Raw genomic sequence first — 51,567 nt, 5'->3', positions numbered from 1 at the left:
CCAGAGGGCAAGCGCAAGGGAAAGGGTCTTATATACAGCGGCTACTACGGCATCAGGTAAGGACCTTCTTTTCCAGCCGGAAAACCATCTAATGCTTCTCTCTCTTGATTAGGCAGCCATAGCCCCTGAAGCATTCAACGAGAACCGATGGAAACAGCAACTTATTACAACAATATCTACATTACGCCTTCCCTTTACAACGATCGAACACCCTGAATTTCTGAAGCTTATCCGACTAGCTCAGCGAGCTCCCTCTCCTATCAATATGCCCTCTCGCGTAACATTACAACGTCAGATTCAAACAAAGGCAAAAGATCGTCGGAAAGAGATACTTCGGAAATTGCCAAAGCATGCAAAGCTTTCAATTAGTCTGGACTGTTGGACCTCGCCCTTTCAACAAGCCTTTATGGCAGTATCTGGCTATTTTATTGATTCAGAATGGGAATACCGAGAGGTTTTACTTGATTTTAAACCTCTTGAGGGTGAGCATACTGGGGTAAATCTCAGTCAAGAGGTTCTTGAACTACTTCGAGAGTATGAGATTAAGGAGCGAGTATTGGCTATTACTACTGATAATGCGTCCAATAACTTAACCCTTGTTTCTTCTCTCCAGGAAACTCATCTCTCTCAAGGCCTGAGCTCTGATACCATTATTATCAGAGTACCATGCCTTGCTCACGTCATTCAGTTGAGCCTTAAGCAGCTCCTTGGTCAAATAAAAGCAAACCCTGTCAATGAGAATGTTGAATCTATTTGGTCAGAAGAGCATATGCAGAAAGCACGTCAAATAGCAAAAGAGTACAGTATAGCCAGCACCCTTCGCAAGGTTTGATGATCTAATACCCTCACTATTCTCCGAATCTCTACTAATTCTATTATGGTTTACCTAGATTCGAAACCTTGCTGTATTTATTAATGCAAGCCCTCAGCGCCGTGCGAATTTTAGGAACCTTCAGCCTGAAGGCTCTCAACTGTTTCTAATTCAAGATGTACGAACACGCTGGAATTCAACATTTCTGATGCTCCGCCGGGCAAAGCGACTTCAGTCCTATCTTAATACCTACTGTGTGGCAGATCACCATACTGATCTTCAGCTGAGTAGAGATGAGTGGCAGCAGATTGATTATTTGATCTGCATTACGCAGCCATTCTATCAATACACCACCGCTCTCTCAAAAACCAAAGGCATTACAATTCACATGGTTTTCAGTATCTATAATCGTCTGTTTGAGCATCTTGAAAGCCGCCAGCGTCAGTTGTGCCACAAGAAGATCTTATGGAAACGTCAGATGCTTCAGGCACTGGAAAAAGCAAGAGATAAGCTCAAGGACTATTACTCAGCGACCGATACTCCAGGGCTTATCAACATATATACCAATGGAACTATCTTAGCGCCGCAGTATAAGCTTGAGTTCTTTCAGACCCCTGAGTGGCAAGATAAGGACTTTGCAGGTGAATATAAAGCAGCACTCGAGCAGCAAATTCTTGCCTATGAAGTTCAACTCCATGATACTTGCTCACAATCTGAAGGGCCTTCTTACCCACAGCCTGTTCAAGAGATTGAAATATTGCTTGATAGTTATAGAGCTCGACCCGCAGTACCACTCTCAGAGCTCCATCAGTATCTGAAGGGGGGTAAGTATTCTCCCAAAACACAGTTTCAATACATACCTCTCTAACTATTCATTCAATAGGTACTATACTCACTTCCCCACTTGATTTCTGGAGGGACCATGAGCAGCAGTTCCCAGTGCTTGCAGCAATTGCTCGAGACATGCTTTCTGTCCCAGCTACCGGTGTAGGTGTAGAACGCTTATTCAATTCTGCCCGCGATATCTGTCATTATCGCCGCGGCTCTCTCCATGCAACGACTATTCAGGATCTCATGCTGCTCATGTGTGCTAATCGATTTGATATTGAGGAGGAGCAACTTGCTTTTATACGAGAATATAAAACAGAGTACGAGATAGATATTCAACAGGAGGATACCACAAAGCATATTCTACAGGAGATCATAGAGATTAGTGAGGGGGAGGAGGAGGAGGAGGAGGAGAAGGAGAAGACTCCTCTACAGCATCATACAAAGCGAAAAAGAGATAATTATGAAGCTGAAGAGGATACATCAGATGAGGCAGGAGGCTCTGCGGAAGAAGAGCCTCTACTACCTAAGCAATCTAATACTCAGCGTGCTTCAGGGAGGGCCCGGATACCATCGATACGGCTACAGGGATATACTACTTAATATAATCTATAATTTCATTCACATCTCTGCTCTCACTGTATCTGATTCAATATAAAAATCACTATTGTATCACAGAATCACTTTATTATCGAAACCACAGCATTACAGCCAAGATCTCGCTTAATCTTCATATTTTATGCAACGCATGTTAGCCCTAGAAAAAGCCCTATCTTTGGGCCATTGGGCCGTTTTGGGCCGGCCCATTAATGGGCTATGGGCCGGGTTTTTGACCCAATGGCCCAAATGGGCCGGCCCATGGGCCATGTACAGGTCTATCCATAGGCAATTTGGAGTTTTTCAGTGCACCACTATGCCTGTTCAAGTCACGTTCTAGACATCGATTCCTGAAATATTACCAATCCTGCTCATCGGCGGATGTCAGGTCTTGTAGTCTAATATATTATGTGGTGAGAAATATAGAAAAATCTAGGTCCTGTAAGGCGACGGCCGTGGCATAGCGGCTCCACGATCTACCAGCAGATCTACAGCGGGGTCACTGCCTACGCTAGAGACAGCCCGCAGAGAATTAGCCCAATGTTGTGAAACATGTGGGCTAGATTGTAGCAAAGTAGTCACATGCCTTGAGTGAGGGGAACCCTTTGCCACGAAAAGGCCCCTGCAGATCTACAGCGGAGTCACTGCCTACGCTAGTGACAGCCCGCAGATAGCTAGCCCAATATTGTGGCACGGGCGGGCTAGATTGTAGGAAAGTAGTCACATGCATTGAGCGCTGGGAAACTTGACATAAACATACTCAATTTTCATGAGACGAGAACCAGATGTAGCGCACAGGCTGGTGTGAGATGAACCCATAAAGTCCCAGAGATCACGCAGACGACTCAACACAACAGGGCCTCATACAGTCCGAGACATCAATCGGCGAATCCAAGATCGTACGCAGCGAGAGAGGGACCAGACTATCTGCAAAGATTACCCTTTAAGGCCGATTTATGTGCATAATTAAGTCTTGGCAAGACCCACTCAGGCCAAGATTTGTCGATACTCAAATGGTACGCCCAATCAGGTCCATGGGTAGTTGTCTGAATTGTTATGCCCGTCTCCATACAAACTTGTATGGGTGTGAACATGACTAATCTCGGCTAGTCTATAAACAGCAAACTAATACACATCCTTACAATACTGAATCTCCACCGATACTGACAAGATTTCCCCAGAAAAGCTGGGCGGAAAGCGGAGGGCTCGCAGCTTGACGTTACATCTCAAGCTATGGTGTCAGCAGTGGACATGCCAATTGTGTTGCGACACTGCAGCCTCACCGCTCTTTTGGAAACCCAGGGTAGCACATGAACAAACCTACAAGATAACTAGTTAGCAGGCTTATGTAAGTGGCAGGGGTGACTAATACAATTCCGTATACGAGTATTTAAACCTCGTAAATGCCCGTCAATGAGGACATAGCGAAGACATTAACCCCTCCGGATCCGAGTCGTCATCAATCCGAAGTCCTCCTCTTGCTGGCCACAATGACTGTTACTGTTGTAAGTTCGTATGTCAACCATTTCCAGGCGCGGACTTCAGCCGGATTGTCAAGCTGGGCTACTGTAGTTGTGCCGTTGCAATGTTGTGCTGTTTGGTCGTTGCACTGCTGTGCAGGGGTGGGCTTTAGGGTGCCATAATCTGCTGCTTCGATTGCAAAAGACGCAACTTAGCAAGTGTAAACGGAGCGATTCGCGAGGTAGTTGCACAGTATGGCTAGTCACATCGTAACTGGCATGCGTATTTCAGATTGATATAATAAACACTATTAGCCTTCTGAATACCTTGTTTATCTACGTCACGACCTGACACTAAGTCTTTTTCTTTACGCGCATGAAATAGGGATGTGTCGGACTGCGTACCGCACTGGTGGCCCCGGATATCATTTTCGCACTTTGGCTATCATCGGCGATCTGTAAGGCTGGCAGTAAGTATCAAAATAGCTGCTGAGAATTAGGGCCACCCAACTCACCTCGACCTTCATCAACATCATCACCAGGACCTTCATCGTCTTTGCCCGAGCAAAATGCTGACCAATGCAAGTGTGTTTCCCATTTCCAAACCATATTCCACACCGCTCCATGGCCTTCAGCTTTTCCTCACTTGCTTCTAGCCATCGTTCAGGGCGGAAGCTCCCAGCATCGTCGCCATAAACGTTTTTGTCTAGGTGAATCACTCGCTGCTGACATCCGACTGTGATTCCTGCTGGGATATGGTGACCACATATTTCCATGCCTCCCTTTGGGACAACCCGATCCATGCTCAGCTGGAGTAGCATTCCATATCGAAGGCCCTCTTTGATGACGGCCTCTAGGTATGGGAGTTTCGATATGTCCTTAAGGGTCGGAGGGTAGGACAGTGTGCCCTCCGCAACAGCCTGGTCAATCTCTTCCTGCAGACGGCGGAGGGTGGCTGGATGTTTGAGCAAATAGTATACCGTCCACGCTAAATTAAAGGCTGTAGTGTCGGATCCGGTAAGGAGGGTTGTAAATGTCATTCCGATGACTCGCTCGTGGGAAAAAAGGTTAGGGTGCTGTTCTCGTGCCTTGATGTAAACATCCAGAAGATCTCTTTTTTTCGTCGGCGGCTTCTCCTCTTGCTCTATCTTTTCCATCCGAGAATTCACGCGATCCAAGCACAAGCTGACCAATTTTCCGCTGGGGCCTACGAAGTAGCTCACGGCCCATGCAAGCCACATGAAAACTGTGGGGAATGCAAATATATACATCCAGATTGAGGTCACCGCGCGAACCGTACGCAAGGTCCAGCCAACATCCGCGGCGTGCTGCATGAACCCAAGGTCGGAGGAAAAGGCAATGTTGTTCATACTGTCCATGGCCCAGTATGAAAGCCACTCGGTGATGTCAATCACCTCCCTTTGTTCGAGGTTGTGTATCAATTCCTCGGCGCTGTGGTCAATGTGGGATTCATAGTTCAAAACCGATCTCCATGAGAACGCCGGCGCAATTACTCTCTTGATATCTGTGTGTTCGGCTTCATCAACCACTCCCTCAAGCCCTGCAACATTCTTGCCTTTGAACCAACCAATAATGCCTTTGTACATATTTCCCTTGGAAGTACCGTGTTAGTCGTCATCGCCATTACCATCACATATGCTCAAGCATGATGAATAAAAAAGCTTACCTTATGCAAAAGAGGATTAATCTGGTAAACTCTAGGGACTTCATATGGGTCCCCAACACTAATATGACGAGGCCCCGTACGAATCATATTACCATTGCGCTGATGCCACCAGTAAAGAGCCTCGCCATAGTCTCCTTTCACCAAGTGGTATACTTTCCAATAGTCAGTAAAGCGGGCAATAAAGGGTCCCGGAATGGTAGAAAGTCTTCGTTCAACGCGGATAATCTGTAAAATAAGAAATATCACCAAACACGCCGCAGGAACCGAAAGTGAAATCATGATGGTGATAATTTCGTACTAGCGATGTTGCAAGTGAGTTGGGGGGGTTGGCGTCTTATTACGCATGTATGTATACCTGTACGGAGTACTGCATGGCGACAAATATGTGCGACAAACTTTTCGTTGATTGAATGTGTAGCGATCGGCACTGCACATAGCTGTTCATCACCTGACTGTAAATGCCAGTGTGACGTGGCGTATCACCCTCATTTTTAGGCTCGACTTGCCCCGCATTACTTGTTAGTCTGATCTTGGCCAGCGCATCTTCACCGCCACCTGACAATTTAGTCTGTGGTTTCGGGCAGAGCCGGGCCACAACACGAGGCTTGACACATAATAACTAGTATTACAGAGTACCCTTTGGCCCCATCGTGACTTGAAGCTAGCTGCGGCATATCTGAGAAAGCGATATGATTGGTGGATGTTGCAATGGTACCAGCTGACGCTGCCTACAAGTGTTTTTCAAATCCAACTATTTCTGCTCTTTACTTTCACGCCACCCAGGTTCATTCGCGCATCACTTATAAAATGTCGTCAGTTGCGAGTGTCGATGCTGCCAAACAACTGGCTCACGATATAGCTGGACAGCAGCTCCTTATTCCTAGCCTTTGGCACTGGCTTGCCGACTGGCCGGCAGCAGTGAACCAGAACTTGGAACGTCTCCGACCAGTAGTCGACACCATTATTGACAGGTTAGTCGATACCACTACACTCGCAGTACCTAGCTAAGATTGATAGCTCGATAATCGATGAAGAGAAACGGAACCACATCAAACGCCATGATTTTGCTCTTCTTGCCGCTCTGTACACCGCCCTGGTCAACCTGTGTTCCATATCTATTTGCCCAACTGAAAAAATTACAGAATGTATCCAAGAGCGGAATGGAGGGAGCTTCAGATCGTTGCAGCGTATAAGGTTTGGGTTTTCATATGGGACGACGAGATTGACCTCGGACAATCTGAGACTGCGTTAGATAAAGAGAAAACCGGCCAATACTGCAAAAAGTCGCTCGCCTATATACGCCATGTGTTACAGCTTGACACTGATAATGGCACTGATATCGGCCTTCATCATTCGCCGTACAAGTGTATGGCTGCATTTAAAGAAGTTTGTGATGGGTTGGTTGAGACGGCAGATGCAGGTCAGTTTCAGATTTTCCCTGATAACTAGCGCAAGGCTTTAATATTATTGTAACTGACCCACCTACAGACCAGAGAGAGCGAATCTTTCGTGAATTAGAGATATACATCTCTCAAGTCGTGATAGAGCAAGGTCGGCAGCAAGACGGGAAGCTACCAACCTTGGAGGAGTATGTTAGCATGCGAATGGGATCTGTGGGTGTAACTCCATATATTGCTTGCTTTGAGTAAGTGATCTTAAATGAGTTGTGTTGCATATTCTCCAGTAATGGTAATGGAAGATCCAGGGCCACGAACAGAATCCAGCTGCCTCGGTCCGTTATGGACTCGAAAGAGATGAGCATCATTTGGGAAGAAACCACAATGTTGAGCTTGGTGTAATCAGACATATAATCACCATACTGCTGTCAAGCTAAAATTTAATTTAGTATTAACGACATATACTCTTGCCAAAAGGAAATTGTGAGGAACCCATTATTCTATCTTGAATACGATAATACTAATGCGTTATATGGTAGGCATCAGGCTCGATTCAGAACTTAGTCCCGGTTATGTGGAATGAAACTAAGAATATGGGGCATGTCGTTGTTGATATAATTAGCATATTGAAAGAATCTGTGAAGAAGTTTGAACGGGCGTTCAAAATGCTAGAAGGGCAAACTAGCCTCGACAGTAAGTTGGATAACGACATGAAGGCCTTCGTGGATAACTGCCGTACATGGGTGACTGGTCTGCTGGAGTGGACTCTCACATCAGAACGATACAAAATGTACCAGTATTTGCACCAAGATGGCTCTGTCGTTGTGCCTCTTTAACCTAATTTGCTTTTACTACTCAATAATTCGGTCACGAAACGCGCACTGCTTTCAAGGGCGCCAAGCTAAAACTTGCATAGCACTGACCGTGACGCTAATAGTGCGTGAACTATCAGTATACACTGCAGTGCGCACTATTAACCTTAGTACTATTGCCAAAGCGCCGTGGCGGGACATGTTTCACTGGGTAGCAAATGAATCCACCCACAAGCAGTGTGCCATGCAGTGACATGTCAGTGTGCGGCGGCGTCCGACTCGGTCTTGCAGCCATGCATCCCTGAAGGGGTTAAAATCCATGACATCCCATGCGCTATGCATTCGGGACAACATTCTTCAAACACCAAATTTGCACAGGTTTCGAGCTCAACCTTCAAATGGTCACAGAGTGAATATGTTGGTGGGGCGCTGGCTTGGCCATACATTGTCGAGGAAAGAAACACGATATTGGGAAGTAGATAATCAAAGTAGTGCAAAGCCGATATATTACATCTTGAGCTGCCACCTCTTATGCGATTTGAGCTGTTTATATTGGGTTGCCTTACGAAGCACCTCTGGCTGCTTTATCGGAGCTTGTGTGGGGATTTGTAGAGGGGTAAGGACAACACCCGTACGCACAACTCAACTGGCCCATATATATATAGGACCCAATGCACTGCAGGGAATAGCGGCCTGCCCACACAAGTTTTCTGTCTTTGCTCCATCCAGAATCTTCGGATGTGTGCTTTAGTACCCTCATAATCCTGAAGCGTTGATAATTTAATATGCACTTCTCATAATGATCGCCAAGGCAACGAGGCAAATATGAGCCTGATATCATGCTGCAAGAGAGCTGTATTATAGTCCATCCATAATACTACAATTAAGATAAAACACGCAAAGACAATATCCCGCTAACGGTCGGCCGAGCTTAAACTCCAGTGGAGAACTCCATACAACGACCGAAAGCCTAGTCCAGTGAGGTTATTCCTAGTCATGACTATTGCTCACATCGGCATATCAGCTGGTAATCACACTCTTCGTCAGTCAGGAGACGCCACTTACATCCTAGAGCCGCCAGTTATATGAGCATGCCGCCAGCAATCACGCTCTTCATTAGTCGGGGGAAGTCACTTACAATCTAAAGCCGCCAGTTATATCAGTATACTGCCAGCATTTATACACTTTGTTAGTAAGGGGAATCCACATACTATCTAAATTCGCCAGCTATATTAGCATGTCGCCAGCAATCACACTCATTATCGGTCGGGGGAGGCCACTTACAGGCTAGAGCAGCCAGCTATATTAGCATGCCGCCAGCAATCACACTATTCATCAGTTGGGGGAAGTCACTTGCCATCTAGAGCCACCAGCAATATCAGCATGCCTCCAGAAATCACACTCATCCTTAGTTAGGGGAACCCGCTTACCATCTAGAGGCGCCAGCTATATTAGCATGCAGCCAGCAATCACCCTCGTCGGTTTGGGGGAAGCCACTTACCATCTAGAGGCGCCAGCGACATTAACATACCGCGAGCAATCATTTCCTTCGTCAGTCAGGGAAACCACATACTTTCTGCAGTCGCCAGCTATATTAGCTTACCAAAAGCAATCACAATCTTCGTCAGAAGCTACTACTTACACCCTAGAGCCGCCAGCTATATCAGCATGCCGCCAGCAACCACACTCTTTGTCAGTCGGGGGAAGCCACTTACAATCTAAAGTCGCCAGCTATATTAGCATGCAGCCAGCAATCACACTCATTATCGGTCGCGGGAAGCCACTTACATCCTAGAGCCGCCAGCTATATCAGCATGCCGCCAGCAACCACACTCTGCTTCAGTCAGGAAAGCCACATACATGCTGCAGTTGCCAGATACATCAGCATGCCGCCAGCAACCACACTCTTTGTCAGTCATGGGAAGCCACTTACAATCTAAAGTCGCCAGCTATATTAGCATGCAGCCAGCAATCACACTCATTATCAGTCGCGGGAAGCCACTTACATTCTAGAGCCGCCAGCTATATCAGCATGCCGCCAGCAATCATTTCCTTCGTCAGTCAGGGAAACCACATACCTTCTGCAGTCGCCAGCTATATTAGCTTACCAACAGCAATCACAATCTTCGTCAGAAGCTACTACTTACAGCCTAGAGCCGCCACTATATCAGCATACCGCCAGCAATCACACCCTTGATGAATCGGGGATACCACTTACTTGCTAAAGTTACCGGTCCCGCTAGTATACCGCAGCAGTCACACCCTTCATCAATCGGGGATATCACTTACTTGCTAAAGTCACCAGTCCCATCAGTATACCGCAGCAATTACAACCTCCCTCAATCGGGGAGACCACTTACATCCTAAAATTACCAATCCCATCAGTATACCGCAGCAGTCGCATCCTTCATCAATCGGGGACACCACTTACAAGCTAAAGTTACCAATTATATTAGCATAACGCTAGCAATCACAACCTATATCAATTGGGGAGGTTACTTACACTCTAAAATTACCAATTGCATTAGCATGACTCTAGTAATTAGCGGTTTACTCATCACGAGAAGCCAACTACTGGAGTGAATCGGCGTCAAAGAAGTTATGTTGTTAAAAAATAATTGTTAGGGCAATTTGCTGACCCCACTGACCAGGGGCTAATGAGAACGTCTAAATAACGCATTTACTTACTGCTTTTTTAACCTGTGGCTTGGGTGGCTCGATGGACTTGATGGCCTCAGGGGTCTCACCAGTAGACTCGCTGGCCTCAGTGTCCTTCTCGCGTCAGCTTTATTATTCCACAGCCCCGCGGTCACTGTGAAGCAGGTAGGGCAATACAACTAGAGCCGCAATGTATGGCGGGTGGTAACTCACGGTGGTCGACTTGCTGTAGTCGACGTCGCTATTATTGAATGTCAGCATGATGCGGATCGATGGCGGCGACAACGGTGTGAGACGTGCCCCTGAGATGCGCGTTAGTGAACAACTTTATAAAGCCAGTGAGGGGGTAAGTGATAATGTACGATAACGACCTCGTTGATGTCAGTTTTGTCTTCCTTACTGGAAGCTAGTCAGTATGGATGATGACTCTTGAGGCCCCGCGATAGTACGGAATGAGCTGGAGGCCTTGTTAGGATGGCCAAGATATACCCCATTTTGGCGGCTGTAGATGAAGTAGAGTTATGTTTGTCTTGATGCAGAGGAGTATCTGTCGATACCTGGTTAGCGGCTGCTTGCTTCTTCTTGATGATTGCTGAAGGCTAGACTGCGGCACTAACCGCAAAGACCGCGGTTAACCTAAAACCTAACCAAAACCGCAGCGGTTTTGGTCTTCATATCAAAACCGCAAAATTTTGCGGTTCGGTTTTGGTCTTCATCCCAAGACCGCAAAATTTTGCGGTTCGGTCTTGGTCTTCAAATGAAAACCGCTGCAGTTTTGCGGTTAACCGCGGTCTTGTAAACAATACAAACATGCTAAGCCTCGTGACCTGCTGGGCAGATAGATTTTTATGCAGTTTTTTTGGTAATTTTGTTGTTTCGGTCATGTATGAGAGCTCTGACTAATTGTCAGGCGAAAAATCATCTCCAGGATATACGGAATACAGAGACTACAGAACAAAGAAACTGGATAGAAGACCAAATCAAGAAATATAATCTGACAGTATTTAAGCTACAAAGGCGCCAGTTGGAACCCCTCTGGCATTTTAGGCTTCTTGCGAATCCGCGTCGCTCGCTGTGTGCCTTCGTGTTCCATTTGATCCTCCTGCGAGCTAGTACTTCCGGAACGCGCTCGTTTTTGTGTCTCTCCTGATGGCTCCTGTCTATCTTCCTCCTCCTCCTCCTCCTCCTTCTCTCCTTCCTCCTCTTCATTATCGCTAATTGGATCCAATGCTGGAAGAGGGGCTATTGATCCTCTGTCTTGTTCAATCATCGCTGCCTCACCCGCTAGTACAAGCTCTTTTGTAAAGTCAATCTCTCTCTGTTCAACCTCAAATTTTACAGCACACGATTGCAGCATCAACTCCTTGATAGTATCAGCGTTAAGGCAGCCCCGTCTGTAGTGACAAATATCTCGAGCACAGTTAAAAAGACGCTCAACACCTGCGCCACTCGCAGGAATTGAAAGAATATCCTGGGCTAGTGCAGCCAGCACTGGGAACTCTTTTTGATGCTCCCTCCAGAATAAACGGGGCTGTTGTGAAATAAGGCCTAGATAAAATTAGTATCTGAGATAGACAGATACGTAATTAGACTTACCTTTTGCAAGATATCGAGCCAGTTCATCATCCTCCTCCTCTGCTGGTACTTCTGCTGCATAAAATGAAGTCTGTGAGTCACATAGCATCTCAATCTCATTAATATCACTGGAGTTCTGCCGGACATCAGAGGATGATTCTTCAGCTTGATCCGAAAATCGCCGTTTGTATCGCCAGAACTCTTTTTCAAGACACCCACGATATCTTGCACCAAAATCAATATCCCCTTGCCAATCTCTTGAGGTAAAGAATCGAAGTTTCTTTGATGGGGCAAGAATGGTAGCAATACCATAAAGATCCCCATAAAACTCCTTATCAGTTGCTTGATAATACTCAGAAAGCTTTTCCCTTGCCGCCTGTAATGCCCTCAGCATTGATTTCTTCTATGGGAGTCTCTTTCGGCGAAGCTGGTTCTCGGAGTTCTCCAGGTGATTGAAAAGCTTATTGTAAACGCCAAAGATAAGATGGATTGTGGTGTCTTTTGTTTTCGAGAGAGCAGTTGTAAACTTAAAGAATGGCTCAGTGATACACAGTAAGTAGTCGATCTGACGCCATTCTTCTTTGTTAAGCTGAAAATGGAGATAGCCGTTTGCTGTACAGTATTCTTGAAAGCTCTTCTGTAGTCGTTTTGCTCGGCCGAGCATCAGAAATGTAGAATTCCATCGAGTCCGTACATCTTGAAGAGGAAGCAGTCGAGGCTCCTGGGACTGGATTACAAGAAATACAGCTCGGCGCTGAGGACTTGTATTAATAAAGATAGCAAGATTTCGGATCTACAGATAACTATTATTAGCTGTTATTCTCTCTCTCTTTCTGCTGAATCATCACATACCTTGTTCAAAGTCTGGATAATCTCTCTCTTTGATTGCTGGGAACGCGCCTGGCGCTCACGGTCATCTGGCCATCCATCCTCTGCCTCATTATTGGATGGCATTGCTTTTATTTTTCCGAGAAGTTGATTCAGACTCAGTTGGATCACATGGGCCAGGCATGGAACACGGAATATACCATTACCAAGCCTGTCACTTCCAATGCCCTGACTTTTAAGCTCATCCTGAATACTGAGCATCATTGTATTGTTATTGGTAGCATTATCAGTTGTTACTGACAGAACCCGATCGGCAATTTTATACTTTTCGAGAATACCAATAACTACTGAGCTTAGGTTACTCCCAGTATGTGAGCCTTGTAAGGGTTCAAAGCCAAGTAGAGCCTCTCGATACTCCCAATCGTTATCCAGAAAATAACCAGTAATAGCCATAAAGCCCTGCTGGAAAGGTGATGTCCAGCAATCAAGTGATAGAGATAGTCTACTATCCTCTGGGAGCATATCTATTATACTCTGTTGTCCTTGTTGGATATTCGAGTGTAGTTGTCGGCTAATCGTCCGGGGCGAGGGTAGTTTGACCCGTGAGGGAGCAACAGCAATTAGATCAGCTAATTCCTGGAATTCTGGACGATCAAGGATACGGAATGGGAGCCGTGCGACGAGGATAAGAGATAGGACTTTCTGGGCAAGCGCTTCTTCAGAGAAAGTAGTTAAAGTTGCTCTTGAAGTTTGTGACTACAAATTATAAGTTATTAGCTAAAAGCAGTATCTTAAAGATAGTATATATACTTACCTGCTTCGCAAGTAACTTGCTAATCCCATGCTTTGGATGACAGGTATTCCCTTTCAGATGTGTGTTTATTGGTGATGTTCCTCCACGCTGAATATTTGGATGAGTAAGTGTAGTAAGGCAACGCTTACACATAACTTTAGGCTCTCCTGTCCGTTTATGAGCTACTTGCTCAAAGTGATCCCAGACTGAAGCTCTCTTTTTGTGGTCCCAATGAATGGTGGTCTCGATGTCTTTTCTTGTGCCATACTCTGTTTGAAGCCATCACTCAGTGAAATCCTTCCGAGTTTGGCCTGTTGCGGGGTCCATTTCTACAAGGATCCAAAATCGCTGAAGATGTGGCCCAGTACGTGTAAGGAATAAGGGCGCTCGCGGTAATTGCAGTTGTTGAGAGCAAATGGATGGTGTAATTGACTCGGTGGCAGTACGACAATATGTACTGAGTGATGGCAGGTCATCTGGTAGGAGAAAGTCAGTATCAGAATGCTGATCGGTGAAGACTGATGAAGTATAGGCCATCTTTGGCTATGGTCTTGAGAGCCAATATGTGTAAATGAGAGACAAACAACTTACAAGATTCGACGAGAGGACCACAAACACCAGACGCGACCGAGGACATTGATGTGTTGCAAAAGCAATTATAGAGTGGAGTCAAAGATATACTCTAATTGGATATTAGAGCTACTAATACGGTTATCCTGCGGTTAACCGCAAAGACCCCTCACAATAACCGCACTAAGATTACCGAAAACCGCAAAAACCGCAAGATAACCGCAAGATAACCGCAAGATAACCGTAAAATACCCCTGAAAACCGCAAAAACCACAGGAAAACCACAAGGTAACCGCAGCACGACCGCAATATAACCATTTATCACTGCAACTTTGCACTTTTAGGACATATTTTTTTAACACTTTTATATTGTAATACTAGATTAAAAATTATTAGAGATATGTAAAAAACTAGCTCTTTTATAACATATGTTCAAAATTCAGAATACTTAAAAATTAGTCAAGTTAGGCTTTTCATGTTCTACTGACCTGAAGATGCAGCATAATCTCTCTAAGTCAAATATATATTTCTGCGATACCTATACTCGATTACAAAAACTAATCACAACACACAGTAAATCTCGCCAACAATATCCAAAATCCAACTTTGAACTTGAATCTTTTGTAGACTAATATTTTATCTTTTAGAATACCGCTCTATTTCAAATTATTTCGAACAAAAAGTAAGAAAAATAAATGATTACAGTAGTAATAACGAAACCATATGTAAGAATGCATTATTTGAGCTTAGTTATCAGGTGTATAAAAACGGTGGGGTGGCTTAGATAGGTAAGATCTTCATCTTTTATGCTAGTGCGGTTAACCGCAAGGTAACCGCATTGCGGTTTTGGTTAACCGTAAAATTTGCGGTTAGGTTTTGGTAAAGATCTAAGAACCGCAAACCGAATCGATTTGGGTTTGGTAAAGATATGAAAACCGCAGACCAAATCGATTTGGGTTTGGTTAGCATTTGAAGACCAAACCCAAAACCGTGCCGCAGTCTAGTTCCACTCTATCATGAGGGAGTGGAGGTCGCCCGCTTTATTGTGGAAGACCGCGCCAGATCCTGGTAGACATCGATTGTAAGACGTCTTTTGCTTCTTGGAGATGAACACGGGAGACAAGGACTCAGGGGTATTTAATCTGCAAGAAATGGAGGAATAGCCCGATTGCCCCAATATTTGTCCAGATGCCGCGTCGTCTACCTGCATAGGGCCAAAAAGCTCAGTACCTTTAGCATACCTAACAGGTAGCATTGGATCTCCTGCGTGAATAGGAGCGCTCCCCTTCCCACTTTTACCATCGCAGCTCAAAAGTAGGTCACCAAACTTCTCCCTAAACTGGTCGATGAAGCTACTATCTGGCTTGCGCATGATTTTACGATGTGATTGTGAACTAGTTGATGAGTTTTCGGAGAGGAGTAGCCAAACCTGTTATTGTTGAAAGAAGGAGCGGGAATGGAACTGGCTGCGACGGCAAGATGTAAATTGCAAGAATCTCCGGACTTGAAACAAATGGTGTCGATTGCGCCAGGAATATGGCATGACTCAGCTTAGCTCAGAAAATTCTGGAGACAAATTCTTATGCAGTACGGGATTACGTTCCATCCAATAGTAGTGAATTTAGCATGCGAGCTGATGACTAATAAAGTCATGTAATATCATCCTACTTCCATTGGTTATCGCTAAATCAAACCGCGACGCTTTCCTTTTGTGGCATCTGTGGTGTCCACACTCCACTAATTCGATAAAATTTAGAGTCCAATATGTACCGCCTCTTTGTTTCAAATGAGAAAAAGATCATCAATCATGGAGATAGTTTCTCCTGACACGTCCTTGGAGTATTGCCAATTCTGGGCGACAAGTGGCGCATTTCCCTCGGTTAGTACGTATGCACGGTGATTTTAGCTTGTGGTTCTGGCTAAAAGCTTCGAGCCATCGGAAGGCGCCTAAAATCTGTACATCGTTGCCGTTTTCTCTTAAACGAACGCGTACATGCGAGCTGCATACACGCTAATTGTGGAACTTGTGAGTCTTAGGAGTGTTTCACCCTGATCCCACGCGATCCGGGTCTTTTCTATCGAGATGATAGGGTGGCTGTGTTCGCTTGCGAGTTTTATTAGCTAACTATTTCGTTACCGCGCCAAAGATCCACCGCAAAAGTCTTGGCAAACGCCCCCCCAAATGACTGGAAACTTTTTCCCCAAATAGAGATGTCTCTTGCTATCGTTGCTTGCAGTCGTCGGTCAAGTGCCTGGACTAGGAGGCGGCCACCGCGGCCAAGTAAATTGAGGACTCAGCAACGACTTCTTAGCGACTCCTCCCTCGAAACTCTCTTCTCTATATGGTGCAGTTTGTTCAAAGTCGACTCCCAGACGAAGTCTTTGACAACGATGAGGTACGGAACTTTTTGCTCTCCCAACAGAAAACGACTGAGAACTGATATGGCTCAGATATTATCCAATACAACACTTGCAGAGTAGCGTGTTCGGGCTTGTCTGGTTAGTCTTCTATCTGTTACGGATCGTGCGACATGAGGGGCCGCAACCTATTGATGGGCGGCCAGAGCCAACCAATGTCCAAGAGTTATGTAATTTCCAGTCACGTGTGCAATCAGGGAAGTGGAAATGGTCTCCGACTTGTCGTTGCACGCTGTACATACCGCATTATACAATGTGACGACTAGCGCCACGCCAGGACTAGCTTCCTTTCTACCGTCACCCACACTACAGGAAGAAAGCTAGCTAGCCAGGATAAACATGTCCATTTCTTCAGATACGTACAGTAACTGAAATATGATGATCGTAATATTCCTCAGATCGGGTTCAACTTTTAGTAGGGCTTGGCGCCAGATTCATCGCAGTACCATCAGCGGAGAAAATTAATTGAAGGAGCCGTTGTATGAGCCGTTGGAGTACTGTAAGCCTAAATAATAAATTCTGGTGAGCTATTGAGCCATCAAATCTCTTCTATTCAAGCTTCAGAGGGTGTGCAGCCTTCGAGAGCTGACTGTATAGCTTCATGTATCTCCTCTGAAATGAAAACAACTCAATCAATCTCGCTGAACTCCAAAAGCAACCAGTATGGCCTGCTTTCTACCTGACATGATAGGCTTTGGTGAAAAATCTGGAAATAAGCGCAATTTCCGAGATACCACAACAGACCACCCAGACAATCCGTAAATTATCCACGAACGCCACACGAATATGATCTCAGATTCGGTTATTCTCGATCCACGATCAACCGATGAGATTGAGATGATCAGTATGGGAAAACGGGCGGCAAGTAGTCACGATTCGAGGTACCTTTGCGCTGGCCTTCCATCAACCACTATGGGACCCCTTTTCAATACGCTTGTGTCGTCGTGGAATGCAGATCCAGCCTGCTTTGAGTATTCGATGGGGTTCATTTGGATTTACGCGTTGATAGATCCAAAGAACCGCGAAATAGAGCTCGACACCTCTATCAATACGTCTTGTGATCCCGTCGATTACATGCTACAACAGATAAAAGACTGGTCTTGGGTAGTTCAGGCAAAGCTAGCAATGAAGCTTGAGGGGTCCAGCAGGGTGAAAGCCGCTATCTCGGTTCAAGTTTTAGGCGTTTCTCAAGTCCGCGTCACTTCTACTCATAAACCAATTACTTATCAGTAGGATCTGTTTCAGAGCGAGGTGCCATACTTTTCGCCTGGGCCATGCTATTTGTGTCAAAGTATCTCTTCAAATTCCATCATCGTTCATGTAAAATCAAACAATAATTGCGTCATTCGCGTGGCATTGCCGCCGTACCGGAAAGACTTACTGCTGTGATATGAGGCTGGTGCAGATCAGGAACCAAGCCGGACCCTCGGAATTAACCCCGAGATATCTATACGAAGAACCAAGTTGATTGGAAATCAACTCGTTCTTCTCGTTGTATATATATAGCCTGATGTTTCCCTCTGAACTAAATATAATTCATACTTCTGAACTACAACACTTACCGAAGGGACGAATTGGTATATAGACTCGGCCACTGAGCAAAACTGTACCTCCGTGCAATCCGTAATACCGACTGTCTCGGTGGGTAGGTAGATTCATGAAAATTTCATTTGCAATGCATTTGCTGTATTCGCAGGGACAAGTTTTATTGTATACCACCTCTAGAAAGCACAAGAAGAGGCCTGGTCCAAACATTCTACTATTGGTAATCATAAGAAATGCAAGTGTGCACAAAGCGCAAGAGAACCCACTTGACGAATGCTCGATGTACTTCAAACCGAACTTCCTCGAAGTTCCAGACCCCATCATATTTCATCACCGCTGCGACCGCAGGGTCCGCACCGTCTTCTGCTCCGGCCCATCTGGCGTATGAGTCAGGTCACTTTTGGTCCGCTCCTCTGCTTTCGCTTCGACACCCTCCAGCCGGCGGAGAAGATCTGCTAGATCCCGGCGGAAATCTTCGATGCACTTATTTTGGTCCGTCAATTTACAATCTAGGGATCTGGTCTTAGGTTAGCCCTTTGTTCATTGCTTGGAGGGAATGTAAAACTCACTTCACCCGCACGTCTAGTCTTGAAGTATCATCTGTTAGTAAACACCTTGCTTTCACGATGGGGGATGACTCGGACTAACTCTGCGAGGCATGTGAGGGTAAGCACGCTGCTATCTCTGGGCTGAGACAAGTGTCCGCCGAATTGAGAATTCGGTAGCACCCCGTGATCGTGGTTGCTGGGAGGATCGCCCTGTTGCGGCACAGCTTGGTCATTCTTGTTCGAGGGGGTCGATGGCTCTTCCTCGGTAGTGTCTCCAGACAGAGATCGGGATGGGCTTCGGCTGTATTCGGACTCCGAGGATGACAAGGACAGTGCGCGCTGCAATCGACGTCGGAAGTCTGGCATCTGCCGTGTGTGTGGAATTTTTCGAATGGCTCCCATAGTCGTGTATCGAATCAAGCGGGGTGCTGCCGACAAATAGATCTGTTTGAAAATTATGACGGGAGTGGTTCTTATATGATTCGTGACAGGTGTGAGACTCTTTATGTGTGAGAATAGATCCGGCGAGCAGATGTCCGCTGTGGAAGACGCCGTCTCCCTGGGCCTACGCCAGCCATATCTAGTCTCACATTGTGAAAATTCAAAAAAGCGGGGCGCAATAAGCGTTTGGCAACACTCCAACGGATTTTCAACGGGACAAACGTTGACTAACAAGCTATCTGCACGAATTGAACTTCCCAATCCGCGGCTCACAGAAAGTTGGCTTCGCGGTTGGAGTTGCAAGTCAGCGCACAGCGATCGGTGCAACGAAGCTGTCACTTTGCAACGTGCCCTGCTAGAAAAAGATTCATCTGCGTGCACATCGGGCTGGTTAAGCTCGGACCATTCTGGCAGGGGTCAATTGAGCTGATGATTTAATTGAGAATCCGTTCATTCAGTGCCTATATCAGATAAATGTAGTGAGGAAGGGTAGTTGCACGTCCAAATTGGGAGCACGCATCGATGGCAAAGTCTACAAACACAAGTTCGGGGGTATGGGCAGTCGATTTGCCAGAGCCAGCCCATTCTTTCGAACTTACCGGCCAAGTTGAAGTTGTTTCACCATTGTCAACAGCGTTGAGGCATTTTATTTGTCAGGCCTAGACCCAGGAGAGCCAAGGGTCCAGGTGGATCCAGCCACTCCACCCGCTCTCCACCCCGAACTCTTGAAATTTCTTATTTCAACGTTGATAAACCGCCTCAACACCCTGCGAAAATGCGGCCGCTCGGTACGAATTTCGAGTGGAAATCTCTGGGTCCGGCAAAATGTACGCAAGTGGTCGCTGCCGAAGGACGTATCCGAAATGACATAAAAGACGCTCTTTTCCCGTCGAAAAGAAAAGCAGGACTTTCCTCCTCACACTCCCGGGCAGTCGGGTTTTCTTCGCAGGATAAGATCTGCGATATCAAGTGTTCTTCGCAGGATAAGCTCTGCGTCACCAAGTGTGCTTCGCAGGATAAGCTCTGCGATATCAAGTGTTCTTCGCAGGATAAGCTCTGCGTCACCAAGTTCTCCCTCACAGCCCATGAGCCCTGCGTTGTAAACATGTGCTCCGCAGGGACGCCTGCGTTACCAAGAACCTCCGCAGGAGACCGCTGCGACACCAAGTTCTCCCTCACAGCCCTGAGCCCTGTGATTGTATAATCTTGAGCTTCCATGCAGCCTTGAGCCCTGCGTTATCAAATTTGCGCTCATTAGGCGACCCGTGGCGCCGCGGTCCTCGTCCTGATCCTCTGACGATTGCAGGCACCTCTTCGTGGTGTCAGAGACTAGTATTCGGGGGAGTCCTCGAAGAAGCCAAGACCTGCTCCAAAGAATCAAAAGACTCTAGAATCATCCAGTATACTTTGTGCCATGCCATTCAGCTGTTTGTAGACTTCAATATCCATGTTCCTTATTCACGTAAAGTTTTTTGTAGCCTTGAATCACGCCCTGTCTTTCGACAATGGGCATTTTCTTCAACATACTGCGAAGTAGAGCACTGAATCATCGGGCCAGTGGGGATCTCAGTGTATGATAGCTTGGTGGCCGATCTGGGCGACGCGTGCAATCCAAAGTAGCCTCCATTTGTGTGAATGCGTGTCTTTGCTGGCTACTAAGGGGGTAGAATTTGTCTCGACGTGGTGAATTGCGGGCTTTCGACAGTGAGTAGGTAGTGTTGGCGTGCTGATGAAGGCGTGTTGATGTTGAGGACACGTTGATGGTGAGGGCCGGCGATGAGGGACAGATGGGGGTTGGTGATGATCATGATCGATGGACCAGTGAGTCAACATGTTGATTTGCGGCGCGGCGTAACTGCCGAGCGGTGAAGTGGCTGCCAACGGTGACTACCCATCGCCGTTACAGTTGGATCTTCGTTGGCTCACCAATGATGTAATAGATGATAGACGGTGAAAAATGATGCAGCTAATTAACTAGAATCTGTCATTACAGCAGATCGCAATGTAGTTATCTGCGGATAGTCTTTTAAGAAAAACTCGACTATGGGCTTGGAGTTGCGTGATAGTGCAACCAACTTTGGTTTTCAATTCAAAAATATGTCAAAGGGTACACCATGTACATCTATTGACGATAGATTGTATCGTTATTTTCACTCCGGTCGCTCTTCTACGCGGCTCGAGCTTCGTCGTGTATTCTTTAGTGAAACACAGCTCTTGGGTAATGTCGATAAATGATCATCCATTATGTGCGTAATATATATCCCCGGACGCGCACGTACATTGTGGCAGTAGAATTGGAAAAAACCATCAGAATGTCAGCGATTAAAGCCCATTCTTCTGGCCCTCTTTTCGAATATCATTTTCCATTGGCATGGCCAAATGAGAGACTTGTGGAGCTCAAAGGGGTAATATAGCTGGATAATGGTCGAGACTAACGGTGGCTATGATATTCCAATAAGATAGTGGATATAGTGAGGCAATTTTCGCGCCACCAGCGCGTCTGCTCGCGTGGTCTGGTCGAAAACGCCACGCTTGCTTCTTAATAACGAACCGGGTTCGTTTCACGTAGGGTGCATTTGAATGACCATTCATCAGAAAGACGGTTCCCGTCTATGCATTTCATCGTTGTATTCACAACCCGCCTTTTTTCCGGCTTGTCTTGCATACGTTCTTATCTCCTGGGCCTCGTGATTATGGAACGTTTTCTGTAGTCATTTGAAAATACCAACCTAAGGCAGCACTCGGCGGTAGACTAGAGGCGACGAGGCCGTGCCTGACGCGTCGGGCACACGTGACATTCCCACTGACAGAAATATGACTGCTGTTTTCGAAGTTAACAATTACGTCTTATCCACGAGTTATCACACCGACCTGGCATATTTCGAGTAATGATTGAGCAGTCGTAACCGTTGCAGCGATCGACTGGCACTACTTTACGAGGCTGCTTCTGCTGATGAGTTCATGGTGTTTGGTGGTGATATCGAGGAGGGAGCATTCGATCTAGCACCGATTATCAGCAGCTGGCGCAAGGTGGTCGTTCGCACTCACCGTGCTCATTCCCCAGATGAGATCTCCACTGTTACCAGCCGCGAACAGCACCCTGGCCGGACTCGTGGGAAGGACCGAACCAGGGTTGTATTTCACTGCCATCCGAGGTCAGCCTGATTTCTGGTGGCTGAGGAGTGGTAGAAACTTGCCGTCCATATAGTCTGGCACCAGCATAGGCAAGCCAGAGACGAGCTAGCATGCGTCAGCTCGATCCCAAGTGCACGAGGGCCCGGGATCACTCTGTACCACGGGGAATTGATGTCGCCATACCTGCGAATGCACGACCCTGCGCAAATCTTCAACCGTGTCAGGGAAAATTACCACTGGACGAGAGATTCATGGTACTTTGCTTACGACAAACTTTGCCCCGACCTGAAAATGACTGCTCTCGCCGCGAGGGATCTAGGGTAGATCTAAGCCACTGCCTGTCTTATCGCTTGCGCAGCTGAAATCAGGGGTTGAAACATCTAGCTTTTAGACTATTGCCAGTAGCTCGTTTCAATCTGCTGATTGATGCTCCTCGGGGAAATAGTTGCCCTTTTCTGTGGCCGTCGATTCTCGGCTTCTCTTCATTGTCGCGGATGCTCCGATGGCTCGCTCGGTCAAAATGAGGCCGGATTATGGCAAGGCTTCGGATCGGATGTGGAGCAGGAGGTTCATAGCCATCAGAATATTGCGAGTTACTAATACATTGACTGTCAGCCTTTGCCTGGACAGGGTAATGCCGGAGTGACGAATGAATACACTTCGGAATTTTACCGTATGGCTAAGCAGAGGGCATCAAGGCTTTCTGCCTTGGCCCGCTAATAAGCCAGGTGAAGTGGCCATTTCAACCACGTTTTCAGAAACAACAAAGGCGCAAGCGTAGTAATATTCAGCGGCTTGGCCTATCGGGTTGTTGAAGCTGGTTTAGTCTCGAAGACGAGGGGGGAACATAGCTCTGTCAGGTCGATATTGACACGCGCCCTTTGAAGAAAAAGAATCATCAGCGATATTTCCTGAGAAACAGAAAGCCACGAACAGATAGCATTTTTAAGGAGATTGAAATGCAGTATCGGGTGTTGGAAATGGACAGGGGCAAAGCACCAGCGGGACTTACAAGATATTGAGCGACTCGCGATAGGAAGTTTTCCATCCTACAGAGAGGGTCGTCAGCACATGATATCTGCCTTGAAAATTGCTGCAGTCTTTAAATTTACGTTCTCAGATATTGCTGTCCGCGGCAGGGGACTGTTAAAGGATGACATCTATTTATCATAAATCATCAGTAGACAGTTCATTAAGGCAACTTGTAACTCACTGTGCTCGCAGCTTAAACCATTCCAGATCCTGATCCTGAAGGTTCGTTCAATGGCTTCTCAGAGGAATAGTGGCGGCGGGGCTGATATCGAGCGTTTTTCTCATGTTAGCATGATTCAAAATGACTGTGCAGCTACACTCACTTGCTGTTGTTCGAAGGCCTCTTGTGTCGAGAAAAGCCAGGCTGGTGGGACGCAACAAGTCAGTCAATTTCGTTGCACAATTGTAAAGTCAACATACCAAATAGTAGCCACGGAAACGAGAATTGATCGATATTCTTTTAACCGGAGTGACAAAAGAATGCTTGCGAACGACTATTCTGCTGGCGAGGGACCGGGTATTTATAGCAATCCAGCGAGGCATTCAGTCTGCGTCAATGAGATCATGATTGTGAATTGTGAGGGCTCAAACACAAAATTCTCTTCAATGATAACTGGCTCAACATTTCATCATTGGTTTAATGCAATTCTGAGAGAAATTGAATTTTTCGCCTGGTGATCCAGACAGAAAGTAGAAAATGTTTCTGGCTGTTGGCATTGTTTAAACAGTTATGAGGATACCGCAGATAAAAACCGATGACAGTTATCAACATTCACCACCGTCAGTCCGCCCTTTATTGCGACGGGCGAGGTGACGAGGTCATGTCATATCATTTCACTCACCGGCGATGAGCCCGTTAATCCACGCAACGCTAACTAACCAAAGGCAGGCAGACCGCAGGGTTCTTCATTGCCTACCTCGCATATCGGAGAAAATCCATCACACCTACACAATATCAAGTAGATACAAGCTATGGTACGGCGCGGGGCTGATTCGCACAGCCCGCCTCAACAGAGGTTCTTGTACGGTGAGCCAGTCATTAGTTCGATTACGTTTTTGTAGAACAAACCTCTGCAATCAGCCGCGTCTTTGCAAAGGCATTACCTACATCAATCTCCTGGGAACGAAGCGGATGCGGGTGGGTACTACTACTCGGAAATATAAGCCAATTAGTGCCACCAATGGCCCACATGCGCGCAAGTTTGCAATGAAATTATTGGTTGATAATCTGCCTTGGCTCCCAGGAGTCTGTGGGTCGTAAATATTGATGCGATCATTGGATACCACTAATAGAGCGGAGGAATAATGAGCCAATCGGTGCCATAAATGCTCCACAAGTGCCACAAAGCCTCAGTAGGAATGATTGGTCCAAATTTGGCGATGAGCTCCCAGGAGCCTGAGCCTGAGCCTACCATTACACCTACCATAATTAGATGGCCCGTCAGAAATACCCACATAGAATTCCCGGGAACTAAGTGGATATGTGAAACTGGGTACCACTGCAAAGAGATGCGAGCTAATCACAGCCATGAATGCCTACAGACGCACAAGGCCTAGGTGAAAAAATGGCTAATATTGAGGCTCACCCAGACTCCCGGGAGCCTGTGATCGTCGATATCAAAGCTATCGTTGGATAATATAGATACTAATTATATATGCCAAGAAACAATGGGCCAATCGGTGCCGTGAATGACTCGTCTGCCACGTGGAGAAGACTGCTCGGATGAGCAATTTGACTCAATAGAACAAATTGTCAGGATGAGGAATTGATGTACTGGCTAGTACTGAAGATGTCCAATAGAATCAGATCATTGATTGATTAAAGATGAGAGTGGTTAGGCACTCGTGAGAGTCTGTATCATCTAGTTTCGGTGTGTTACGACACCATACTCCGAGTCTACGCCGAATACCACACGAATACATGGGGAATTGGGCGGACGATGAACATCCCATCCCAAAAGGGTCTTAGTGGTATTTGACCACTCTTTCCGCTCGACACATGGTAATAAGCAATGCCAAGCAATGGGACGGTGAAATCGACTAGTAATGTTACGATTAGTCGCGATACCAGAAGATCGAGCTGCTGTTCATCATATCGATATCGACCCGGCTTTCGGGCCTGTAGGAATAGCCGATCGCGCGATTTGGTGATCCAGAGAAATGTCCAGTAGCGCGTCGATGTCGGCAGACTTGAATCCGAGCTGGTGAACGAGATGGACCATGTCGTAGATCGCACGCGGGTCCGCTTTCCACGAGTCGGTTTTGCCAACAGATCATTTCCGAGAATTACTGTCTATCATTGAATCACTTGAGACCGCATATACATAGAGGCATCAGCCGGCTGCTCAGTTAAGATATCAAAGAGTGCAGCAAACGAGATCCAGGTCATTCTTGGAGCGATATGAGATGTTTCACTGATCTTCCTTAGCTCCTCTCACTGGAACATGACAGCCAATAGCATAACTTAGAGAACACCGAAATAGTTGGCAGTTCATTAAAGTCAGGCTCAATACGGGGCTCTGAGACGTCTCCGCAGTGTTGGAGAGTGGTCGAGGGAAGAAAATTGATGGTCTTGCCTCTACCACTGAAGCCTTCGTGTGAGGTGTTGCAGCTACCTAGGAGTCTCTTGCTTAGTATGCATTCTGCCACCGCGGCGCTATTTAGGCAGGGCTCATCGTTATCCAACTCAGGCCACAGGTCCCCATTGACATATTTCGCATCTATCGCAATGGATTGCACAACTTCTTCGTTGAAGTGAACATGACGTCTTTCTTTTGAAGCTACCACTTCACGGGATAAAAATGTAGTGAGACTACCTCCGTCCGGGTATGTCAGTTCTTCTATCCGATGATCAAGTTGACCTAACCCTGCGTTGCACATTCGAGAGAGGGGTTGACCAAAGTCAGCCTCAGCCTCTGGGAGTAAAACCTGCTGGGACATTGACCGTTCAAAAATTAATTTCAAGGCTGACTTTCTTTTTAGAATAGACCTTTGGCCTTTAGAGAAGTTTGGAGCCTGTAGGCGACCCAGAGTGGCAGAGGTAATAGCGGTCGCCCGATTGTCAGGGATTTTCAACGATCCGTAGAGCCAGGTGGTATCATAATCCTTAACCCTATAATTATAATCAGTGAGCTGGGCGATATATCGGAAAACTGTTCAGGGAATAAGAAGACGAACTAGTCTATCTCTGGTGATATAGTCCTAAGGTTGCCCTTTATTTTGGCCTATGTTCTCTAAGATGCGTTCTCTAGTCTCACTCTGTTACTATATTTGTTCCTCTATCTGACCACATAGCGCCAGGATGGCCAGATATCATCCTCTCTCCACTCATGAGAGAGGTAGTCCACATGCCTGGACGGCTCGTCCTCAAGTGAAGTGTCATCTGCAGCTGGCGCTTGTAAGGTCCAGTGCACTAAGTGAGACTCCGTCGACGCGCCATTTTCATGTTCTTTCTCTCTCTGCGCACGGATCATGGGTGCAATATTATAGTAGGGCAAAACTAATTTGTTGTCTTTCAGGGGTAGATTAATCAGAGTGTCGGGAGCGGAAGAGACTTGCTTGATAGCAGAGGAACTACAGTGAGGGCACCGCAAGATTGGGCAGAGGGTTGATGCGACCAGCTTTGAGAGTGCCCTTTTTCGAACACCATCTTGCGAGCGTGAAATTTTCGGTATCGGGCAATCTCCCAAGTATCCTTCCGCCATCGGACCCTTCAGAGAATCTGGGTGGTAGGGAGAGGGGGATGTTGAATGCTTTTCGCGTGGTGGGGCAGGGAGAGATTTTACTAGCACACAACACTTCCAAGTTCTCACAGCCAGGCGACGTAGCGGGTACAAGTCTTCTCATTTTTCAGGAGCTAGTATAGGCTTATACCGATTGGGTTTGACTATTTTCATTCTTTGGCTTCCTAAAGAACGAGACATATTGACAGCGTATGGTTGCTAAGACTCTGAAACGCTCTGAATCCCGCGTCTTCCTTTTCTATTAAGCATCGGCAACCGACTTTAGTTGCTGGCACAACTACTCACGGACCACTGGTGACTATCCACCATCCACCCGCCGAGGCTCTTTTTGTCAGCCAAATCAGGGCCATCAAGGCTGTGTGCTCCAGAAGCGAAGCGAGCCACAGAAGGTTACGCAAGCACCTACGGTGTGGTTGTCGTTCGGATCAAGTAGGTACGTATTGGTAATAGTTAGATGTCAAAGCAGTGCACCAGAAGCTTTGTGAGGGATAACACCTAGACCGTGTCTCTCCCTAGAGTCGCAATTGCTGGTGGCAACGTCATGTCAAAAAGAACAGTTTCAGCCCCTGTCTGAATATACAGATATTGCCCTGATGACAGGCCGCCTAGTATTCTCGGAATCAAAAACCTGAGCATGATCCAAATGTTCATACCACAGCAGCTCAAGCCCATACCCAAGCCAGGACCTGGTTTTCCATGCTCGTTTTACTTCTTTTTCTGATGTCCGGGCTTCAGACGATGAACCCATCAGGTACTGCCCCACTGTTTCAGCATCCACGATCAAATCCTTACCACTTAAAGCAACTGTAACATTTCTACCCTCCTCTTGGTTCTTTTTGCCCCTTACTCCGAGATCCTCCTTCCAGATTATGTTGTCAATCCAGGAAAATCTCCTTGCCAACGTATGCGCAACTCCTACATCTTTACTTCCGAAATACCAAAGCTGGTATTCATTGGCCCGCGCTGGCCGGCGGGCTATGAAGTTGTATGCCACGTCAGGCAGATGGAGGAGGAATGAGATAGGATCAATGAAGACTGTAGGTCCGATGAGCTGAGTAAACCGGTCGGACTTTAGAAGGTGTGCAGCGATAATGGAGCCATAAGAGTGGGACACAAGCACGAATCTGCTCCACCCATGATACCGCATGATCTCCATGATTTCACATATCATCACATCTTTTTCTAGAGCTGGATGAGTTATCCGAGAGCTTACCGGCATGATCTCAAGAGCGATGATGCCAACTTCACTATCGTTGATAGCTCCTGTCTCTAGCTCCCTGTTGAGGTCTCGGAGGAAACTTGTGTAAGGGTACAGGCCAATTCCAATGCCATGTATGAATAGTACGGGTAGCCGTTTCTTCGATGTATGTCGTCGATGCCAGTATGTGAGGTGCCGCGCCGGAGATCGGTAGGCCGTGAGTATCGTGAGAGGGCGAAATGGAAAGATGGTACAGAATCGTGAGAGCGTGCTGCGATGGAAGTGGAATCCGTTGTATAACATCTTGCAGTACATTATTGTGTCAACCACAAAGACGCACTATGCGAACTTAAATGTCAGCTTGATACTGCTTCATCACATATAGACATAGAGAGAAGAGATATAACTGACATTATACCATAGAAGGCTACGGTGTAAACCGCCTGCTTCATTTAGAAGCTGTCCAAGGCCTTTCACATTCATCCTTCCTGGTGACAGTTTTCGGCCAATCAGCTTCTCAGTTTCTGTTGTATAGGTCTCGATTTCCTCCTCATTCTGTTGGTCCTGCTCCCGCGTATATCCTGGTCCGAAGAATGCCCATCTGATAAAGTCTTTCACGTTATCGCGCTTGATGCAATCTGCTTCAGAGACCATAAGCCACCGACTTAGATATTTCTCCACATTTGGCACATTTGCGTTGCAAGCTCTAAATAATCTCTCTCTGTATTCTGCGGGTATAGATCTGTTGCAGACAGGAGAACGGTGGAGAGCGTATTTGAGTGGTATGAAGACAGTGGCGAAAAAATACTGCCTCTGTAGTGAGCCAGACATGGATAGTGTAGGGTGTGTGTTCGAGACAAAAAGGCATGTAAAAAAATTTATTTGTAAGTAACAGAATGCTGTATAAAACACTGACTGGTACAATATTGTGAAGAAATAGGATGCAAATTCGAATGAAGAAATACTCAACAGTGGATGTTCCGATCATAATGACTTTGAAGAATCTAACAATAACATTCGCATAATTAGTAGATATGTACTGTTGAGAAGAAAAGCAGGTGGACGTGGACTAAGGTATTATGACATTGATATGTATAGGTTAGATTTTTGCATCAGATGTAGCCTCGGCATCTCTGCCCCTTCCACCTCCCTCCCAACAAATTCTTTGTGGTCCCGACACCCTTTTCTGTTGAGTCTAGGACACAAAACATACTGGCATGTGATTGTATCTATATGACGTAATATAAGTCTATGATTGCAAATCCAGTTGTCTTAGCCAATAAGTGACGCTATATTTATCTTTCCATGCTATCCCATTAACTGAACAGTATGTTGGAGATTCCAGCCACGTGTTACACATCGGTATCACGGCAAGTCGATGGTATGATAATTCTGAATGGGCCAGCCTGGTCTAGAACTCGAATTCAGCACAAGATTGCTAAAAGACGAAAGGAACTTTCAGTTTAATCCCAACGAGTATGAGAGGGAATTGAATATCCTGTAATCTCAAATCAACAAAGAAAATGGCAAGAACGGCCCCTGGTGAAGGGTAGGCTGGCTCTGGCTGTAGTAAGGAAATGTCTTCGTTGCTTTTGATGCTGTACGCGGCTGGCCTGCCGCAGGGTTGCTGCCCTTGGGTCGAGGATGGCACGAAAAATGTTGGGTTTGATGTCCCGCGCTTTGCCTCTATCGAAACCAAGTACGCGGTCTCGCCAACGTCATGACTATTGATAGATAACTCGAATTATGTCCCCAGTATATTTATCGCGATCAAAGCTTTCAATTTACCTTCGTATTGTCCCAATCACTTTTGATTGTTCGGGGGGTTGGATCCCAAGACTGAGTGTGAGAACTGATTTGCTTGGAATAGGAAAACATCGTAACAAATCCAGAATGGCAGGATTAACTTTGATACTAGAAACACCGTATGGGTGCTAGCAGAGAGGTCTGAAATCCAAGAAAGAGAAAAAAAGAATGACATACAAACTGTTACGCCAACCATACAATGAGTATAATAAATGCGGAGGGGGTGCCTATCCAACACCGGAGCCGCCTGTTGATACGTCACCTCGCTTGCCTGCTTGCATACGCACACAGACATCCTCTTAAAAGGAGGAGCTGGATCCTCGTAGGAGGACCAGCGATTAGTCTGAATATTATCCTACCCATATCAGGCATATCTCACATTCTTCACTCGTATTTCTATCGTATCAGGATGCTCTCAGGGCATTGTCCTAACACAAACAACTTCGATATATTTTGTTTCCCGTAGTCGGTCATGCAGTGCTGAAACCCCTAGTCTTCCACCGCACAGGAAAGTAGGGACGTAGGTGAGCCAGGTAACAATAGTCATCAATTCGCTAGTATGCTCCGAGCAATTTCACAGGGAGCAGGTTCCTCTCAACGAAAGCTAATATCCACCTACGGAACCCTTCGAAGTGCCAGTCAAGGAGTTAAAACTTCTTTGCTGAGATAATAATGAGGCTGGGATCACGTGCATACATATATACCTGTCTCTCAGCCTACTTGTATCTTAGACAACACATGCAACACACACAATCAACTCCCCTCAATAACATGAACATTGAAGCATCACTTAATAAACCAACAACCCGGACCCAGTTCTGGGTCGAGGACTCTGACCCAAAACCCAACCCACTCCGGGTTGATCCGGGTTAGGTTGGGTCATGCGGAAGTCTACTTATATCACAACAAGATTAATTTCAAAAGGCTATACAATCTCAAGTCTCATCTTTTGATACAGACACAGAATCGCCCGTATGTCTGTGATGTCTGTCAGAAGTGATTCGTCAGAAAGAATAATTGTAATCGACACAAGAGAATCCATATGGTCGTCGAAGATTGGATTTCTGGCGGCTGTCAGGTATTCTTTACTCGAGCGGATATGCTCAAAAATCACCATTGCACGCCTATGGGCCAAGCCCGTGTCGCTAAAATCCGAAGGGATGCGCAATTGAAGACGCGAGAAGAAATGAAGGCTCAAAAGGAGGCGCAGATAAGGGTGTAATCAGAAGAACAGGCAAATGGATATAGTGGGTTTTTATGTGGATTGCCGGGGCCTTCATCGTTCATGCGGTGAGCTTCTACGAATTAATGTTCATCAGTAGGCCCTGCAAATAACGCTAGTTTTTAAAAAATATATTTTCCAGCGATCAGCATGGTCGAGCCCATCGCATTGGAGGGAGAGCAAGTAGAAAACGATGGGCAGATGCGGCATTTTTGAGCGTCACGTTGAATAATTTCATGTCAGCCTCCTCTAAAATATCACAAATCTCGAAAGTACTGTACCACGCAGTGTATGGACGGTCATGTTGAGGTAGTTCAATTCGATGCAGCCCCCCAGGGCTTGATTCAATGTATTTCCTTAGGTAAGAGCCACAAAATACATACCTCAAATCGTCGATACAGCCCTCCTGGGTTATTACATCTAATATTGCCCATGCGTTTGCGTACTGTGGACCTTGGGCACAATCCTTAGTGAAAAGAAAGCATATCGAGCTTTCTTTTGTGCGAGCGCCCCTCCTCCGCCGTGCTAAGAATACATGAAGAACTATTTCCATATGATGCTGGGCATATTGCGCTATGAGAGAATCTAATGCAACCATTGGTATAATGTATATCAAAATAATTGGGTACGGATGCAATTGTATGTTCTGCATCTGCCCGAAGGTTATCAACGTGAACAGGAATCATGCTGAAGACTTCGAAGGATCCACTGAAGTCTCTGGTCCCTACAAATCGAAATTTCAAAGTATTTCAACTCTGAACATCAAAAGAAAACATTAGCAAGGAGCAAACCTCAGCTTCTCGCACCTGTGAGGTCACAGAATGCACATCATAGTCTCCATCGGCCCGTATGAGTGAAATATGCCCTCTTCATTCAATCCCAAATAGCATTGTTGCTTTCGAAATCTTCTTCAATTTTGCTAAACGAATATTGCCACCAGGAACAACGAGCAGAACTCCATCTCACTTTTCAAAACGCTGACCAATCCGTCGTCGCTGGCCTGATCGGAGACATGTTACCTATATGGCATATGTGCGTGAACTGCTCTTTAGACAAATAAAAATCCACCTTGTGGCCTTTTTCGATACTCTTCGACGATATTAGAAGCATGAAAAATGATATATTTTCCAGATGGAAAATATTTACCTAGATTCAACCTTTCGCTATTGGCAAGATCCGTTAGGGTTGATAGACCTGGATCGCATGGTAGGAAACGTATCGCTAGCTGCGATGCTTTCCTCTATAGGCTTTGCCATCTATCGATACTGGAATAATATTCCTCCGGAAAAGGGTGCCAGATCTCACATCTCTCCCGTCTCTTTGCGTAGGGGGTGTGATTCTGTGAGAAACGATGAGACTAGTATTCGAAAGACACCTTTACGTATTAGATAATTTGAGGAGCAGTCAAGCAAGAGAGGAATGTGGAAATACAGAGTAACAAGCAAGAGCCTTCGGCGTTGCCTATTATTACATGCATGGCGGCATATTCCAGAAATCGGATGGGAAAATCACTTGGCAAATGGGATTCAGTTTTCTTTCCCGGTTGGGCAGCTTTGCATGTGTTCTAGACTTCAAGCTCTAGCTTGCGCTCACGGCGAAAGACTAATGAAAGAACATGTGACGTCACATAAACCGGTTTTCTATCTTCGCTGATGACCCCTATTAGGCATAGTACAGAAAAGGTAGCCACTGACTGTATCTCTTGTCAGCAATGTAATGCCATGACACTATGATTGTACTCAAAGGCATCGACCAATCCTCGAAGGTGGGACATTATAGCTAGTACCACCATAATGTGAAAAATCTGGTGAGAGTTTATCCAGATATCGAAGAGGCCAGGAGATCGCTCTGGGATTTGGAGCTGAAGATTTGCATATCAGACTCTGGGTCGTAAGTGTTAGGACAATCCCCGGAGAGCGTCCTGATACGATAAGGATACGAGTGAAGAAAGTGAGATATGCCTGAAATGGGTAGGATAATATTCAGACTAATCGCTGGTCCTCCTAAGAAGAACCAGCTCCTCCTTTTGAGGAGATCCTCTGTGCGCATGCAAGCAGGTAAGCGAGGTGATGTATCAACAGGCAGCTCCGGTGTTGGATAGGCATCTCCTCCGCATTTCCTATACCTCACTGTACGGTTGGCGTAACAGTAAGATACGTTTCTTTACTCACGGCATATATGTAGGCTCCGACAATATAGAGCAAACCCTGCAGAACAACCCAGAAAAGTCCGATCTGCTTGTTCATCTGCCTAATGCCAAACTTCCTAACCCCATGAACGATGGGGAAGAGTGCTGATAGCCCAAGAGAGATGATCATCCCCGCCCAAAAAGGTCGCCAAGTGGGGTGCCCAAATTGAGGATTTGCTGAAATCGCAGCACAAAGCAGGCCAAGGGAGGTGATCTTGGCAAATATATGTAAGTTTTATCCATCTAGGCGAACGGGGAGAAAGGTTAGGACAAACATGGTTAAATAGACTCTCTGCAAATTGGGGTGGCAGTAAAACCCGTAGAATATACTCATAATAAAACTCCCCACAATTAGCAGTACAATTCCAATATAGTCCACTTGGTTTGCAATGCGTGCAATGTGCGAGGAATGATTTTGAACGGTGTGAAAAGTTGAAGGGCGATAGGTGGAAAACAATGGCGGGGAAGCGAAGAGAGACTCATACAGAGACAGGACTGCCCAACTGAGATCGCTAGGTCTAGGTCGCACAGCGGACAGGGTCCTTTTCGCAGGAAGGATACTGAGAGCTTGCTAAGAGTGATCCGCTTGTCGTAAGGGAAGATTTCACATGGTATCGATGCTAGCTGCTTACTCACCGCGATCAATCGATTGAAACAGCGAGTGGTGTCTCCGAGGACGTCCAGGTGGGGATCAGCGGCAAGTCATCCTGAGATAGAGGACTCGTCTCTGGCGGCGCACAGCCCAGAAGCGTGCTCTTCATCATCTGGGGAACTAATGATTAATGCCGGATCTTGAGCGTGACTTGATCAGCCAACAGTGGTTGGCCGGTTTTTCGATTTCCAATGAGGCCAATGAGTGGCCCAGGTAAGAGGTCGCTCGCGTCGGGCGTCAAGGGCGGCGAGAGTTTGTGATGCAAGGGAGGAAAGGCGATATGCATAATTTATGTTAGGTATATAGATACTTGATCCTCTCGTCCTTAAGTAATTGCAGTGAGAGCAACATTCATGTCATTACAAATAGTCATTTTGGACAACAATGATATGCACGAACCTTGATACTTGGATTATTTTGCTCTTTTAGATCATCAATTCAGACACACCAGCTATCTTCCACGGCAAATATAACTCGCATTTGTTCGATGAGGCAATAACGGAGTACACACTCTAAGGAGAGCGCCAGGCCAAGCTATGTTGTACTATATTATGGTTATTAATATGCCGTTGCTTAGACCTGAAATCAAACTCACATCTTACAATAGACCAATGGTAACATCTCCTTTGACTCTCGCATAGATTTCAACCTAATTATCACATCAATCCAATGGTCACATCGCCCTTAACTCGTGCATAGATCTCTACCTCGACTTCCAGATCCAGCTCAATTTTGATCTTCAAGCTGCTGTCCTTCTCGCCCACTTTCGCTGGTCGGTCCTTGATCCGCGAATCGCGAATCGGACCAATCCTTCTACCAGGAAGAGGAGCTGGGACTACATCATCCTGATAATCTTGTGCCGGGGGTGCCTTGCGTGCGAGTTTTGCGGGTTTGCGGCCGCCTGTAGGGTTGGGAGGGGGCTGAAGTTGTGTTCGCTCCTCGTCAAATTCCTCGCCGTTGACTTCTTGTTGATGTCTGTAGATATCATTAGTCTCACGAATGGATGGGAGTTCAAGAGATATTGAGACATACACTTGGGACATATTTGTGTATTGATGAGGATAAGACTGAGAATTGATACTGGAAATTTTATATTTACAACCAGGATGGTTGGGAAAATGTAGCACTTTTATGTATTGACAGAGAAGCGGGCTATAACTTGTAATGTGGCACCAGAGTACAGGCCCCTATGAAACACCATGAGGCACGCCTCCATAGCTCATAGACACTAGGCTAGATGGGGTTGAAACAACGCGTCATAATGTCAACCGTACCAAACCATGCGCGAGGCTACATGGGGTTGAAAATAACGCGTCATAATGTCAGCCGTGTCACACCATGCGGATGAAATAGATGAAATATATTAAGATTCTCCTCGGTGACGCGTTTCAAGAAAAATATACCAGCGAGCCTGAGCCCCCATTTCCCTTGATTATTTTCGAATAAGATGATTATGGGAGATAATTTCAACTCCAAACAACAACCAAGAAACCATGGTCCTAGGACTACTTACTGCTATAGCGGCTTGTCCTGCGATCGTTGGTACTACTGAAGCGGTCCGCCAAGGGCAAAGAACAAATGCAAAAGAAAAACACAGAGGTGTGAAATCGAATCTCATCATTTCCTGCGCCAGGACTTCAAACGCGGGCAGGTACATTGATGGATGTTCCATAGTGTTGCGCGACAATAAGGTACGTATTCTACGAAGAAAGCCAACCTAACAAACCTGTGCTGTTCGCTAATGCAGTTGATAACCAGCTAAACATTGCGTTGCCTACGGCTGAGGGTCGGACCGATATATCACAGCATCCATTCGCAGGATATTTTCTTCCCTATCCGGAGCGAAACTGGGGCCGCAAGGGAGAAGGCATGGTCTCTACGATCTGCGATGAGCCTCCACAACTAAATTGGATATACGTGGACGAAGAAACTTATGAAGTAAAATACGGCTTGCGAACAGACTCGGAAGACCATCTTGTTGGTCCGTGGGACTGCACTCCAATCGAGAAGAGAATTACTTTGGAGGGTTGGGAGGGTTTTATGGCTGTGGAAGTTGAGGGTTCATGGGCGCTCTATTTTGATCGGGACGACAATGGCTTGCAAGAAAAGATATTTGAAGGAAGGATTTTAGAAGTTGAACTGACAAGGAAAGAGAGAAGGAAGTATAAAGATGATGATTAAGTGGTCTTAACTGAATTATAGACAGAGGTAGAAGAGATATTGATGGAAGGTTCACTTTTTTACAGTCTTGTCTTCTTTCTTGAACTGTATATGTTGTCTTTCATTATTTTCTTTGGTCAGAAAGAGGTCCCGATCCGTCACTTTGGAATTCATGTTCCATACGGTCAAATTCATATTTTCCTATGAGGACTTTGAAAAATTAGAAAACTAGCTACATCAGAAGCCGCTTACTATGCCAAAGTTTTACACTATGACGCTGCCGAGCTAGTTTATCCGCGTGAGTCATCTTTTTCTCTTGGACCTCTGAAGTTCGTCTTGCTGACCCGATCATAGTTGTTCAGCGCCGGTAATACTTTATTGCTTATATCTACACGCCTATAGAGTACATTCGTGATCAAAGAGACTTGCACTTCACCTTTCGTGGGGAAGTATATTCTTGCCATGCCATTCAGTCCTACTTTCGTCATCTCAGCGAGGAGTAACATGCGTTACTCGAGAACGGAACTTACGTCAGGAAGTTCTGTAAGACAGTGTCCCACTGTTTGAGCTTGAGATGCCTAAAGGTTTCATTCAATGGGTTGAAGCATCATTTGCTCGGCTGGTTAATCGGTGAGTAGAATGAAATGGCATGACCAGTTGCCGCCTCACCTTTCGTAATAATGCACGGACCCATAGTGATGAATGTTGAAACGAGCCATCTATAATTTTCTGTCGCATCCCCAGGTCTGTTCAAACGGTGCCAACAGTGAGAAAAAGCTTTTCGTCTACTAGATCTCCGAGTAAAAAATCCAATGCCTCTTAGTCCTGCGTTGAATCAATGATGAAATGTTGAACCAGCTGCAGTTAGAGGATCATCTTTGTTTGTGCCCTCACAATTTACAATTGTCATTGTATCGTCACAAGCAGAATGACTGGCTGCGATGCTATACATACCGGATCTTTCGACAGTAGAACAGTCGTTCGCAAGCATTCATTTGTCACTCCGGGTCAAATAATTTCGAACGGTTTTCGTCTGCCGGCTACTCTTTGGTATGGACTGTCCCCAAATTGACATGTAATTGTGATTAACCTAGCCTGTTCTACCATACTAGCCTGTTCTTGTCGAACTGAAGACTTCGAACAGAAAGTGAGTGTAGCTGCTCAGTCATTTGGGATCATGCTAACATGGAAGATGCTTAGCATCAGTCCCGCCTCCGCCACTCCTCTAGGAAATCATTAGATGGACCTTAGCTGGCCTCGAAATGATCGAAGCTGCGAGCACAGTGAGTTATGAGATACCTTAATGAGCTACCTGCTGATGTTTAATGGTAGAACGAAGTTATCCCTTATGCAGCCACTTTGAGCTTGCCAGAAAGCAGTAGACAACAATAGCTAACAACGTGAGTTTATATCATTGCGGCAATTTGGAGAGTAATTATTCTACGCTGACAACTCACTGTATAGGAAGTCAAACATTCGATCACAAGCCGCTCAATGTCTTGTAAGATTGTCTCGGCTATATGGAGCATCATATCGGCTATTTTAAGCAGAGCGTTGCCAAAATTGAGCGCCATATTGGGCCTATCAGGCTGAATTTGAAAGAGCAACAGCAACACACGCAGGTTGATCAGTTTAGAGCCAGGCTCTAGATATTAACGATTGCCCAGCCAAGATCGAACATAATTTTGCTCTATGTCTCTCTCCAAAGTTATATTTCTGTTAGCATGAGTTCGATATAGGGTGCCCGGGGAATGCCTGCTGTACTCTGCAGCAAGCTCGGGGTCTCGGCCGATAGCTCCGATTAATACCAGCTATATCCACAAATCAAGAAATCATATGACTATGGCTCATCATTTAGTTACCCTCTACTATTATCTCCATGTTCAGATTGCAGAAAGAGATTTGTAGGGTTTATACGGCCACATTATAGAGACATGAGGGATGCTCGACTCTAGGGATGCATTGTTTAGATATTATGAATATATATGTACATATGTCCATCTCAAGACGAAAAATTCAGTTTGGAATGCATTATCTTGTAAGACGGAGTCTTATTCTCTCAAAGAGCATTCTGTCACACTATGAAGCTATGATTGCTCCTGATTTCTCATTACGATCCTCACTCACACTGCCTCTGACAATTTCCCTCATGCTAGTTTATATTGAGAATAAGAACCATATAAAATCAATCAAGCATCGCAGAGTAATCTCTGCGACCTAAAACCTTTGCCGTCACTCATACATATCTTTTGTTGGACGACGACCTCGCCGATATGGCAATTCCTGTCATTATAAAGGAGAACTGAAAACATTCAGCTGTGAATCTACCTCTAGAAAAATAGTAACATGCCTGAGCACCGTAGGTCAACAAACTTTGAGCTGGTGGAATGAATAGTATGATTGCCGTGAAACGGCACACACTGACCGAATTGGCTACCGTATATACCTTCTTCACCCAAACTATTTCCAAAACAATGGATATTGTTCCAAAGGCGAAGTTGCGCATATCGATGGTCCGGGATGAGGCTTGCAAATATGCACGTAAAAAAGAGTAGTTTCAAAAGGAGAGGCAGGAGGAAAAGCATGTCGGAAAATTCGTCAGAGAGTATATTCTGTGAGTGTGAAATCTTAGGCAGAACCTCCAATCCCATGGGGCCAATTGGCCCTCAAATATAGAAGCAGATCGAAAACCTACATACTACGATCTTCACCGTAAATAATATCAAAAGACCCTAGATCCTACTAAGTTTCTGTGGATTAACACTTAATTGCGCATATAAAGATGTATTGAGTGCAGTTTGTGGACCTAGCTATTATACTTTTTTATCAACAAACATGAAGTAATATCGATGCAAAAAGAGCTCTAGCAATGCTTCATGAGTGACGGTACCAATTATAGAAAAGCCTTTAATTACTTTATCAATTGAGGGCTTGGTGAAATGCTTCGCAAACCTCATTGTTTAGCCTAGCGCTGGAATCATCAGTTTCACTGTGGAGGCATAAATTTTGAAATGTCATTTATTGTTGAACTATCAACGCCGCACGAACCAACCGCCTTGAGTTTGATCCCTGATTTTCCAACCTATGTCTGATAAGCCTATAAAAGAGATATCTACAGAAAAGGTTCTCCAGATAATCAGCGAGATCTAATTCTCTTCATGGCCGACACAGATATCACAGAAGGCATTCAAATCGGACAAGACGCGGAGAAAAGTAAGCAGCCTGATTTTCCGCCGAATCACATGCCAGATTGTGGCAATCCTGCCAACCTGGACACAACCCCCAAGAAAGTACCCCCTGTGGTAAGTGACTATGGTTTCCCGATCGTGTTGACTATTCTGGCTGATGACCGTATGCCACACTCGCTGTTGATAACGGTCGAGCGAGTCACGTTAGTTAACGAGCCTTTTGAGCGTGTTCTGAGTCTCTTGGCAGACCTTGGGCGGGATGATCCAAGCTTAGCCTTCCAAGGAGCGCGACTCTTGGGTCTCTATCGAAGTCTGTGGAAGTCGTGCGTGTCCAAACACCTCGATGGCGAGAGCCTCGAAAAGAACAACGAAACATCGGGAGAGGCCAACATGGATCTCAAAAATGAAAGAGATGGACTTCAACTCCACTTTAAAGAGCAGCAGTCTCGATTGCTTCTTTTGGATCGAGAGCTGGAATTGTCTCGACAGCGATTGATCAGCATTCTCAATGACTGGAGCCAGTACTCTCGCGGCGAGCTGACGGGACTGGGGGGTCTGGGGTAAAATCCAGGAATTTCGGGGATTCTTCGTGAACAATCACTCAGTCGGGAATGGCGATGTTCATAAGGTACAGGTTGAACATAGTGCTGGCTCCGAGACGGTGAAGAATTGCTACCTCCGAAAAGTACTACAGCAGTAGTAGTAGTAGTAGAATTCATTTACGCCGACCTCTCGCCGAAGCGATATGCAGCATACGACAACTATATATCCGAGTGTGTACATTGAGAATGATCCACTTCCTGACAGGAACTTAGAGCCTCGTCACGGCCTATCCTGGCCCATTGCCGCTCCCATTGTTAGGCTGCCCTCCTGGCGCACGACTGCGGAACCGCTGTGACGCCTCGGCGAAGTCCAATACGGCCTGAACCGTCTTCGCCCTTGAGACGGTGTCTGGTTTACCTTTCTCACCTTCATTTGAGCCTCCCAGCAGACTCGACACGCTGCCCAACGCGTCCCCGACTTTTCTTCTCAGTTCACCCCGCGGCTCTTGCAGGTTTCGACAGTCCAACAATACGTGGGTGACCGTCTCCTGTGCGCCGCACTCGCACAGATCATCTTCACGAAAGCCGAATTTCTTCGCGTAAGTGGATAACCAGTTGTGGCCCGTGCGTAGTTGTGTTAGCAGATATGCACGATTTCTGGGCAAATTCCCGTAGAGCTTTCTCGTGTACCGTGCCGGTAGGTTCCCGTCAATTTTCCGTAGGTGCGCGCCTTTGGTGCTTTCCTTCCACTCCTGACCCCATTAGGCATGGATCTTGCCGCGGACAAACGCGTTCTCCCTCGACAGCAGCGGTCGGAAGGGGTGGGTTTTACCCGGCTTCGCGGCTTCCTTCGCGAGCCGATCTGCCGCATCGTTCCCGACGTCTTCACAATGTCCTGGAATCCACTGAAGACGGAGTCTGACCTTCGCTGTCTGAACCTCGGAGGCTGCCTGTATGATTACATGGACGATACGCTGGCCCGATTTGTTCCTCGGGTTTTGGATTGCCTGCAGAGCTGATCTGCTGTCACAGAGTATTGTTGCGGTTGTGTGCCTACTGTTTCCGTCTGTTAGGCGTTGGTGGGCTAACTTGAACACCATGTTCACCGCATAGAAGATGCCTATGAGTTCCGCTACGTGGACCGACCAGCGGTCTATTGGCCCCACCTGGGTCTGTTGAGACTCCGAGATCTCATCGTCACCGTTAAGTGCGACGATGGCCGATCCCAGGTGACCCTCGCGCCCGGAGGCGTCCGAGTAGACAACAATATCCGATGTGTCTCTCACCGACTCTGCTCTTTTCCTCGCGATCTCCCGGTCGGGCTCCAGTTCGATCTCCGCAAAGGCGTCGAGACGCCATGGGGCTAGCGGTCGGGGGTCGATCGTTTCGAGCTCGTTGAGCCTGTTGACCTCCATGGTTTTCAATGCCTCCGCTAGGGGAAAGCGTGCATAAGATCCAATATTGTTTCTGCGATTCTGGGCGCGTGACACTGCGCCCCAAATAGGATGGTCCCGCGGTAACGTGTATAGTCTCGCAATGGTGCGCTGTGCTCGATGGCGAAGGCGAAGGTGCGTGGGGAGTACGTGGGCTTCCACTTCGAGGGTTGTGGTTGCTACCGTTGGGAAAGCCGACAGAGTCCTGATCAGCACCGTTCTCTGGACTGTGTTCAAGTGACGCAGATGAGTCTTGTCTCGAAGCGGGTCATGCCAGACTGTTGATGCATAGTCCATAACAGGCGTGACACACGCTTGGTAGAGTTGTCGCATTTGCTCGGGCCGCAGGTGTCGTAGTCCGTTCAGAGCGATGGCCGTCTTTGTGGCGCGTTTGATGGCCTGCTGGACGTGCTCTTTCCAGCGAAGTCCCTGGTCGAACATCACTCCCAGCAGTTTGGCTGTGGGTGACGGCTTGACATCCGTTCCATCAAAGGTGATGTTTCCTCCCAGGTGCACTACTTTCTTTCTGGTCAGGTGGATCAGCTCGGTCTTCTCCGCCGCGAAGCAGGATCCGGTCTGTCGGGCCCACTCCTCGATGCGCGGGACATCCTCAGACTGTATCCTGTCTAGGTTTTCCTCGGTTGAGCTGCCGACTCGCCATCGGAAGTAGTCGTCAATGAATGCCGACGCGCCTCCGTGCGAGTCGACGGGTTGGTCCACCAAGTCCGCGTTGAAGAATGCAAACAGAATAGGGGAAAGTGGCGACCCTTGTGCTAGGCCTGCGTTGACCAGTGGTTCTGTGTCGGTACGGAAGTCGTCAAATCCAATATTGGCTTGTCGATCACTCATGAAGCTTGTAATCCACTTCCTTGCCGTTATTGGAATCCCTCTCCCCTGCAGAGAGGCGTCTAGGCTGATCTGGTTTACCCCGTTAAAGGCACCTTTGAGGTCGAATGAGATGAGCGTCACCACCTTGTGTTTGTACCACGCCTTGTCGATCGCACTGGACAGCACCAAGAGGGCGTGTTCAGTGGTTCTGTCCGGTCGGCCGCCGAACTGGCTGTTCGGTAGGAGGCCATGTTTCTCCGCGAGGTGAGATAGCCGGCGGGCTATCACTGCTTCAAGAAGCTTTCCCAGGGTGTTCAATAACGAGATTGGTCGGTAGGCGCCAGGAACGGAATAATCTGGCTTGCCTGGCTTCCGTAGCATAATGATCTTCGCGCTACGCCATTGCTTTGGGTGATGTGCTAATTCGACACACGCTTTGAAGACGCTGGTGATGATGGTTTTGAGGTGTGCCCAAAGTTTCTTCCAGACCAGCATCGGTAGGTTGTCCTCCCCTGGCGCGGTGATTCCTTTCGCCGCCTTCAGCGATCGCTCGATCTCGACTTCGGTGATCGGGTGCCACGGGAGTTCTGACTGTGGTAAGGGTGCTGGGCTAGGGTCAGGTGTGTTCATCGCGGGGAAGAATGCGTCAAGGAAGGCCTTCGCTTTGTCCTCGTTCTGAGCGAGCTCCTCAGAGCCGACTCGTAGTGTTGGGATGCAGCCCCATGCTTCTCGGGGTTTCATGTAGGTTGCCGCTTTCCAGAGCTTCCCTTCCCCTGCCTCGTCAAGGAACTGTTGCCAGTGCGAAGCTTTGGTCTTCTCAAGGGTCCGGGTCCACGCTCGCCGCTTCTGTTGCAGTCCGGAAGGCGGCTACACTGTTGGCGTGGTCTCGTCCGAGCTCCGCGCAGCGCGTTTGCCAGCTCCTGCGGAGTCGGTTCACTTCGACCTGTTGGGCTTTGAGTTCCGGTGTGAACCATCGCTTGGAGTACGGTGTTAGACGGGTGTTGGGCGTGAAGCGGTCCACCGCCTGCGCTGTCGCAGATGTGAGTTGCTGAACGACTCGATCGAGAGTCGGTCGGGTCCTAATATCTTTCCAAGGGCTCATCTGTTGGACGATCTCCTCGCCAATCCTGGTCCAGTCCGCGCGTTCATATGCCTTTCTCATCTTTGCCCCTGGTGTGCTTTGGGGTTGGAGGTTCCATTCTGAATAGGTGGCGTGGTGGTCAGATCCGTAGTTCTCGTGATACAGGTGGCATTTGACCAGCAGCTCCGGGTTATCTGTGACTGTCTGATCAATGGTTGAGTTTTGCCCTGGGTTGTTCAGGGCCCAGTAAGTCGCCGTCCCTCGAGGTAGGCAGCTGTGGAGGCTGTGAGTCTGAAAGAAGTCGATCAGGTCGCTAGCATCTTCGATAAACCTGGGTGCGATGTGGTTGCCGCCCCACATGGGGTGGCGTCGGTTGAAGTCGCCGGAAATGATGGTAGTGGTAGGACGCTGTTCATTTTGTGTGGCCGCTATGATGGAGTCTTGAATCGCAGCGAGAGCTGGTAATCCCGAGCCATCATTGCCGGTGAAAATTGGTGCTGGCGGTATATATATAGAAAAGAGAAGTATTTGGGAGTTAGCTGTCCAGATCTTGATGGCTGTAATATCTGGGTTGTTACATGGTAGTTGACGGTGTGAGGAGGTGGAAATTCGTCTGTTAATGTAAATCAGACTGCGAAGTCGAACAGCATCGGTCTGTGTGATAGGTCGATATAGTCGCCAAGCACTGTGATTGACGTGGGTGCGGTAGGTGGTGATGGACGGCTCCTGGATTAGGAGGATGTCTAGCTCTTGGCTCTGATGGTCGTTGATTAGTGCTTCCATTCTCGGTGCCGATTTTATCATGTTCAACTGTAGTATATGAAGGTTTCTCTCTAGCATTGGGCGGGAGTGGGGGTTGCTGCGCTAGGGCATTGTTAATTACCGGTAGGGTGCTCGCCGCTGCAGTCGAGGCACCGGGCTCTTACTCCCGGTGGGCATCTTTCCCGCTCGTGCTGCCCTGCACAGTGTCCGCATCGCGGCGTTTCCTTGCACGTCCATGCCAGGTGTCCGAACCATTGACACCGGAAACATCTCTTTTTCTTGATTTCACGTTGTTCCACGTGGGAGATATAGTGTCCGTTCACTAAGAAGCCGTTACGAAGTAGGTGTTCTGCCCCCTCTGCTGAGTCGAACCAGATCCCCAGCGACGCGAACTTCCCGAGGGTCTTATCCCTCGCTTTCATCCATGCTAATTCCTCGATGTGGAAACTTTGTTCTGCCAGGCTATTCTCCCTGACGATCTTTTCCGCTGCCTGTGGGGCACCTGTCTCCAGGTCAAACTCCTCGGTGGGGGTACGGTGGACGACCACTCCGAACCGTGGCTTGACCAGTTTCATATTGTTGCCCAGTTTGTTTAGCCACTCGGTGTTGTTGCGGGCCGCCTCGGCCGACTCCTTGTCTTTGAACCGGATAAGATAGCCAGTCTTGGTGGTGCCAATGCCCGCCAATTGGGCGTCTTGGGTTACAGCGTCGTTCTGCAATGCCGAGCGGATGTGGTTGTTGGCGACATCGGTAGGGAGATATCGTCCGAAGACGTTTCCGTCGCTCATTTCATTGTCCCTTGGATCGACAAAAGTCCTCTGGGTGCTAATTCGGATGCAGTGATCCTCTCTCTCGGGTCGTCGGTGGTTCAGCAAGGGGGTGGCATTGTCACTGTGGGCTGCAACTGCCGCCCAGGTCTTCGTCGGTAGCGCCGCTGGAGCGCTTTCAACCTGCTCTCGTAGCGCTTTCACTTCCTCGTGAAGCTTTTCGTTCTGTTCCTGAAGGAAGTTCTGGTTGTGTTTGATCTCCTGGAGCTCGCTCTGGGTAGCTGCGATGGTCGCTGTTTGGTGGCGAATGATGTCCTTCAGTTCGTCGATAAGCTTCCACACCTCCTTGGTGGTGATCCGGCCGGTGCCTTCTTCAGGAGCATAGCTCTCGTTAATTCGTCCTCTCTTTCTCGTGGCTCGCGTTGGGATGTTGGTCACCCTAGGCTGGAAATCCTCGACCGAGAAATTGGTGGTTTCCTGGGTGTTTGTGTGTGGGGTTTCGGGCCCTCCCGCGGGTGGATCCGCCATCGGTCCGGGGTTAGTTCCCACTCGTCACACAACAAGATTTTATATCCCAATAATATCAACCACAACGCAGTTCGCCCTATCGAAAAGATACAGTTTGGTTCGCTGATATGATACCCTCCCGCTCCTACATCATAGGTATGATGCATTTCGGGTCCTCTGCACATTGAACGTATTATGACGTCAATCACGCAATTCCTCAGCCCCCACTCCACATACGCCCAAGGTGTGAAACCCCACCTTCCCAGGATTGTATGGTTGTGGCTAGCTGGTTAATCTGAGCTTTGAATATAGTTCACTATCAGGTGACTTGGCGGCGCTACCATAAATCACTGTTCCAGAATTAGCGGGAAACCCACATTGAGCATTCTGCTGGTCCAGTGGCGACCCCATCAATACCCAGGCACGGATCGAGCCGATCCGAGCCAGAACACCTCAATCACACACAACACGCGATAACCAGGCAGTTCCGTCTAGCTAAAATGCCCCTTAAGATTTATAATTTGAATATGCTGCTGCCCATCTGTAAACAACACAGTTTAAGCAGTGACAGGCAAAATGTGCACTGTGGGTAAACCACTACATGATGAATCGTTCTGGCCCGCCAATTTTTGAGGTCCGCAATTATGAGATGGCCACCAAAGGCCCCAGGAACCACAATATCACCAAGTCACGTGCGTTTCCAATCACCTGGCATCCCCCAGTGTTGCACTCAAAATCTTTCCATCTACTGACTGAACAGAGCATGAGCAGTGAATACTAGTTGTTGAATAGTTTGTCATTCAACATTTCGGAAAAAGCAATAAAATTAACCCACTATGTATTTGTATACAATAACATACATCTTACCCATATAAACACTTTCGACTTGAATGGTTGACATCTGAACTGGCCAGATAGTTGGACAGATCCCCATTATTTGTATTGTTTGCAGGATGAACGTTCTCGAGACTCTGGATTCTATACAGGCTTAATACAGAAGCATTTTATACCCTGTTATTTACATCTGTGATGGAATACTGCCAAGAAAGGGGATCAGGGGTGGACCGACTATTTTAGGAATAGTGCTTCTCGGTAGAGGGATTGAGAAAGTACAGTAGGCAAAGTAACTGAGGAAGACCTGGTTAAAGCTCTTAGTGATTACTGGGAAAAGAGTTTACAAACAAACGTTGAAAACATGCTGCAAACAAAAAAGAAGCGTCACCAGCGAGTTAGATCGGAAGGCACGGCCATTACAGTCAAAGTGAACGAACGGTCGCAAGCAAACCTGGAAAAGTTTTGTAGTTCTACTAAGATTGACTTGGACCCCAGTGGAGAAGCAACTACGTAAATGGAGCAATCTAATTGGTATGGGCAAGAAGCTCACGATCGAGATCGCCTTCACTTACAGGGAGGATGATGATGGCAATTCCGTGCCTCTGCCAAGAAGATCCGAAAAGAGAGGACGTGTGTCTGCAACTAGCAGAATTTTAGCTGAACGTGAGGCGTACATTGTGGTGGAGGAAGGAACGCGTATACGAGCTCATGCGATGTAATATCCGCTCGTGTGCGCATAAGTCTGACTGGTGCTGGGAGGACCCGAAAGACAATAAGCATTACAAACTCAGGACCCCGCACCTAGAACCGCTTATCGACTATGTCGATGAGGGTGACATCCTAGACGGTCATGACGATATTCCTGGTGATATTCGTCAAGACCTAATCCTGGAAAGTCAGACAGGAAGAAAATCGAAAAAAAAATTGATGCGTCAACAACGGGGGTACCATAATTGTCAATGTTCTTCCAGCACGAAACGGTGGTGCGCCCACGATTACTTCATCTCTACCCAGGCCCTTATCTGGGGAGCGGCTAATGATTGCCGGGCCTCTTGAAACAGCTGTGAGAGAATACTGCAAATGGCTGGAGTCACTTGCAATTGAGGAGGCGTACAAAGCTGATTTCCGCAACATTTGCCAGGTGATCTTGGAGAATTATCTAGATCTTGAACTGATTCTCGAGGATCCAGACTCTGACTTCTTCGTTCAGCGCGGGATTCGAATTGGGACTGCTGGATTCCTACGTGACATAAAACAATGGGCCACTGCGAAGAAATCAAACGGACCACTTGACCAGACCGCTGAATCATCTCTCGGCGGTGCCCAATTGATTTAATGGCTATGATTTCTTTGTCCTACCCTGAGATTCGTGATACTTCTCATATTTCTGCGAGGCGAGAGGCATTATTTTGCACATTAACTTTGAGCGTACTGTAGATATTACCGTTTATTCTCAGATTATTGGCTTTTTAGATTATTTGCCACGTAGGTCATTGGGTCAGTAGAGTAATGTTCGAGCTTAGTTACATACTGTAGTCAACGCAGCCTTGTCTCAAATTTTGGCTTACCCCGCTACTCTATTTTTCGAAAATATCCCTAACTTTGCCTGACATGCACATGGGACCTAGCTCCTACTACAGTACACCCATCATGGTACGTCTGGTACTAAAGCCAGTCGAAATTGCTAAGTGGCAAAGTGGAACCGCGGAATATATATCTATCCGGAGAGATAAACTGTATTTCCCCTCTCACCCCTCCCCCGCACTCATTAGAAGCGGAAGAGTGGCGAGTGCTGACGTCACAGGTGCCCCAAAAAGATTTCGAACAACAGAAAGAAGCGGTAAGAAGCCACAGCTGGAGTCTACGCGGTCAGAACGAAAACTCTTCCTAATTAACGCTATAGTTGAATAGATAACGGCTTGTCCATTTTAACTTGTGCCCTTTGTAGTAGGCCCCCCCCCCAGTCTTTGGATTTACGTTATGCTCAATCGTTTGCCCATCCCTCGCTTGCCGGATCGACATGCACATCGTAAACCAGGCCGCGTCTCTCGTGCTTGCGATGAGTGTCGGTCACAGAAGAGGAAATGCGATGGCTATATGCCGACATGTGGCCAGTGTGCTAGTGCAAAGCTGGCAGTATGTGTTTATTCTAAGTCAAAGAGAGATCGAGAACGAAACGAATTGGAGTTGGCAAAGGAGAAAACCGATCGTTATGAGAGGCTACTTCGAGAAGCATCTCACGAAGTTGAGCTACCTCTGGCGAAAAGAATCGAGAGAGCATTGGTTTGTTCAAGTTACTTCGTGTACTCCGATTACGCTGACTGGTTGAATAGCAATCTTCACTGCAGAGATCAGCATCTCAGGAAGATGGAAGCATGTCCTTAAATGCCTCCTCTCCATCCTCCGTTGGCTCTCTGGATGCCCTCGATGTCCTCGATGAAGACGTCAACCGGAGCAAAGACAGCCGAGCAACAGGTTACCTCGGTAAGAGCTCAGAGGTTTCCTGGATGCGCACTTTAGATGTTGAAGCCAATGGTCCGTCTGGCAGTGAGATGGAAATTGAAAACAGCAGCAAATTTTCGCATCCGAGGACTGCACCTACAGTATCGATGAACTACCATATCGAGCCCCCTGAGTATCAGATCACAGATTTATTCTCAGATCTTAGGTTAGATTATCAAATAAGAAATCTATTGTACGAATGTCAATCTGGATCCCCACTTACCCACTTTATTCCTTGGACTTCAAGCCAATTTGATCTATCTGCCGCCCCTAGTCTTTTTTCGTCCGTTCGGAATGTTTGCTTTTCCGCCCCCATCATTTTACCGCTTGATTTCGTTTCTTTGTTCTTTCTATTTCCCCTCCTTTTCCCTTTCTTGATTATTTGATTCTCTTCTTTTTCTGGTCCGTTCGATTGATATTTCGCCCACTATGTCATCTTCGATCCTCCACGAAAGAATTTTGCCTGCTCTGCCGTACGAACCTGCCTATGTTCAGCCCGGTGAATCTCAGCTTTTTCACATCACCGCCGAGCAGGTCACCCATGACCACCGACGTCAGGTCCGTGTCCAGTTGACTGCAGTTGGTAATCAGGCCCTTCGTGGGCTCTGCCATTATCCCTGCCAACGTACGTACTGGCGAGAGGAATCGTATGAGTTATGGTTGAATACTATGGGTTTCAACCATACAATTGATACCTCCTATCTGTTCAGCATGGCCGAAGTTGGTGGTTGTTATCTTTTTGATGTTGGACCGGGCTAATTTGATTCTAGTTTGTTCAGGGGCTTGATTATCGTACGGATAGTCTTTTGATCGCCTCTCGTGGTCGGAGTGTGTACGGGGAGGTCTGCCGGAGCCAAAGATATCCCAATTCTCCTTTCGTTGCTACTATTCGGCTCCCCTCACACTGTCGAGGTGCCTGTGCCAACTGTGTCTATCATCGAACTCCACAACATTGTGATTTTCTTGGGCGTACGGAACCTTTTACTGTTTCTGACTATCGAAGTCCGACACGATTGTCAGCTATTGAGATCCTTAGCAATTATGTTCTTGATGGAATACCTGATACCGTCTATCGTTAGCCTATCCTATACTAGCTATTTCTTCAACTCCCTGATTATGGAGTCATTGTTTGTCGTAAGTGTCAACATGCAATCCAGCCGACCAAGATCATAACCCATTTGCGGCATATCAACCATCGTCTTCCTGTTACTCAGGCACAGGATATCCGGTATACCGTATCCACATGGCAGGGCTTTGTACAGGAGTCACAGGAGCTGATTTTCCCTCACTCCGTTAAGTAACCTATCCCTAGCTTGGTATTATACACCGATTGCTTGCTGTGTACGGTTGTCGAGGGTTGTGATTATGTATGCCGCAGTCCTGAGAGTATACGGAAGCATATCAAGTCGGAGCATAACTGCCAGATGAACCTACGTGGCCGGGTGCCCCAGCATGAAATTCCCATCGTCTATGAGATCAGGGCGGGGTGTATGCGGCGTGTGACATGCCACCGGTTTTTTTTATCCCGCAAAGGCTCGCATTATATCCACGGTCTCGCTGGTAGATATAAATGAAAAGCTTCTTAGCGTTTTGATATCATCTTCGAAATTGGGATCACTATCAGATTCGGACGATTCCTCATCACAGGAGCGGTTGTGGAGTTTGAAAGTAGAGGTACAGCTGGTCTCAGGGTCAAGCCGAATAAGGTTCTCTGGTATTTTTTGCTGATCAAAAAAACTCATAAGAGAAAGTTGTTCGGCGGCAGATGCTTTTTTTGTAGCGAATGTAATTGTAGGATATTTGCCAGGTTACTATGATTGAGCTTTTGGCTTCCCAATCCCGATCTAGGCAATCCGCCTCCTCCCCAAGAAGCTTGATCGCTTTGCGGTCACTTGCTTGGAAGTCTCGGAGGTATTGTGATACCGAACAGCGAGGTGCTCGAGTTCTGATATAGCTAGTCGCTTGGACTATTGTAAGAGGCATATAATCGAGCGCTTCCACTACCTTGACTCCCTTCGCTTGCCTCAGGTTGGTCGAGCGTCTTCTGAAGAAGCTCTAGTGCCTCAGACCTTTCCATCGGTTTAACTTTAACAACGTCTTGATGCTTGACCATCTTTAGCGCAACATCTCTGCCCCGGCTTTTAATGATAAGAGATCCATTCTGGCTTCTAGGGATGTAATCTAATAGCGGTTTCATCAAGATATTTTTCGGCTCTCTCCTGAGAGCTCCATTTCCGACCATCTGGGGCGAACAGAGAAACTCATAGTCATCCGCATTATCAAGGACACAAATCTAGTTCCTTTTCTCTTCATCCTGCAGCCACTTTTCGACTAGTTTAAATATATTGGCTTTGGGATCCTGACAGCCTGGGATTTTAATTTGGTCTGCGATGTCCCGGAAACTTTGCTCGAACCGGGCATTATTGCTTGCGTGGACCCAAAAAACCCACCTTGCTGGTGATTCAGATCGGATTTGATACGAGTATTCGATGGAAAGATATGATTTTCTTCGACTTGTGAGTAATCGGCCACGGAGTGGTCGCTTCACAATTACCTGACACCGCCGAGTCTAATCAGGGCTATTCTCGACCCAGGGACGAAGCTTTTCTCACGTATTTGACGGAGCAGTAGGTCACGACTGATAAAGTGGCGGTCAAGCGTGAATGGTACGGTTGATAGAGGGCTAGGCGGGGTTTCCGGTCGCTCTGGGGTGGGCAGTGGCCATTAAGGAAACTTTTGATTGTGTCCGGTTCCTGACTTACCCGGTGGTAGATGGAACTCTATATGGCCGTCGTTCTTTAAAATCTGAGCTCCACGATTGTTGTCTCCAAATGATATTGAGACCATGATGAAATAAAGTGCCTTGTGTATGGATCATGATAAGAATGTGACGAACTGAAGGAGTGGTCAAATACCACTAGTACCCTTTGGGAGAGGCTTATTCATCGTTCACCTAATGCACTTAGTAATATAGGATTCGCAATTGCGGTGCCATAACACGCCATAGCTAGATATAGAC

General features: G+C 46.9%; 11 protein-coding genes across 11 annotated transcripts; 5 read left to right on the top strand and 6 right to left on the bottom strand.

The window, feature by feature from the left end:
• Positions 1 to 3,695: 3,695 nt before the first annotated feature.
• On the bottom strand, positions 3,696 to 5,303 carry N7533_010607 (Cytochrome P450; the record flags this gene model as incomplete). Its single annotated transcript, XM_057107257.1, has 3 exons — positions 3,696 to 3,848; positions 4,102 to 4,152; positions 4,212 to 5,303. The coding sequence occupies 3 exons, from the start codon at positions 5,301 to 5,303 to the stop codon at positions 3,696 to 3,698; spliced, it is 1,296 nt and encodes a 431-aa protein (XP_056956474.1).
• Positions 5,304 to 6,190: 887 nt separating this feature from the next.
• Positions 6,191 to 7,616, top strand: N7533_010606 (isoprenoid synthase domain-containing protein; the record flags this gene model as incomplete). The annotated part of the gene is made up of 7 exons (XM_057107256.1): positions 6,191 to 6,354; positions 6,401 to 6,466; positions 6,526 to 6,803; positions 6,872 to 7,028; positions 7,089 to 7,178; positions 7,230 to 7,263; positions 7,320 to 7,616. The coding sequence occupies 7 exons, from the start codon at positions 6,191 to 6,193 to the stop codon at positions 7,614 to 7,616; spliced, it is 1,086 nt and encodes a 361-aa protein (XP_056956473.1).
• Positions 7,617 to 17,220: 9,604 nt separating this feature from the next.
• On the top strand, positions 17,221 to 17,667 carry N7533_010605 (uncharacterized protein; the record flags this gene model as incomplete). The annotated part of the gene is made up of 1 exon (XM_057107255.1): positions 17,221 to 17,667. The coding sequence occupies one exon, from the start codon at positions 17,221 to 17,223 to the stop codon at positions 17,665 to 17,667; it is 447 nt and encodes a 148-aa protein (XP_056956472.1).
• Positions 17,668 to 18,309: 642 nt separating this feature from the next.
• Positions 18,310 to 18,929, bottom strand: N7533_010604 (uncharacterized protein; the record flags this gene model as incomplete). The annotated part of the gene is made up of 2 exons (XM_057107254.1): positions 18,310 to 18,496; positions 18,628 to 18,929. The coding sequence occupies 2 exons, from the start codon at positions 18,927 to 18,929 to the stop codon at positions 18,310 to 18,312; spliced, it is 489 nt and encodes a 162-aa protein (XP_056956471.1).
• A 6,630-nt stretch (positions 18,930 to 25,559) lies between these two features.
• On the bottom strand, positions 25,560 to 26,919 carry N7533_010603 (uncharacterized protein; the record flags this gene model as incomplete). The annotated part of the gene is made up of 2 exons (XM_057107253.1): positions 26,423 to 26,919; positions 25,560 to 26,267 (listed from the first exon to the last, which is right to left on the bottom strand). Exons 1-2 carry the CDS (start codon positions 26,837 to 26,839, stop codon positions 25,560 to 25,562), a joined length of 1,125 nt encoding a protein of 374 aa, XP_056956470.1. The 5' UTR covers positions 26,840 to 26,919.
• A 518-nt stretch (positions 26,920 to 27,437) lies between these two features.
• On the bottom strand, positions 27,438 to 28,730 carry N7533_010602 (uncharacterized protein; the record flags this gene model as incomplete). Its single annotated transcript, XM_057107252.1, has 2 exons — positions 27,438 to 28,415; positions 28,488 to 28,730. The coding sequence occupies 2 exons, from the start codon at positions 28,728 to 28,730 to the stop codon at positions 27,438 to 27,440; spliced, it is 1,221 nt and encodes a 406-aa protein (XP_056956469.1).
• A 4,079-nt stretch (positions 28,731 to 32,809) lies between these two features.
• Positions 32,810 to 33,833, bottom strand: N7533_010601 (hemolysin-III related-domain-containing protein; the record flags this gene model as incomplete). The annotated part of the gene is made up of 3 exons (XM_057107251.1): positions 32,810 to 32,908; positions 33,324 to 33,506; positions 33,546 to 33,833. Coding segments are annotated over 3 exons (570 nt in total), but the record flags the coding sequence as incomplete, so codon positions are not given.
• A 767-nt stretch (positions 33,834 to 34,600) lies between these two features.
• On the bottom strand, positions 34,601 to 34,987 carry N7533_010600 (uncharacterized protein; the record flags this gene model as incomplete). The annotated part of the gene is made up of 2 exons (XM_057107250.1): positions 34,601 to 34,919; positions 34,977 to 34,987. The coding sequence occupies 2 exons, from the start codon at positions 34,985 to 34,987 to the stop codon at positions 34,601 to 34,603; spliced, it is 330 nt and encodes a 109-aa protein (XP_056956467.1).
• Positions 34,988 to 35,437: 450 nt separating this feature from the next.
• Positions 35,438 to 36,125, top strand: N7533_010599 (uncharacterized protein; the record flags this gene model as incomplete). Its single annotated transcript, XM_057107249.1, has 2 exons — positions 35,438 to 35,635; positions 35,703 to 36,125. The coding sequence occupies 2 exons, from the start codon at positions 35,438 to 35,440 to the stop codon at positions 36,123 to 36,125; spliced, it is 621 nt and encodes a 206-aa protein (XP_056956466.1).
• A 10,454-nt stretch (positions 36,126 to 46,579) lies between these two features.
• Positions 46,580 to 47,382, top strand: N7533_010598 (uncharacterized protein; the record flags this gene model as incomplete). The annotated part of the gene is given in 3 exon segments (XM_057107248.1): positions 46,580 to 46,678; positions 46,704 to 47,001; positions 47,018 to 47,382. The coding sequence occupies 3 exon segments, from the start codon at positions 46,580 to 46,582 to the stop codon at positions 47,380 to 47,382; spliced, it is 762 nt and encodes a 253-aa protein (XP_056956465.1).
• Positions 47,383 to 48,421: 1,039 nt separating this feature from the next.
• On the top strand, positions 48,422 to 49,307 carry N7533_010597 (uncharacterized protein; the record flags this gene model as incomplete). The annotated part of the gene is made up of 2 exons (XM_057107247.1): positions 48,422 to 48,714; positions 49,004 to 49,307. The coding sequence occupies 2 exons, from the start codon at positions 48,422 to 48,424 to the stop codon at positions 49,305 to 49,307; spliced, it is 597 nt and encodes a 198-aa protein (XP_056956464.1).
• Between the last annotated feature and the right edge of the window lie 2,260 nt (positions 49,308 to 51,567).

Source organism: Penicillium manginii (genome assembly GCF_028828005.1).
Source record: "Penicillium manginii strain IBT 31320 chromosome Unknown utg000007l:1.0-2284322.0:1.0-2285126.0, whole genome shotgun sequence".
NCBI classification, from domain to species: domain Eukaryota; kingdom Fungi; phylum Ascomycota; class Eurotiomycetes; order Eurotiales; family Aspergillaceae; genus Penicillium; species Penicillium manginii.
Note: the sequence above shows the minus strand (reverse complement) of the source record. Positions and strands in the feature narration are given on the sequence as shown.